A 72,089-nucleotide genomic window follows, 5' to 3' on the forward strand; every position below is an offset into this window, starting at 1 on the left:
CCTGAAAATAGTATCTGGCATAGAGATTTACACTGACCACTCGGAAGACCAAGAACAATACATCTTGGGGTAGGCAGGGCCAGATTTCTCCCTCCTTACTGCCCCCCCCCCCCTGCAGTGAATCTCCAGTAAAGCTTGGCTAGGAAGACCTGTAGGTATCTGCCATCATCCAGTAGCTGTGCTGTGAATGCCGTAGGGACACAATCAAGACAGAGCTCTCTGCCTGTGGGAAGTCCGCAAAGGATGCTTGAGAATGTGAAGATGTCCTTGAATCCCAGAGGCCAAGGCAGTGCCCTCCCTCCAGACTTCTTTGGTTACGGGACTATGACTAAAGCTCTTCCCCAGCTTTACATAATCTTCACCCCACAGCACATTAGGAAGACAGGGATATACCAAACGAATATTTTGATAAAGAACAATGTAATACTAATTCGGGGAGCAGAATAAGAAGGAATCCCTCACAAACCAACACCCTCTTCGATGGTACAATTTGGTCATGGGCCAGGGTCGTGAAACAGAGTGATGACTCGTAACAACCACAGGTAGATTCTTCTCTGGATTCATATTTTGATTTTTAACCCTACATGTTATTCATGGCAGCAAGGAATAAACGAATAGTAGTTAATGGTGAATAATAATCCGGGGGGGGGGGGCACAAAGCTCCAGGCAAGGTGATAAAGCTTCTCTTAAGGCTTAATGACTGTTGGAAGTGGATTTTAAGTAGGCAGAGAGGGAAGGTATTACAGAAGTCAAGAGCTACTGAGGAGATGTTTTCTGCATCGTCAGTGGCTGAAGTGGTTTCGTATGGTTTTCCCTGCTATACAGTCCCCACTATATTGTGATGATCGATAAATATTAATGGGAGATGAAAAATGCGTGAAAAGACAGACAGGAGCCTAGTGCCAGAGGAAAGAAGATTGAGAACTCAAGAATGCTTTCACTTCCATTTTAAGCTGGATAAATACAAGGGCTTGGAGGAGCGTGAGGAAATCCTCAAAACTGAAGGGATACAAATGAGAGGAGGCAGGAAATTGAGAACAATTTTTAATTATCCTCAACCTGCTTATTACCACTTTACATTTCGAAGAGCTTCATAATCACTCGTTCCTTCCAACAGTGCTGGGAACAGGAGGCGTAAGACGCGTACATCACAGGGCAGCAGAGCAACGTTGTGGAGGAACAGGAAGTTCAGCGTTGGGGGGGGGGGGGGAAGCATAATTCAGTAAGGAGAAAAAGAGAAAAAGAAAACGCGTAAAATACTAGAGCGTAGTAAGATTGGAGACGCAAGCACTAGAGAAGGAAAGAGAACCTGGAACAAGGAAAGACCTTTGCTTTCAGGGTTTGCTTTGCTTTTCAGATTGGTATTAAAGGCCATGCTTCATGAGATTTTGGCTGGGAGAAAATAAAAAATGCCTACTGCCACTTCAAGTAAGAGGCGATGGTGGGGATGATATTTCCTGCAACCAGTTCGTGGCATCATGGGTTGCAGTTCCGAAACTCAGATGCTCTGGAGCCTGTGCTCTGATGCTGCGAAAGCCAGCAGAACAGGTGCTTGAGTTATGTACCGTCTGTATGTAAGGGGATAATAGCTGAACAAAACTGCAGGCACCATGGCTAACTCCTTTCTTGAACAGCTCGCTTGCCTAGTCTAGTTTGTGCGTTTGTTTGTTTTTAAAATTTTTAAGTTATTTATTTATTTTGAGAGAGAGAGAGATGAGAGAGCATGAGTGGGGGAGGGGCAGAGAGAGAGAGAGGGAACTAGAGAATCCCAAGCAGGCTCTGCACAGAGCAGACCGTGATGCGGGGCTTGAACCCACGAACCATGAGACGATGACCCAGGCTGAAGTTGGATGTTTAACCAACTGAGCCACCTAGGTGCCCCTATGGTTGTTTTCATAAGATTTTTTGACCTAGGAAGGGTCAGAAGACATTTAAATATAGAGAGAAGAAGGGAGGGAGAGGAGGGAACAAGTAGAGAGTTTCTAATGATGACAAAAGTGTATCAGTGAATTCCTGCTTTTGGTAAAATGTTCATGGGGATGGTGATGGTGATAATAAGAATTCAGTTGTTACGTATTGTCTGAATTTGTCATGTGTCATCAGGCCTGGCATACCCAGCCACAGCTACCACTCCATCCTCTACTTGTGTCGTGATGTGTTTAACAAACCCAATTGGGTCTTTTAATTTAATGAATCAATTAATTAAATGATGATGCTGATGATTTCTTTTGTCAATCACGCCTATGATGATCACTTTACTGCCTCACCATAAAATTGCTAGTACAAAGAGTGAAGAGTCATTCCTGATGTTAAGAAATGGGAAAGTGGGGTGTCTGGGTGGCTCAGTCGGTTGGGCGTCCGACTTCAGCTCAGGTCATGATCTCGTGGCTTGTGAGTTCGAGCCCCACGTCAGGCTCTGTGCTGACAGCTCAGAGCCCGGAGCCTGCTTCAGATTCTGTGTCTCCCTCTCTCTCTGCCCCCCCCCACCCCCCCCCCCCGCACTCATGCTCTGTCTCTATCTCGGAAATAAATAAACATTTAAAAATATTTTTTAAAAAGAAATGGGAAAGTGTCTGAGGCACCTGGGTGGCTCAGTGAATTAAGTGTCTGACTCTTGATTTCGGCTCAGGTCATGATTGAGCCCCAAGTTGGGTTCCACGCGGAGTGTGGAGCCTGCTTGGAATTCTCTCTCTCTCTCTCTCTCTCTCTCTCTCGCTTTCTCTCTCTCTCTCTCTCTCTGCCTCTCCCCTGCTCACATGCATTCTCTAAATAAATAAATAAACAAACATTAAAAAAAAAAGAAATGGAAAGTTACCAACAATGAAGTTTCTTGAATTTCAAAAATAGGCAGTTTTATAAAGAAAGAAACAGCATATTTCCAGAAAACAGCTCCCTGGGCCTCCAGACATTCCTGGCAGGCACAATATGGGTGTGGACAATACCTCTGCTGTTGAATGGGGCTCCAGCAAAAGCATAAGAAACTCCCTTTGGTGAGCTTACTAGGTCTTGATGCTATCCCAAATTCTCCCTGCCACTTGGATAGTCCTTCTGTATTAACTGTGTCTTGTCTCCAAGTACAAAGTCTTGTCAAAACGGCACCAAACACACTCCTGAGTATTTCATCTGAGATTGGATAAAGAGAACTTTGATTTCCCAGAAACATCAGGTCCAGCTTTTAGAGTATCTGAGGTTCATTCCTTAAAACAGTACATATATTTTGACTTGTGTAGTTATGAGGGGCTTTTGGCGTTGTTGTTGTTGTTGCTGTTTTTTAATTCAATACAGGGCTTGCACCCTGACATCAAGACCTGAGCTGAGGTCAAGAGGCAGGCGCTTAACTGACTGAACCACCCATGCATCCCTGTGAGCTTTAAAAGGCTGACATTTACCACGTGACTATAAGTCTAAGCACATTAAATAAAGTATGGCATATCATCTTACATATATAGCTGACATTACAAGACAGAAACGAAAATCCGTTTACGGTAAAAATAGAGAAACTGACATCTGAATGAGAAGCAGGTAGGAATGAGCTAACAGTTGCAGTGGTGTTTTCTTGTCTATGTAACCAAGCAGTGTGTGTATTTCAATGACTGTGAAGTGAAGAAGACAAGGTAGGAATTGGAACGCAGAGAGTGACCAGTTTTAACTGGGTCACAGTTTACCTTTAACAAAAAGATAGAGTAGAAGAGAAATTCTTCATCCAATAAGAGAAGGAATAAATACAGTTTGCCATAGTCTAGACTTTTCCTGGCCAAAAAAAAAAATTATACATATAACCATAGTACTACTTTAGTACTAGTTTAGGGTTTGAATTTATACGATTTGCAAGGTCTGGGACATCATTTTTTTTAATGTTTATTTATTTTTGAGAGAGACACACACACACAGTGTGAGAGGGGGAGGGGCAGAGAGAGGGAGACGCAGAATCCGAAGCAGGCTCCAGGCTCTGAGCTGTCAACACAGAGCCCCACGCAGGGCTCGAACCCAAGAGACGTGAGATCATGAGCTGAGCCAAAGTTGGCCGCTTAACCGACTGAGCCACCCAGGCACCCTGGTCCAGGACATCTTAACTTGAGAAATGAACATAAAAATCCATCCCAGATTGTAACAGATCCAAAAAGTACAGAAGCCTCACCTCCCAAGGAATTCAGATAACAGAATGATCAGCCATAAATTCTAAAATAATTATGCGTAAAATAATAAAGGAAAGCAAACGAAGATAGGGTCAAAACTTGAAGCACTCCAGGTTAAAAATTAAATATATTTGGAGCCCCTGAGTGGCTCAGTCGGTTAAGTGTCCGACTTCAGCTCAGGTCATGATCTCACAGTTTGTGAGTTCGAGCCCCGCGTCGGGGTCTGTGCTGACAGCTCGGAACCTGGAGCCTGCTTCAGATTCTGTGTCTCCTTCTCTCTGTCCCTCCCCCCACTTGTGTTCTGTCTCTGTCTCTCAAAAATAAATAAATGTAAAAAAAAATGTTTTTAAATAAAAAGCAAATTAAACATATTTGAAAGGAACCAAAGAAAACTCTATTACTAAAAATATTTCATTAGATTTAAACTTTTCATGGGTGAGTGAAAGAGAACCTTCAACAGGTGATAAGAAAATCAATCCATATACCAGCAGATAGATTTTTATGGCCGTGCAATGGTCTGGGCCTATCAACCCCCCCCATACCTCCCCACCCCCCCCCACTCCCCCCCACCTCCCCCCAGAGGGTGGACTTTGAACTCTAGGTCCTAAACTAAGTGGAGCTGGTTGAGTCCCTTTGGAGGGGGTAAGTTTTCTATGCAGTTCTTGGTCCTTCTGGTGTTGGGTGGGGCCTTGTGACTGGTGAGTTGTAAGCAGAAGTGGTAACAAAACCACTTGGGGACCAGAGCATTTCCAGGTGATTGAAATACCCTGATGAATTCTCTGCCAGTTGAGACGGTGGCTGCTTCATCCCCCCGGCGAAGCTTCTCGGTGAAGAGTCCCCTGTATTGTGCACCGTATGGTGCTGCCTGTGTCACGTGAGCAAGAAATGAACTCCGTTGTTTCAGGGCAGGGAGAGGTGCGGGTTGTTCGCCACCACAGAATTGCCTTGCCTATTCCAACTTGTCAGTAAGAACTCGGTGCTATAAAGGGAAAGTATAATAATGAAAATTTTAATGAGTAACGATGCTTCTGTGTTTATTTCTAGGAGAGGAAGACACAGCACGAGCAGGGGAGGGGCAGAGAGAGGGAGGGAGACACAGAATCTGAAACAGGCTCCAGGCTCTGAGCGGTCAGCCCAGAGCCAGATGCAAGGCTCAAACTCACAACAAACTGTGAGATCATGACCTGAGCCAAAGTAGGATGCTTAACTGACTGAGCCACCCGGGCACCCTAAATGTGTCTCCCAAGACTTCCTGTTCTCTGAATCTTACCTTTTCTCCTTCTACCTAAATATTCACGGTAATTTAACTCACTCTTGTTCGTGTTGTTACCTTTGCTTTACACTAATCTTTACACCTCCCTGAACAAGAGGAGAGTCCGCTTCAGATGCACTGGACACCAACGCACAAAATAGGCAAGATCTTTCTGTCCCTGATTTCTCATCACTGAGTGGGGGCTGGACCCCCTTTTTAGATGGAGGCTAAAGCATGCTGTGCTCAACACCCAAACCAAACACCCCTCTCTGGGGCAGCATTGCATTCCAGAGATGTCATCCCCCAAACCCCTCTTTGATTCTCTGATGCTTTGGAGCAAATGGCCCAATTCAGTGAATATCGAGACAACACGATGATTTCAAGTAGCCCTCCTTCTCTCCTCTTTCCTCTCTCGGTGGAAATCCAGATTCACTCCAGGATATCACTTTTTATCATTCGTCCCTCACGGTAGGGAAAACCTGTCGTATTTTAAGACAGGACATTTTTAAGACAGGAAGTAACAGAAAGCACCTTAGTATGGATGGGTTGATTCGTGTTCCCTACAAGAGATATGTTGGGGTCCTAACTTCCAGTACCTCAGAATGTAGACTCGTTTGAAGATAGGGTATTTATAGAGGCAATAAAGTTAAAATGAAGTCACTAGGGTCGGCCGTAATCATTTTGGATTTAAGAATACCCGTGGTATTCTTGTAAAAAGGGGGATTTTTGACAGAGACAGACATGCATGGAGAGAAGGTGATGTGAGGAGACACATGGAGAAGACGGCTATCTAAAACAGGCCTGGAGCAAATATTTCCCTCAAAGCCTCACTAGAAACCACCTCATGGCACCTTGGCCTGGGACTTCTAGCCTCCAGATGTGTAAGACAATACATTTCTATAGGTTAAGCTGTTAGGCTCTGGTAGTTTATCATGGCAAACTAATATCCACATGCTTAGAATTTTAATATTATTTTTTTAAGTTTATTTATTTATTTTGAGAGAGAAAGAAACAGAGAGCAGGGGAGGGGCAGGAAGAGAGGAAGGGAGAGAGAATCCCAAGCAGGCTCTGTACTCACAGTGTGGAGCCTGACACGAGGCTCGAACTCATGAACCGCAAGATCATGATCTGAGCTGAAATCAAAAGTTGGATGCTTAACTTACGGAGCCACCCAGGCACCCCATAATGTTTCTATAATTATTAAAACTAAAAATTAAAGAAATGTTATCAACTCAAACTTTAAACAGATGATGCTCTTAAGGAACCAGGATTTGATGATGGTTTCCATGGTTACTGCCAAAATTTGGATCATGGATTTTCTTCCAGGATCTGTGTTCTAATCTTTAGATGCATCCCTTTATTTGTGGCAAGATGCCCATCACCTTCTGGATCTGATGGTGACCATCTCTCTCAGCCTATTTAAGTGACTTCTCTTATTTTAGGTGGAAATTACACCCAAATACATTTGACTTTTGACATTAAAAATGGCAGCTCTCAGTAGTGCACCCCAGGAACCTACACATCCTGCTGGGGAATCAGAGAGAAAAAAAAGCAGAATCAGGTATCTATAATGCCTTAGTCTAAAGAAGCAGGAAAGCTTAGTCTGGAGAATGGAAAGTTAGGGAGAGACTGGACACACTTCCTGGAAGACTGAGGGGCTAGCTGCTAGCCATAGCTAATAAGGACAAAGCAAACAATTCCTGAGTAAAGAAGCAACATGGAAATAGGGTTTCCTCAAAACACTGTCACTGGGAGCAGTATTTCCCAGTCCCAGTGTGGAAACTGTTTACTTGGTCAAATAACAGAATTTCAACAACCCTTTGTCTCCTTCCATATAGAAATCATGGCACTCAAGAGTGTTCAAGTAAGATCTTACCCTAAAATTATGTAATTAAAATATATAAACCACACTTTACAAAAACATAAAGGCTCCTAAGTATCAACAACATGTAGTGGCCACAAACAAAGTCCGATGGTCTAGTTGCTTGGAAACTTTCAAACATGGGCGTTCTAAGGTGAGTAAAGCCTCGCTAACCTAGCCTACATTCAGAAAACTACAGTTCCTATCAAATGGCATTTCCTTTTTATAAACCACTTTCTAACATAATAACAGTAATGATCATATAAATCATCACCTACTGACGTAAGGTTTAGGTATCACTCTAACCCCGAACTCCCACAAAGCACATCACCACCCACACATATACGCACACACATGCACCCATGTACATGCACGCTCATATACTGTGTACCACTCCAGCCCAGTTTTCCAAAGGTGAAAGTAGACTGGATGCTGTTTCCCACTTGTTGTCGCCATGGAGGCTCAGACACAGAGACACAGGTGATTTGCTTAAATTTATTTAGTCCACATTTACGGAGACAAGAAACAAATCAAAGTTCCAGGCTCCCATCCCAGTGCATAGTAGTAGACTTTAATATCTCTCGCCATCATTCTTGGATGAAACATATCAAATGAATATAAGGATGAGGTCACCTTTGATTTCGCAGAGGAATTTTACTGTCTTTCTTTAAAAAAAAAAATAGGGAGAAAGGAGCCCCGAGAAAATGTCATTGGCTGATGTTGTTACACTGCATCTCTGACACTGTTTTTGAGAAAGGTGCCCTGATGGAGAAACACTGCTTGATACCTGAAATGCCTCAATGCCTCTTGCTGTGTAGGATTGAAAGAAAAAGATAACCAGGCAAGTGTGCACCATGTCAGTGACAAGAAAGACTCTGTCTTTTTCACCTCCGAAGCCTGAAAGCCCTTTGAATATTTGGTCTAGGATCTCCTACGAGGAATCTATTTTCCATGTAATGGTGTGAATTTCCCACATTGAAACTAAATATTCATGACTTCACGAAAGCACTAAGCTTCTGGAGGAGAAAAAAAAATAGACTCTAAGTCCGCTTTATACATTTTGGACAAGCTGGTATTTGACATACTCTATATGTTCCGAATAGTATTATAATTTCAAATAAATCTCTACTGACATCATTTCAGTAATGTCATGTCCTTAAAAAACGATCTCATAGGTGAAGTGCCCTTTTTGTGGATTAACCAAGTAGACCGTATGAGACAGGGTGTAGGGAGAGAGAAGAGAGGGCAGGCCAAGAAGACAGTTCCCTCTCATGTAGTTCTTGTAGCCTCTTATCTTAGAATCTCATAAAGTCCTGTGGAACTTCTCTATGGCTCCATGCCTGGGGCATTTCTCACCAGACACGCTAGAAAGAGTTACTCTCGCTCTCTTCCTCTGTCTGGGGAAAATGCTAAACAAAGCAGATTACACGGGCTGTTTCTTGCACAAATTGAGTCTAGTAGGAAAAGGAGGAGGGTTTAGGTGTGTAACCACAAAGTTGATTCTATGAAAGCCAACGACCTTACTGTTAAAGCCTCATTCAGGATGCTCTTTGTATATGGAGAACCATACTTATTTCTCATTGTAGCCTCTCCCTCCTCCTCCTCTCCTAGGAGCTAGCCTGCTATTCACTCCAAATACACTTGCTAATTTTGTTGAATAGGATATATAAACCACTCTGGGGCAAAATTTCATGATGGATGTGGAGTTGATGAATATATAACTCTTTGATTCTGTGTTTGAAAAATAACATCGTAATATCTAAAACAAAGTAATTTTTTTTTTCTTTTTAAGAAGTACAACCTCAAATATTCAGTGATGGGGGAAGCCCTCAGGCCTGGAAGATAGACTGTTCTTAGCCAATTGAGCTGAGCTTTCCGAAATCACTCAGTAAAATAAACACATATTCTTCTAAAGTTCTTATTCTATGTCCAGTTCTTCTTCAAAAAGAGAGTAGCCAAAACTTCTTGGTTGGGGTGCCTGGGTGGCTCAGTCGGTTAAGTGTCCAACTTCAGCTCAGGTCATGGTTCGTGAATTCAAGGCCCACATCAGTGGCTCAGTCGGTTAAGTGTCCAACTTCAGCTCAGGTCATGGTTCGTGAATTCAAGGCCCACATCAGGCTCTCGGCTGTCAGTGAAGAGCCCACTTTGGATCCTCTGTCTCCCTCTCTCTCTGCCCTGTCCGCTCTTGTGCACTTGCTCTGTTTGTCTCTCCTAAAAGTAAATAAACATTTTTTTTAAAATCGAAAAACTAAAAAAAAAAAAAACACTTCTTGGTTTCCAATAAAACATTCCACATGCTAGAATCTAGTCAATGATGATTGCACACAAGAGACGGTTCCTTCTTTTACATTTTTTAATGTTTATTTATTTATTTATTCAACCATTCAGAGAGAGAGAGAGAGAGAGAGGGAGAGAGAATCCCAAGCAGGTTCCACACTGTCAGTTCAGAGTGCGATGCGGGGCTCTATCTCACGAACCGTGAGACCATGACCTGAGTTGAAATCAAGAGTGGAATGCGAAAGCAACTGAGCTACCCCGGGACCCCAGTCCCTGCTTTCAGATTTGAATATTGTGAGGGAGTGAGAAAAGGAAAAGCGTTATTACATTGCAGAGGGGGGGGGTATTGTGATAGGTGAAGTGTTCTCTAATCCTTGTATGTGGCAAATCTCAGGCTATTTCCCTCCAGGCTCCAGTTTTTAACTCTGGAGTTTCAACAAAGGGAAAGGAAAAATGGAAAACTGGACATCTTGCCGAAGTCTGGTGCGGGGAATCCATGCTCTATACGACACCAAGAGACTTCTTCTTTCAGACAATTGAGATCATTTCCAGGATTGAGTGGCTCTTAAGGGAGCTCTTCCATTCCCCGCCCCCCCGCCCCAGGAAAATGCTCTCCTGCCATTTCTTCAAGTCCCGCCTTCTTTCTTAATTCACCCCCTTCCCCATCCCGTCTTCCAGAATAAGCAATATTCCCTCCAAAAATCTTAACTCTCCAATCAAGGATTGCATCTTACAAACTTCTCAAATTCAAATGAACCTCAAACATCCAAGTGACCAAATAGAGACTTTGGGGAAGATAAGATAACAGTTGTGTGAGCAGAAATGGAAGTTGGGGGAAGAGTGTCATTTACTCTAGTTTGCAGTTTCCTTACTCTGTGAATATTTGAATATCTTCTTTATATTGAATCCAGAAGGAGAGTTTTCCATAAGTAACCCCTTACCAGGTCAGTGTGCTATAACTGCAACCAGTTCATCACAAATTACAAAGTTTTCTTCCAGGACCATAGTGAGGAATGGGTGCTTTTAATAGCTTTTTCATAACTTCCAAATTCTGCCTCCCCAACAGAAAAAGCAGCCAGTTTTGTAAAGAAGGTAATGCATAGGGGCAATTTCATGGCTGGATTTTCAAATATTCAGATTTGTGAGTTATCCAAATGACAATTAAAGCCAGAGAGGCAGATAAGATTATCTTCTCTCTTTACCTGGATGTAGAATCAGAACAAAATGCTCTTTGGACAGAATATTAAAAGGGACAACATACATGTGAGAAGCTTGGGATGACCAATGTGCTGACCAGGGAAATAAGAGCTTCCCAGGAATGTTGGGGTGTTAGAGAAGATTGATGTGAAGGACGACACACATTGTTCATTGGACTTGGTAACAAAAAAAAATGTTTGAGTGGATTCACTGAAAGCAGTATATATGTTGGGGAGGCAGAAGACAGATCATAATGAATTAAAGAGTGAATGGAGGGTCTAGAACATTTCTAGAACTATGGCAAATTAGATACCTTGAATGAACCTCCTTACTGAGAAAATTAATATACTGGGTAAAAACAAAACTAAATGAAAAAGAAAGAAGGAAAGAAAGAAAGAAAGAAAGAAAGAAAGAAAGAAAGAAAGAAGAAAGAAAGAAACCACAGCTCTTTAAATGCATTGCTGAATTGATCTGGTATTAAATAATTTTCATGGGGAGCCTAGGTGGCTCAGTTGGTTAAGCTTCTGACTTCAGCTCAGGTCATGATCTTGCAGCTCATGAGTTCAAGTCCTGTGTCGAGTTCTATGCTGACAGCTCAGAGCCTGCTTCAGATTCTGTCCCCCTCTCTCTCTTCCCTTCCCCCTCTTGTTCTCTCACTCTCTCAGAAATAAAACATTAATTTTTTTAATTAAAAATATAATAATAATTTTCTTACAGGAAAAATGAAATGAAACTAGAACCCTAGCTTCCATCCTGGAGGCTTCTATCAGAACAACCCTGAAATTTTCAGCTCCCATGCTAAGAAAAACACAGGCTATCAGGTGGATGGTAAGCCTATGACCAGTTCAAGCAGGAGGAAATCTCATAGATTTTCATGTAAAGCTAGGACTGAGGCTTTCCCATCAGAAAAAGACAAAGGTAAAGGAGAAGAGAGGTAAAGAACAAGGACACTTGCTCTTTCAAACTATTTGCTGGTTGAAAGAACAAATTTGTTCCTTGGAATCGAACTGCAAGTGGTCCCTTACATGAGATTTTATTCCGAGTTCACAATATCGATGAAATCCAAAATTTAACTTAAAGTAAAATCAGATCAGTAGCCCACTCAGCCAACTAGCAGAAGCAAAAGCAAATCCTTTCTAAGGCTTCACAGAATTCACGCATGGAACATTCTTAGAATGAGAGTAGTTCATATCTAAAAATAATAAACAGGCAAAGAAACAAGTCACCATGAGCAAGAGCCTCCAAAAAAAAAGCTGCAGTGAAATGCCCTAAAGTATGCACTTCAATGACTCAGGGGGCCACAGAGTAGCCACAGGATGGTTTAAATTTTTGAAGGAAACACAACAACACTTGACATCTGTCAGATTCAGAGAGAAAAACTAACTCAGTCACAGTTTCAATATTAGATCATGCTACATCTCTCGCAATGACTGTAATATATCTTTGACAAGCTGCTATTGATTAAAAAAAAGAGAGAGAGAGAGGAAGTACATGTGAGCATCAGCATAAAACCAGAATAGAGAGGTCAGTGCCCCATCTTTTTCCAACATTTGAGAAGTTGCAGCCCCCCAAAGGCACACGCATCTCATCAGCACACAGAGGTGATTACTAACTCTGGACCAATATTTTAATTATGTTATTCACTTATGCAATTACAAAATAATATAAATTGTAAGTTATAAGTAAAAATTATGTAGTTATTTATTTAACGAATTATGGAGCTTTTTTAATGTGAGATTTTTCCAAACAGTCCATAGGTTAGTAGAACGTGAATACTTATTAAGTTGTTTGGACCTACCTACTAGTAGATATTTCTTTTAGTCTGGGGACTCTGAATGAATCACAGGAAATAATTTGGGTCCTCTGGGAAGTAGATGCCATTGCAGAGTTGGAAGTATAGGAGGTGCATTTAGGGTAATGTCCATGAAAGGTAAAGGAGAAAAGAAGAGAAGTAGATGGGGAAAGCCTTGAGATTATGATGCAAGCCTAGTAACTCCAGTGGAAGGAGAGGAAGGAGGAAAGATTGGGTAGGAGAAATGTCAACTGGGTTACAGCTCTGAGAATGTCTCTGTCATCCTAACAGGGAGCTCAGATATAAGGACTGCCCACAGAGGAGTCCTACATTGGGAAAAAATGGCCAAACGCTGATTCCTCATTATACTCAGACATCGACTGAAATTCAGCTGTCCGAGGACAATATGACTTAAAGCAGATCCTAAGCACTGCAGCTGAAGGGGCCAGTTTTCTGTTCTGCCCACAGCATCACCCTCTTGCAGGGCTATCTTAGCAGTGCCATCTGCTACAGCTACAGGGTCTGTGGGAAAGATCAGACAGGAGCTCTTTCACGGGATTCTCCTCCTGAGCAGAATTTGGAAGAGGGAGGTTGTTAGAAGGAACAACCCCCTACCATCGCTGCATTAGTTGTGGGGCCACAACTAGTGTCCATTGTCTTCCTTTTCACTTTTCATTTTAACCTCCCCCCTCCCCCCAGCTTTCATCTCTACAGCTTTGGATAGCTTACCTAGTAGTATGACCTTAAGACCAATTGTTAAGGGTATGAGCCTTGGTTATAACACCCTCCTCAGGTCCCATTGGCTACATTTTTCCATCCATAGTGACTACTGGGCAAGAGAGTACCAAAAGGTGCCTAGTGGTTCACCAAGGGCCCCCATATATTACTTCCTGCTTCCATTGTATAAAAGTGGCTCTACTCTCTCACACTGGTTGACTGGAGCAATATATAGAGTGGCATTCCTCTAAAGAAATGAAGGGAAAAAAATGAAAAAAGAACAAGAAAAAAATTTCAAAAGATAGTAAGAAGAGATGAGAAGGGAAAAAAGACACACAGAAAAGCAGGAAAAAAGGGAACACATAATAAATACAAAGTTAAAAATAAATCCAAATTAAACAATGACCACAATAAATATCAGTGGACTAAATCTCCAGTTAAAAGATAAGGATGTAAGTCTGAGTAAAAGCAATATAATAAGAGTAAAACAAATAAAACAAACATATTCACTGTTTATAAGAGAGGTCCCTTGAGCAAAAGGGTAGAGAAAAATTAAATCTCAAGATAAAGAAAAAGACAAACTAGGAACATACTAACAAAAAGAAAACTGGTGTAGCTATAGTAATTTTAGATCAAATATCACTTAATGCCAAAAGCTGTATTAATAAAATAATATTAAAGTATTGCATTCACCAGGAAGACATGACAATTTTAAGCTAATACATTATTAACACAGTCTCAAAAATACATAAAGTGTAAATTTACAGGCTACAAAGGAAAATGGATTCATCTGACATCTTAGTGAGATTTAACACACATATTTCAATAGACGATAGAGTACAGTAAAAAATAGGACACATTAACAAAACATAGGGACATAAAATACTTGAATATTATAAGTAAAAAATTTCACCTAGTGGGTGTATATAGAAATATCTCCCATCAATTGAAGACAACTTATTTCTGAAAAGCACATATGGAACAGTTATGAAACCAATGAAATGCTAGTCCACAAAGCCCTCAAAAAATATGAAAGGACATGTATCACACAGAGCATTTTGCCTAATCTGACCTCAATAAAATGTAGTCATAAATCATTAAAAAAAGATAATGAGAAATAGCTCACATATTTGGAAATTAAAAACCATGTTCTAAATAACTCATGGGTCAAAGCATAAATCATAAGGGAAATTAGAAGAGTAAAGTAGAATGATAACAGAACAATAGTTAATAAATCTGTGGGCTGTTGCTAAAGCTAAATTCTCAAGAGAAAGTGGTAGCCTTGAACACTCACAAAGAAAGTCTCAAATTTAATGAATCAGTTATTCAACTTAGAAATTATCTAAGGAGAAATAGGATAAACCGAAAGAGAGAGAGAGAGAGAGAGAGAAGGAAAGAAAGAAGAAAGAAAGAAAGAAAGAAAGAAAGAAAGAAAGAAAGAAAGAAAAGTGGAGATCATTTTCTAGAAAAATAAAACTTCTGAAAATACCTCAAGGAGAAATACCCAGCATCATTCTGAAACATTTTTTTAAAAATAGACTCAATAAACAAAATTCTTCTCCTATATCTCCCTACAAAATGGAAAAACCAGCACTTTAATTCTACCAAACACTCAAATAATACTTCCAGAATATAAGAACAAGGAGAAACACTCAGTATAAGCCTCATATCCATATTGGAAAAGGACAGTGTAAAAAAAAAAATACGGATCAATCTCACACTCTCACACATGCATGTAGATATAAACATTATAAACAAAATGTTAGCAAGTAGAACTCAGTATTATATGTTCTAAAAATGATAAAATTCATCAAGAGAAAATAGAGAAAGCAATTTTCTAGGAAAATAAAGTTGGTTTAATGTCAGAAAACTGATCGATGTAATTCAATGCATTAGAGATCAAACAAGAAAAAACATTATTGTCTCAATAAATGCAGGAAAAAATTATGTGACATTTAACTTCCATTTGTAGTTTAAGATAGAATAAATATCTTAGCAAATTATGACCAAGGAATTTCCTTAAGATAATAAAAGAATTTCCCAGGAATCTCTCACATTTCTGCACATCTTGTGGGCAGACACATTCGCTGCCTTTGTTTTGGACTATCTTTGCAAAGATGCTTATATTGCAAACAACCTTGAAATATAGCGAATCCCTACAAAAGGTAGATTTGTTTACTGCTTAGTAGAATAAAGATAATAGCTCAACCAAAATGGTGGCGTATGTAACCGCAGCCACCATTACTCAACACAGATAAATAATTAGACTACTATTCATGACCAGAAACAGCCCTGGAACAGGTCTGGAGTCCTCTTAAGAAACTTTACCAACACCGTGGAACAAAAAAACCTAAGAATGGCCACACAAAAGGGGAAGAAAAGTAGCTTTGTTTTACCTACGCCATCGATCCCCAAGCTAGCATTGCTGAGCCAGTGCTGAGAAGGAACTTCCCATTTGGAAAAAGTTCCCTTAATGGAGAAAGGGAGACTAGTGAGTGACCAATTACCCCAGCCTTTCAGAGCACCCTACAAAGGACTTGTTTCCTTTTCACCCCACCTAGAGATCAGCAAAGCTAAGATGTATATGCACAAAGAAGCAACCACAGTCCCCATGACCTGCTCTGCAGACAACTACAGTGGCTTTGCCACAGAAGAAATCAAAGGCTAACACAACCACCACAGACCTCCTGCACATTTTCCTTGTTTTTTTTTTTTTTTTTTTTTTTTTGTCCTACAGGTATTCACAGGCACAGACACTAACTTCCTCTTGGCTCCTTCCATCCCAGTTGCCCTTGCAGGAGCCACAGCCACACCAGGAGCCAGCCCTGGTTTCTGTGGCTGTACAAGGGCAAAACACTTGCCTAGATCCCTGCCGCTGTCCCCCACCATCATGTGTGCATTTGTTTCTGCACCTGCACACTGATGACCTGATGCCCATCAGAGGCCTGCACTGCAGTACATCTGTGGGGAGACTGTGCAGGCATAAGGTTTCACATTCACATCCAGGGCCTCTGCAACTCTTTGTGAGTCTGAACCTGACCCTTTCCCTGTCACTGGCAGGGCCCATTTGATCTAGCTCATCCAGCTGTGCACCTGCATGACCTCGGCCTGATTCCTGACACCAGTTTCCACCGCTGTGCACCTGAAGGAAGACCCATCACCCACAATAAAGCATGCCAACAGCCAGGGTCCTTACAGCAGCCAGTATGCCCACGTTTGGCCTTAGCCATTGCCTTTGGGACTGGCCTTCACCACTACATGTGTATCTACAACCAGTCCCTGCCACTAAACAGACACCTACAACTGGTCCCTGCACCTGAGTGTATGCCACTGACTCTAGTCACCACTGCCTGCCCTACTGCCTTGTCAATAAGGACCGTAATAGCTCTTGAGACAGCTATAGATCCCCATAGAACGAGCCAAGGACCACACAGTTGTCCATGTTGTGGACCCCAGAAGCCTGAGATGAAGAGATATCAGGATCCTTTTTCTCCAGGGCTTGGAGTCACCACACTCCCCCCCACACTTAGTGCCCTCCACCACTAGACTCAGAAACAGCACACTCCAGAACACCCCCACTTGCAGATGAAGGGCTTTTCTTACTGAAGTCAGTTTATAAAGTCTAGAAGAAGTGACTTTTTCAAATGTGCAGACACCTATACAAGGCTACAGGGGTCTTCCCTGAAGAATCAGGGAAACATGGCAGCATAAAAGGAACATAGGAGGCTTCCAGTGACCGGCCTGAAAGAAATAGAAATACATAAATTGCTCAACAAAGAATTCAAAATAATTGTTTTAAACATGATCAGACAACTGATAACATAGATAAGTAACTTAAAGAAATCAGAAAAACAATACAAGAAAAAAACTAAGAAGTTCAACACAAAGATAGAAAACATAAAAAAGAACTGAACAGAATTTGGGGAGTTGAAAAATACAATGACTGAACTGAATAATTTAAGACAGAGCTTTGCCAGTAGACTTGACTAGGCAGAAGAAAGAATCAATCAGCTTGAAAACAGAGCAACTGAAATTGTCCAATAAGAAGAGAAAAAAAAAATGATGAAAGCCGATGGACATGGGACCATTAAGAGAAACAACGTATTCACCACTGGAGTTCCAAAAGTAGAAGAGAGGAAAAAAGGGGTAGAAAGCTTATTTAAAGAAATGATGGCTGAGAACTTCCTGTACCCTGGAAAAAAATTTTGACAACCAAGTGCATGAAGCTAATAGGTCACCCTAAAATTTCAATACAAAACAGTTTTCTCTGAGACACATTTTTAAAAATGTTTTATTTATTATTTTTGAGAGAGAGACAGACACAGAATGTGAGCAGGGGAGGGGTAGAGAGAGAGGAAGACACAGAATCCCAAGCAGACTTCAGGCTCTAAGTTGTCAGCACAGAGCCCAATACAGAGCTCGAAATCATGAACTGTGAGATCACGACCTGAGTCAAAGTCAGACACTTAATGGACTGAGCCACCCCTCTTCTGGGAAACCTTATAATAAAACTCTCTAAAATCAAAGACACAGGGAGAATTTTAAAAGTAGCAAGAGAAAAAAAATTCTCATAAAAGGGAATCCTCCCAAGGCTATCAGCAGATTTCTCACCTGAAATCTTTTGGTCAGGTGAAACTTTTCAGGGTAGGAGACAATGGGATAATATATTCAAAGTGCTGGAAGAAATACGTTGCAAACCAATAATATTTTATCCATCAGAGTTGTCCTTCAAAAATGAAAGCAAGATAAAGACTGTCCCTAACAAACAAAAGCTGAGGGAGTTCATCACATTTAGACCTGCCTTACAAGAAACGCTACACAGAATTTTTGGAACTGAAGGGAAGAACACTAATTAGTAACATGAAAATATATAGAACTATTCAACACCATGGTTAAGCAGATTCATAATATTCTAGTACTGTAATGCGGTAACGTGTTAACCACTTAACTCTAATAAAAATCATAAAAGTTAAAAGTGGTTAAAATAGCTATAGCTACAAGAATTTGTTAATACATACACAATATAAAAAGATGTAAATTGTGACATTGAAAATATAAAATGTCAGGGAGGAGTAAAAAAGTAGAGATTTTGCATCTGATTGAAGTGAAGCTATTATCATCTTAAAAAATGTGATAGCTATAAAATGTTTCAAGGAAACCCCCAGATAACCGCAAAATAAAAATCTATAGTACTTGCACAAAAGAAAAAGAGAAGAGAATCAGTATATTACTACAGAAAATCATTATTCAAAAAGGAAAACAGTGAGAAAAGGGGAAAAAAAGAAAAGAAACTATAAAACAGCCACAAAATGATTAACAAGATGGCAAGAGTAAGTCCTCACCCATCAATCAGTTTAAATATAAATGGATTAAATTCTCCAATATAAAACATAGAATGGCTTAATGGATTAAACACACACACACACACACACACACACACAAGACCAACTATATGCAGCCCACAAGAGACTCACATCAGGACATCCATATGGTCAAAGTGAAGAGATGGAAAGAGATACTCCATGCAAATGGAAACCAAAATAGAATTGAAGAAGCCATACCTCTATCAGACAAAACAGACTTTAGGTCAAGTGTGTAATATGAGACAAAGAATGTTGTCATATAATGTTAAAGGTGTCAATTCATCAAGAAGATATAATAATTATAAATATTTATGTACCTAAGATCAGAACACTTAAATATATTAAGCATATTATAACAGATCCAAAGGGAGTAATAGACAATACAATAATAGCAGAGGACTTAAATACCCAGGTCACTTTCAACACCCAGACAGAAAATCAGTAAGGAAACATTGGACTTGAAGTACACTTTAGACAAAATAGAACACTCCAGCAAATAGTGGCAGAATACATCTTTCTTTCAAGCACACATGGGACATTCTCCAAGATATATCATATGTTATGTCACAAAACGACTCTTGGCAAATTTTTAAAAACTGAAAGCATACAAGTATTTTTGTGACCATAATGTTGTGAAACAAGAAAGTAATAACAGAAGAGAAACTAGAAAATTTACAAACATGCTAAAAGTAAACAACACCCAAATAACCAACGGTTCAAAGGTAAAAGCAAAATGGAAATCAAAACATATATTGAAACAAATGAGAACGTAAACATACCGTAACTAAATTATGGGACGCAGCTAAAGCAGTGCTAAGAGAGAAATTTATAGGTTACACGCCTACGTTAAAAAAAAAGAAACTCACATAACTTTATAGTTCAATAGAAGAAGAAGAAGAAATGAAACCCAAAGTTCACAGAAGGAAGGAAGTAACAAATGTGAGACAAAAAATAAATGAAATTTAAAATAAAAAAAATAGAAAATATCAAAAAGCTAAAGTTGGGTTTTTTAAAGCAAAAACAAAATTGAAAAACTAGCTAAATTTACCAAGAGAAAAGAGAAACCTAAAATAAATACAATTATAAATGAAAGAGGATTCATTACAACTGATACCACTGAAAAGCAAAGAATCATAAGACTCCCAAAAGGATTAATATGCCATCAAATTTGACAACCTAAAAGAAATGAAAACCTCCCAGAAATTATATGACCTGCCATGTCTGAATCATGAAGAAATAGAAAATTTGAGCAGATCGATAACAAGAGATTGAATCAGTAATCCAAACCTCCCAAAATAACCCTCCCCAGACCAGAAGCTTCACAGGTGAACTCCCCCAAACATTTAAAGAAGAATTCATGCCAAGCCTTCACAAACTCTTCTGAAATTTGAAGAAGAGGGAGTACACCCAAATTTATTTTATGAGGCCAGCATTATCCTTGTACCAAAGCCAGGTAAGGATAATACAAAACAAGCGAACAACAACACAAACTATAAACCATTAGACTTGATGAATATAGATGCAAAAAATCTAAACAAAATAAAGCAAAGCAAATTTAACAACAAATTAAAAGAATCATACACCATTATCAAGTCTCCCTGGGAAGCAAAAATGGTTAAAAATATGCAAATAAGTGTGATAGACTACATTAATAGTACAGTTTCTCTTTCAAGACAAAAATCACATGACCATCAGGAGATGCAGAAAAAGCATCTGACAAAATTCAACACCCTTCATATGTTGAAAACTGTCAACAAATTGGGTTTAGAAGCAGCATAACAAAAGCCTTGTATGGCAAACCCATAGTTAACCACATACTCAATGGTGAAGGGTTGAAAGCTTTTCCTCTAAGATTGGAGACAAGATAAGGGTGCCCATTCTTTTTTTTTTTTTTAAGTTTATTTATTTGGGGGTGGGGACAGAGGGAGAGAGAGAGAAAGAGAGAGCCCCAAGCAGGCTCCATGCTGTCAGAGCAAGCCCGGCATGGGGCTTGAACTCACAATCCATGAGATTATGGAGATTATTTGACCTGAACCCAAATCAAGAGTTGGATGTTTAACCGACTGAGCCACCCAGGCACCTGAAGGGTGTCCATTGTCACCACTCCTTTTCAACATAGTATTGGAAGTCCTAGCCAGGCAATAAGGTAAGAAAAAGAAATAAAAGGCATTTAAATCAGAAAGGAAGAAGTAAAATAATTTCTGTTTGCTGATCATTTAATCTTGCATATAGAAAATCCTAAAGACTCAACCAAAAAACTGTCGGAACTAATCAACGAATTCAATAGTTTCACAATACAAAACGAACATACAATACTAGTTGCATTTCTACATGCCAACAGCGAGCTATCTGAAAAAGAAAGAAATAAACTAATCTTATTTATAATAGCCGCCCAAATAATAAATTACAGGAATAAATTTAACCAAGGGCATGAAAGATCTATATACAGAAAACTATAAGATACTGATGAAAAAGACTAAAGACACAAATAAATGGAAGATAATTTGTATTTATTGATTATGAGCGTTAATATTGTTAAAATGTCCATACTATCCAACACCACTTACAGAGTCAATGCAACCCCCATCAAAATTTCAATGGCATTTTTCATAGAAAGAAAAAAAAAATCCTAAAATTCACACGGAATCACAAGAGACCCCAAATATCCAAAGCAATCTTGAGGAAGAACAAAGTTGGAGACACAGATCAAGGAAACAGAATCAAGAGCCCAGAAATAAATTCTAGTATATATAGTCAACTAATATTTGAGAACAGAACCAAGAATACTCAATAGTATGTTGATACACTATTGTGTAAGGATTGTCTATTCAATAAATGGTGCTGGGAAAACTGGATATCCACGTGCAAAAGAATGGTATTTGCTGCCTTACACCGCTAGCAAAAATTAACTGGAAATGCATTAAGGACTTAAGCACAGGCACGAAATTGTAAAATTCCTAGAAGAAAACACAGGAAACACACTCCTTGATGTCAGTCATGTCCATGGGTTTTTGGAAATGACACCAAAAGCACAAGCAACAAAAGCAAAAATCTAAAACTGGACCTATATCAAAATAAAAAGCCACTACACAGCCACATAAATAATGAACAAATTGAAAAGCATATGAAACAGCAAAAGATATTTGCAAACCATATATCTGATAAAGGATTAATACCTAAAATATGTAAGGAACTCATATAGTTCAATGGCAAAACCAGAAAGCCCAGTTAGAAACTGGGAAGAGAAGTTAAATACACATTTTTCCAAAGACATACTAATGCCTGATAAGTATATGAAAAGGTACTTAACATCACTAAATCATGAGGAAAAAGCAAATCAAAACAAGATATTACTTCATATCTGTTAGAATGGCTATTATCGAAAAGACAAGAAATAACAAATATTGGAGAGTATGTGGAGAAACGTGAACCGTTGTGTCCCATTGGTGGGAATGTAAATTCATGCAGCCACTATGGAAAATAGTATAAGGATTTCTTTAAAAATTCAAAACAGAACTACCGTATGATTCAGCAATCTCACTTCTTTTTTTTTTTTTTATTTTTTTTTCAACGTTTATTTATTTTTGGGACAGAAAGAGACAGAGCATGAACGGGGGAGAGGCAGAGAGAGAGGGAGACACAGAATCCGAAACAGGCTCCAGGCTCTGAGCCATCAGCCCAGAGCCTGACGCGGGGCTCGAACTCACGGACCGCGAGATCGTGACCTGGCTGAAGTCGGACACTTAACCGACTGCGCCACCCAGGCGCCCCTCAGCAATCTCACTTCTAAGTATGCACAGAGAAAAATGAAATCACCATATCAAAGAAATGTCTGTACTCTCATGTTCATTGTGGCGTTATTTACAATAGCCAAGACATGGAAAAAACCTAACTATCCATCAATGGATGAATATATAAAGCAGATGTGGTGTGTGTGTGTGTGTGTGTGTACACACAATGATATATATACATAATGGAGTAATATTCGGCCATAAAAAAGAAGAAAATGCTGTCATTTGTGACAGCACGGATGCACCCTGAGGACATTATGCTAAGTGAAATAAGTCAGACAGAGAAAGACAAATACTGTATGATTTCACTTACATACAGAATATAAAAACATCAAACTCATAGAAGCAGAGAGCAGAATGGTGGTTGCCAGGGGCAGAGGGGTGGGGAAAATAGGCAGATATTGGTCAAAAGGTACAAACATCCAGGTAGAAGATACGTTCTAGGGACCTAATGTACAAGGTGGTGACTATAATTAACCATACTGTACCGTATGCTTAAAGGTTGCTATGAGAATAGAGCTCTCATGTTCTCCCATTACAACAAAAAGTTTGTAATTAGATGGGGTGAAGGATGTGCTAAGAGACCTAATTATAATAGCGTGTCATAATATACTCGTATCAAATCATCACATGGTGCACCTTAAACTTACATAATGTTTTATGTCAATTATTTTTCAATAGACCTGGGGGTGGAGAAAGATGGCTAGAAAGTGCTTGTGTAGGCAAGTAGTGTTCATTTTAAATGTTCTGACAAAGAAATATCTAAGCAAAGACCTGAAAGGAGTGAGGGATTAAGCCATGCAGATATTTGAGGCAAGAAGTTTCCAGGCAGACATAAAATTAAGTGTAAAGCAAAATCTGGACAAGAGAAGGCAAGTGCGATGCTTAGGTTGTAAAGTGGGAGGGAGCCACTGACTCCCAGCTCATGCAAATAGCACTTGATCCTGGAGAGGCCCTGGAGGCAAGCTGTATCTGGCAAGTTTCTGGAATAGTAAGGTGTTGAGTCAGCCTGGAGCAAAGGAACCAGTATGGAGAGCAGTATGGAGAGTTCAGAGGCGTAAGGAGGCCACCTTAGGCCTCCCAGGCATTGTAGGGAGATTGGCTTTGATCTGAGTAAAATGAGCTATTGTAAGGTTTGAAGCTGAGGAGTGCTGTAATACAGGTTAAAAAAGAAAAGAGGAATAAAAACCAAGAAAGAATGAAATAAAACCGCCCTTCTGTTGAAAAAAATAAATAAAACTGCCCTAACGGCAGATGGTATAATTACCATAGAAAACCTAACAAAGTCAACAGAAAGCTTGTTGGAAAAATCAGAGATGGGCATGGTTGTTGGATTTGAAGTCAGCAATGAAACCAATAGTGTTCCTTTATGACAGAAGTACCAAAGACAAAATATTACAGAAACGAATATCTGATGTATAAGAACAAATGAGTAATATGTACATTGTCCAGGCACTAACTGAACAAAAATAGCCATGGTCTTTATGGATAAAATTTGAAAACTTTATTAAGAGAAAAAGAAAGATTGGAATAAACTGAGATGCATCTTATGTACAGAATTTAAAATTTAAAGATATCCATTGTAACCCAAAAAGTCAATGAATTTAATGCGAAAAAGACAATATTTCCTTTTGGGGCAAACTTCAGATAGGCTCATTGCCTATCATGAACGATTTGAGGGGCGCCTAGGTGGCTCAGTCGGTGGAGCATCTGACTCCCCGTTTCACTCAGGTCATGATCTCATGGTTTGTAAGTTCGAGCCCCGTGCTGGGCTCCACAGTGACAGCACGGAGCCTGCTTGGGATTCTCTCTCTGTTTCTTTGTCTATCTGTCTCTCTCCCTGCTCCTCCCCGGCTCACACATGCTCACTCTCTCTTTCTCTCAAAATAAATAAATAAACTTAAAAAAAAAAAAAAAAAAAAGATTTGAGTGCCTTAAGCTTGGGTTTCCTCTCTCTCTGTTTTTTGGTTTTGTTTGTTTGTTTGTTTGTTTTAAATATGGAACGCTTCACGAATTTGTGCGTCATCCTTGCGCAGGGGCTACGCTAATCTTCTCTGTATGGGTCCAATTTTAGTATATGCGCTGCCAAAGCGAGCGCGGGTTTCCTATCCTATAACACAATTCGTGTTCGGGCATCCCCTGCCCTGTGGGAATGGGGCTTGGAGAGCCTACACGGAAATGACGACAGTCTGGCTACTTCTATCAGCTATAACAAACGAGATCTCCTCTGTCTCTGTCTTGGAGTTTCACGTTCTCCGTCAGTAGAACGGAAACTAACTTGTTAACTTGCAAGTCGGTTACCCATATGGGAGAAAGTGAATTGGATTCCCACCTGAAACCACACATCAAAATCGATTTCAGGTTGATTAAAGGCTTAGAAGCAGAAGCCAAATAATTAAAATTTTAAGATGACATTTTAGGAGCATCTTTATGACCTCAATACAAAGAAGAATTCATGCCATAAGAAGTGGGAATTGTAATAAAAATTGATAAATTTAAATCTTTTAATACTGCAAATTTCTATTTATAAAAAAGGCCACGATTGTGGTGAAAAAATAAGCCATTAAACGGGAGAAGATATTGCTAATCCATATAACTGACAAGGGAGTAGTATTCAGAAAAAGTAAAGAACTCCTAATGTTATCAAAAAGAGAAAAACAAATCGACTTTTTAAATTAAGACAAATGCCGTGGAAGGACATTTCACTGAAGATATATAAAAAGGCTGTTAAATACATGGAAAGAGCCTCAATCTTATTTGGAACCATGGAAATACAAATTTTAACTACAATAAGATACATTTTCCCACCCACTGAATTGTCAAATATTTTCTTAAAAAATCAGTTTATATCCAGGGCGCCTGGGTGGCTCAGTCAGTTAAGCATCCAACTTCGGCTCAGGTCATGATCTTGTGGTTCGTGAGTTCAAGCCTTGTGTCAGCAGGCTCTGTGCTGACAGCTCAGAGCCTGGAGCCTGCTTTGGATTCTGTGTCTCCCTCTCTCTGCTCGTCCCCAGTTCACACTGTCTCTCTCTCTCTCAAAAATACATAAACATTTAAAAAAAATTTTTTTAAATCAGTTTATATCCGACATGGAGTAGGATGTGAAATATCAGAAACTTCACTACTGGTAAGAGGGTAAACTGATACACCTTTTGGCAAAATGTTTGTCATTACCATTTAAAGCTGAACATGAACGTACCTTTCAATCCCCACGTCCAATCCTACCTGGTTGCACAAGTGAACCAAATGATGCTTTTGAAAATGTCCATAGCAACATTGTTCATAATGATAAATCTTTGAAGGGTACCTGGGTGGCTCAGTCGGTGGAGCATCTGGCTCTTGTCTACTGGCTTGGGTCATGATCCCAAGGTCATGGGATTGAGCCTTGTGTTGGGGTCCGTGCTGAGCATGGAGTCTGCTTAAGACTCTCTCTCTCCTTCTGCCCCTCCCACTTGTTCGTGTGCTCTCTCTTTCTAAAAATAAAATAAAATAAAATAAAATAAAATAAAATAAAATAAAATAAAATAAAATAAAATAAAATATTTTAAAATATGTATAATAATAATAATAATAATAATAAATCCTGGAAACAACCAATAACCTTAAGTAACGACAATGGACAACTAAATGTTACTATATTCACATAATGAAGTGCAGCTGTCAAAATCAGTGAATTACTGTCCATCCATTAATATGAATGGATCTGAAAAGCATAATATTGAAAAAGGGGAATTTAGTGTGGCACAGTTACTGATTAAAAAGCTCCAAAACAGGTGAAAGTAAATAAAGTAGTGCTTGAGGATACAGGTATATGAATACAACCAGAATGAAAAAGCAAAGAATTGGCACAAATTCAAGATAATATTATAATTATCTCTCTGAGAAAGAGGGACCTACTCTTGATGGCAGCACAGAGGGAATTGCTAAGGACAGAAAATGTTTTGTTTCCGAATCTCGGTTGTGGGTCCAAGGGCATTAATTTTACTATTATTGTTTTTAAGTATACAGTACAAACATTTTATTGGTATATTTCACAATAAAATTTCGAAGGCATTTTCAGTAGAACGGCATGATGACTACTTCAACATATACATTATAAAATATAGAAAGCCTAAATGCCCTTTGTAGTCAACAGAGACAAATTACTCATTTTAAATGATGTTTTGGCGTTACAGCTCAAATATCTTTCCCAAAAGTCACTTCCCACTGCATTTTAGCATTTATGTAACACACTCTTCTCTCGTTGCTTCCAAAATTGGACTCCCTGACACATGGCAATCTCCTGTGCTCTCCTGTTTGTTTGTTTGCTTGTTTGTTTGTTGTTGCTTTGGCAAAAAGTGAAATTATGAGATAAATTCTTTTGCTGGAAGAAGGTAAGAGGCAACTAACCACTCTAACGTTTTTGGCATTTAGGGGTGTCCATTTTTCTGTGGTTCTACACGTACTTCATTGTGAGTTAACATTGCAAACACTATGTGATGAGTCAGGCAGTCAATCCTGAGGGATCACTGGGCAGATGTCAGGGTAATGCCACACTCAAAATGGCACCAGATCACGATGACTCCGGAACGTAAACAAGTAATTCCCCAGCACAGAGTCCGACTCTTGTCTCCGTATCAAAACTTCGACCTGCTTTATTTCTGTCTTATCATATCTCTTTGGCCTGAGATATCTACTCATTTTTTCATTCATGAATTCGTAGAAAATCTAAAGCCAAGGGGTTAAAGGGTTCTAAAGTACCCGTCAGAGAAAGAAGTAAGGAGAAAGACAGTGGCGTGCTCAAACAAATTAGAAATTTTGATTACTACTGCTCGAGGCCAGCAATATTTGTGTGTTTCAGGCCCAAGGGTGCCAGGCCAACTGTGAAAAAGACAAAATTAATTAATGTTTTCTGAGATTAATTAGAAAATTAAATGGAAGTATAATGAAAACCAGCATGGTTTAGCTCACTGGATTTATAACTGCGTGCCACTAAATTTCAGAGTTGTTCAAAATTTCTATGTATTATTTGAATAAAAATGTAGTGAGATAGGCTTTTTTTTCCCCTCCAACTCTAGCACCTAATTCTAAAAAGAACTGCTAGAATCTTCACAGTATTATAAAGCATAGAGCTGTCTGGCAGCATTGGTCCGAGTTAATGTTCTTCTTAGAGTACCTTTAAGTGGTATAAATTAAAACGCTCCATTTTTGGGGTGGAATTTTGGAAGGTTGCCACACGCTATTTTGTTGGCCTCTCTACTGGATGGTCCCTCTGGATTTCACAGGCCTTTTTCCAGCTGAAACCTTTTTGGTCAATGCATGACATCATCCATCAACCAGAGGAGGTATAAAGACAAAACAAGGCAATAAATGCCGGTGGGGGTACACAAACAGCCAGACAAGCATGACTTCAACTTTGCCACATGGAAGTTACGTGACAACTGTTTTTACCTTCTTTGACCATAAGTCTTGTTTTCTGTAGAATGGGTATATTGTAAATGTTTTGCATGTGTCCATTTCGAGCTGTCAGGTAATGAAACAGGAATGAGCCAATTATCCTATCACAATCCCATCAATGGGGATTTTACTATAGCTTAAGATGGCTGGCATTTAAACGTATTCAATCATTGCAAATGTAAGAAAAACTATAAGTGCATACAATTCTGAGTAAATACAATTGTCTCTCATCAGACTTTAGATAAATCTTTCACCTGTCATGGCCAGTACTCAGGCATCTTGTTCAAACTTTACCTTTGCCCACTTTTCAAACCCAGCTCTTCTGAGTTTGTTTTCTGCTCTCTCTCCAGTGCTTGTATGTATAGATGCCACCATCGAATGTATGTTGGGATAAAGAGAAGACCAACCCAACTCTTCTGCTCACTATCAGCCAAGCAGTCACCAGAGCCAGCAGGATGCAGAGGATAACTGATCATGGAAGGTAGTATGTTTCAGAAGCCTGTGATTAGCATTAGAGCAGAGAATTTCACTCCATGTTCTTCATAAGCTCTCAAGGTGATTCTGAAAGTCACCATGTTTGAGAAGCACTCTGCTGCTGACATAGAGGTTGCCCTCAATTTATTCCTTTATTTTTCATCTCCTGTGTCACATGCACCTGGCACCGAGATATGGGACATAAAAAATGAAACTGCTGGCAAGATGGTAACTTACGGCAGAGATGAAACTCACCATACACTCTAGAAGCATGGACGCTGCTCAAGGAGGTTTCAGTCATTGATATACCAGAAACTTGGTTTCACTTGGCAAACTGCCCTGCTACCTCTTAGACTAATGACACGATGTCATGTATAAATGACTTTCTCTGTTTTGTTTCAGTCACTCCCAGAATGATCAGGAACTCACGTCATCTGTATTCAATCTAACGTCCAGTTCAGAGAAATAATAACCTCAGTGAGGGTAAAGAAAGTAGGCTTTAGGCTTTTGGCTTCCAAGATGAGCTAGGTTCAAGAACAGAAGAGGGAAAGGAACCCAAGAACAGGCAGTCCAGATTCCAGGATAGAGTGGGACCGAGAGGCAGGATTCAGCATCTCTGGTGCCGGAAAGGGGGCCGCAGGGGCTGGGACATGGGGAGCACCACCATGAAGTTAAAGCGGAAAGTAAAATTTCAGATGGAATAAAGGGAGACTCAGAGTCATCTGTTGGCAGTGTTGGTTTAGTCTTAATTTGAAACACACTTCGTGAATCCCTTCCATTTCCTCTGTGCAAAACCCGAAAGCTTTCATACCTGCATTTCTCTTCCCAAGAGGCAAGCCCCCAACTTCCTCGAGTGACTGAATCTCCTACAAGCACTCCGTTCTGCTTTAGAGGGAAATAAAGTATCCTGGCTAGCACGAAAATCTCTGCAACAGGAAAGAAGCCCTTCCACAGCTTTGCTGGGGAATCACTGCTTTGATAAGACCAGGTCCACAGGAGTCTACACACACGCATTTGAACGCACTCCCCTACTTATAGGTCAGTTATGCCCATCTGAGCGGTTATTTTTTTTTTCTTTCCATCCTCCCTCCCTGCTCCCTGGCTCCCTCATACGACTTTTATTTTTATTTCAGGTAGCACTATGGATAAAGACCTCAGGAAAAAAATACCAGTGCCCAAGACACTTTGATGGCCTTTTCCCTGTGTAATTATACTCACTCTTGATAACACTAAAGGCATGCCTTATTGGCGGTGGCACGGAGGCCTTCTTTTTCACAGGGAGATGGATTGTTTCTTTGGGCCTTGATGGTCTTCAAATTATCTCAGCGCCGAAAAGAGAGCAGAGTGAATTTTATTTTAACTCATTTTATTTCTGAATTTATTTCCCAGTAGCTAGGAGGTGGTGACTGCCCCAGCAGTCAAGTCAATTGTTATCTGTGGGACTTGATTATGTTTGGACCCAGTCGCTCATTTTGAGCAAGGCACAGTTAATGAGGAGAGAAATGAAAAGTGCATTGAGTCACAGTGTGTTTGTGGTAATTTGTGACACATTTACTCCACTCAGTTCTTTGTTTATTCCTCCCCCCTCCGCGCAGGTTCTGTGGAAAAAGGAGCAGATAAGCGAATTCACTGGTAGACAGTTAAGGGTGTTGAAGGTAATGAATCTCAGTATCTCCGTATCCATTGTTGGCAGTAATTGGGGCGCCATTCATCTCTACGGTGAAATGCCAAGAAGGCTCATCTTAACGAAACATCTTTTTTTCCCATTATTTCACAACATATTTTTCATTGACACGGCTGGTTTTCATTTTCCCTATGTCTTTGTGTGTGTGTGTGTGTGTGTGTGTGTGCACTCTTTGCCACTTTTCTAAATAATAGTCCATTAAACAGTTCACAGTGTGTGTTCTGTAGAAATGTAAAAAAGGGATTGGATGATACTAATTAAGGAGAGAGTTTGTTTCCACTTACTGCAGATCAATGGTGGGTTACGTTAAAGCTGCATTTTGTGATGAGTTTAACACACAAGAACAGCTGTGCTAAATACATATTTCAAGACACACAGGTAGGTCAAACAAACATTCCTTTCTTTGAAAAGTCTGTGTGTTAAAACTATAAATTCAACGTGCAGAAGTGTGAAGAGACACAAAGGCTAATTATTCACTGCAATCATTGTTAGTTTTAGTAGAAACTGTTAAGGATGAAATTGGGATATGTTCAGTTACTTCTAGAACTATTTTAATCTGGGTCCTTCAATGTATTGGTTTTGCTGTCGTATTTTCCCAGGCTGATTTTCAACCAAATTTCCAATTTAATAAGATGTTCTCTCTTTTTCATAAAATCATTTTGAATTGAGGACAAGACAAGTCAATGTGTTTTTGTGACTTATCCATAACTGTCTTTGTGATTATCTTTATCTGTTACATGATAGAATTCACTTATTCCCCAGGAGTATGACTTACCTCCTATACAAGTTGGAGGTACTATGGTCCAGTTCTGTGAATGACAATCAACAGCCATTAATGACTCTCAGAAACTCTGAGGGCCACCTGGATTAATAGAATTATAGAGCAAAGAAAAGGAAGAGAAAATATCTACGTCCGTCACATAATTTTAGCCTGCAATAGCTACATTCCAGACTGTATGCATGCAACCTGTATGTATACACATGTCTTGCAGGGAATGTTATTTTTTATAGCAGTAATATTCTTTGTGCGACTTCGTTTGACATTTAGGTACATGCGATAGGTAACTTATAGCCATGTTTTGCTTCACCTGCATTGTTACTTGCGTATAACACCGTCTACCGCAGTTAGGGGTTTGCAATTGTGAAAGTTGCATTTTCACACATGCGAGTTTACTACAATATTAATTTGCATCGAGCACAGTTTCCACCCAGGTTTGGGCGTGAAAGGTTGTACTTTATAACTGAATGAGATCGGTGAAAAGGCTTGCGAGGGGGGAAGACTCCAAGATGGTGTTTCTGATCCTGCACCTGACTTGTAGGATGACTCAGGGCCAGTGGCCCTGCACCTCTGTTTAGTCGTGGATAAAATCCTCCTTGATGGTAGTGAGAATCATACCAGAGAAAGGATGCACAACTGACTTCAACAGATCACATATCTGGAGGGAAATGCAAGCCAGGGTGTAAAGACAGGGAATCAGGCTGTGAAAAAGCACATTTCTTTGAACAAGGGACCAAAAGCCCAGGAGGCTATGGCTGGTTATGGGACTCAGCTTCTCGGGGGAGCCCATAGAACTCATCTGGGTTCTGAACGACGGAAATGGTCTTTTGCATTTTCTGCATTCTAAGGCAACAAGATGAGAGAGAAATGTAACTCCCTAGTGTGATGTGAATAACATTGCATTCATGTCAATATATCTACATGTATTTTTTATGTATCTTTTTTTTCCACATCACGTTGATGTTTTTCTTTACCTCCTGGACATGAAATGTCTGTATCTTAGTTACCTCATCTCCTAAAGGACATAATATTTCTATCAGATTCCTGATGAAGATTAAAAGAATCCCCAAAATAGTATATGGGAAGCTCATTATAAAATATACATCTTTGATTTAACTTTGTCGGTTTGCCACGACAGGGTTGTGGTGGAAAGTGGGCGCTGACTCTACGTAAGGTAGTTGAATTGGCTTGTTGTTATTTTTTTTTTTCAACAAATATGTATTGAACGCTTGCTGTATGCCAGGCAATGCTGTTGGCTCCTGGTTACAGCAAACAAACAGCCAAAGCAAACAAACTGTCCCGTCCTCATTGAATTTATGTTTTAGCCTATTCCCCTATTCTTATCATCACCTTGTTCATTCAAGAAGCAAAAAAAAAAAAATGTTCTTGTTCTGTTTGTTTTATTTGTTGAGTGTGCATGTTGCTGCTTAAAAAGGTAAAAATCTTTCTCCATGAAACCCTAAGATTTGAGCGCTCAGAAGTGAAATGGACATGAAGTCATTCCGAAATTATAATGTCCAGAATTCTCCTTATTCTGTGTTGTTGTGAGGTATCATCACAAATTCTGCATTCCTTGGGCTTGTCTGACTTTATCTCCTGAAGTGTATTTGGGGATGTGTGTGTTGTCTTTTGGACCAGAATGAGATACTTGTAGCTCAGGGACCTCATTCTAGAGACTGATGCCAGATTGTGCACCAGAAAGGGATATGGGTCTCTCAGGTGGGGGATGAGAGCTGAGATAGGGGTGTGAGAACAGGAGGACCCAGAAAGCTTGGAATGGGGACAGTTGGAATGTGCAGACAAGAGACACCAATCAATAGCCTGGTCATGCTTTACCACTGGTTGGCTGAGTATTACTTGGATTATTTATATGATACTATGAGATATAAGAAGGTTTGGGCCCAACAAATGATTAATGATTTCCACCAGAGTGATGAGAGTCGGCATGTACGTGGACTAAAAAAGCCACAAATGTCAAATGGAAAAATCTAGAATTGAGCATAATTCAGATCTTGCTATTTGAACCACTTGAGCCGATGGCATAAAACTCAGACTCTCATTATCCTGACCTTTACAAAGGGATAGAAAGCTCAGACTCATAAGATAGCTATTGCCACAGACTGAATGTCTGTGTCTACCCCCAAATTCGTATTCGTATTCGTATTCGTCTACCCCCAAACTCAACCCCCAAGGTGATGAGTTTGGGAGGTGGGGCCTTTGGGAGGTGATCTAGTCATGAGGCTGGAGTACTAGTGGATGGGGTTTGTGCCTTTACAAAAAGAGATCCCAGAGAGTTTCCTCACCTTTCTTGCTATGCGAGGACCAGACACTGAATCTTCTAACACCTTGATTTTGGACTTTCCAGCCTCTGTAATTGTGAGAAATATATTTCTGTTGTTTATAAGCTACCTAGTCTGCATTATATTTATTGTAGCATCCTGAAAGGACCAAAACAATCGTAAAGAATAAATTATGCATGGAACCACTTTATAAACAATAAAGTAGTGATAAGTTATCATTTACACATGGCCTCACTAGTCCATGACTGATAGCATTTGAGAGAGAGATATGAGATGGCATTCATTCACTACACGGATCTGTACCAGAGCCGCCGATATTTTGGGGAAAGGGAACATCGACATTTATGGGAGTGTTTCAATGTGTTAGAACACTCACTTTTTCCTACTGATGAATAAGAATGTTTTTCTTCCCCTCTCCAGGTATCGTTACAAAGGTTTACTTCTCTTAGATTGAGGAGAAATTTTCTAGAATTAACCCCTTAGCGGCGAAATCATCGTAATAAATTCCTTTATTCTTCTAAATGGTAAAAGCATAAAAAATACACATTCAGGGCTGATGAATATTTGTAAATGTTTATTTCAAGTACACATGGAGACGATAACTGTAGGCCTTTTACCACAGTTTGTACAAGGCAGAACTTGTGCAATAAAATGTCTCATGCAGCCACATTGTATCTCTGCTTGCATAGGCCCTACAGTACTGGTTTGTAATGTTGTTTTTCTTCTTCCTATTTTGAGGATACAGCAGACACATTGAGAGGCACCATAATGACAAAATTGGATAAGACCTTTTCTTGCCCCAAAGGAGTTCACCAGATTGTAGTCTTCCCAAAGGCAGGAACCGTCCCTCGTAATGTGATTTGGTCCTCAGTTCCGGGCACATTTCTTAGCATGGCAAAACAGGTGCTCAGCAATCCCTGTTAAATGGATGAGTTGGCGAGATAGACATGTATTTTTGTAAAGGAAGAAGAGACTGGTACAAATATTAACCAGCTATGTTGAACTTTCAAATTACTGTAAGACTTACGTGTATCATCTGCAGGTACTAGATGGTATCTCTTATGTTAAGCGCAAATGGGATCAAAGTATAAGTTCACTTGAATAGACAGTGTAGCCACATGTGGATTACTAAATGGTTGGAGGGTCAAAAGTCAACATTCAATCAAAGGTTCACATCACTACTGTAGGATGATGCTATGAGGTATAAGAATAAATATGAAGCTTTTCCCAAAAAGTAAATAATTATCCTGACAGTTTGATTATGAGAACAGAGTCATTTAATTTTGAGTTGGCATTATAGTATAGGAACAGAAATTTCGCAGACCATCAGAATTTCTACTACTTTTACAATTGCAGTATCTTAGGGGTGCCTGGGTGGCTCAGTTCGTTGGGCGGCCTACTTTGGCTAAGGTCATGATCTCATGATCCGTGAGTCCGTGAGTTTGAGCCCTGCATCAGGGTCTGCACTGACAGCTCAGAGCCTGGAGCCTGCCTCGAGTTCTGTGTCTCCCTCTCTCTTTGCACCTCCTCTACTCACACTCTGTCTATCTCTCAAAAATAAGTAAACATTTAAAAAATTAAAAAAAAAAAAACAATTGCTGTATCTTACATTAAATTGGGATTCATTTTCTATTAGGGACAAGAGGGGAATGAGATATTTTGAGTGTGGTATATATATATATCTCCCTAATAATTTAATTTTTTCCTTATATTGAACATATACCATATATTCTTTATTGTTTCTGGATTAAAGATGATATCTCATGGATGTTGTTGTGCGTGATTTGGGAGTGTTCCTTCTCCTAGCTTTCAAGTAACAAAATGGATATTCAATTTTTAAATCATCCACTAGTTGTAAAAATTTCACACAAATTGAAGTATTCATTGGCCAATGAAGCAAATAACTAAACATTAGAATTACCGTCAATTCTTGTAATTCATAGTAGCTATGTTCTACAAAGATATCACAAACACTGAACCGTTGCTCTTAAGGGAAAGGTTAGGTTCCCATGAGCTTCTGGTCACAAAATCTTCATCACCGGATCAACACATAACCTTGTTTTATGTGTGTTTCGGTTTAAAGACACCTTAAATGATAGATATTGTTGATTCATCAACACTGAACCTGCTGCAGGAGCTATTTTCAACAGTGAAATCCACAAAACTTTTAAAAAATGCAAACAACATGGCACTGAAAATACCAGGAGAAGGAAGCTTGTTTGCTGTAAGAGAGTGGGATGAAAAGGCAGGACACCCTTGTTCAACTTCAGGTGGGAAAATATGTAAGGTGGCTCAGACTGCCCCCGGCTCTGTGCAAGTTTGCATGTGACCCTGAAAGTATACAGGCACTGATTTTAGAGTTACAAATAAATTTTGGCAAGTAGACAAATTTGCAAACAGAAGATCCATAAAGAGTAAAGATTGTAGCTTGAAGGGTACCTGGGTGGTTCAGTCGGTTGAGCATCCGACTTCAGCTCAGGTCATGATCTCACAGTTCGCGGGTTCGAGTCCCCCATCGGGCTCACCGCTGTCAGCGTAGAGCCTGCTTTGGATCCTCTGTCCCCATCTCTATGCCCCTGCCCCACTTGTGCTCTCTCTCTCTCAAAAAATAAACATTTTTTAAAAATTTAAAAAAGATTGTAGTTTTAATTTTTTTTTCAACGTTTATTTTTTTTGGGGGGGGGAACAGAGAGAGACAGAGCATGAACGGGGGAGGGGCAGAGAGAGAGGGAGACACAGAATCGGAAACAGGCTCCAGGCTCTGAGCCATCACCCAGAGCCTGACGCGGAGCTCGAACTCACGGACCGCGAGATCGTGACCTGGCTGAAGTCGGACGCTTAACCGACTGCGCCACCCAGGCGCCCCAAAAAGAGTGTTGTTTTAAATAATACTTTAGTTGGTGTTATGATTACTTACAACAAAAAACTCCTATAAGAAAAGAAATATGAAACAAGAATATGGTATTGTTTACACTTTTTTAGCATGTGTTTTTCAAAAAAAAAAAAAAAATCATGTCAGTCCTGAATTTAGCTAACTCATTTTCTTTTAGTTTTAATTGCAAGTCTATTTCTCTATTTAGTTACCTATTTCGGAGTTCCTACTAATATGTTCATGGATGAAACTAACGGTTTAAACGTGGTCATAACTTTATTACAGGATTCTCTCTCGCAATAGTTACTGTATTTGTATACCTCAGCAGAATTTTACCATTTAAGACACATACAGAAAATGTTCTAATTTTTGTCTAATTTTGCAAGAGAGAAATAAATCAGGACGGCATACCTTGTTGCCTTGTTCCCATTTCAGACATTATACTAAGTAGACATGATAAACTACAATAAATATACAGCCACAAGATCACTGACGGAATAAAATTCAGGGGAGCCTAAAACGATGCCAGGGCAGAGTCCAAAGCCAAATTAGTAGGGTTAACTAAGTATTTAAAAAAAAAAAAAAAAAGCCAAACATCCGTAAACCCCGTTCAAAACTCTGAACCTCTTGGTTCTGATCCATTGTCCTTAGTGTCACTCTGGCCCCAGCACAGCCCTAACTTTCTGCACAAAGGGATCCACGATTGCATTCTACTACTAGCCAGGAACTTACAATTTAAAATCTGTTCTTGCATGAGAGGAGTCCTTTTTATCTGAAATAGTTTCTAATCAACAAAGAATTATTTAGATATTTCCTTGCCTTAGGCAGAAGACAAGGCAACCTTTTGAATGCATACCCTGGGGGTGTGTGAGATTTGTTGCACTTCTTTTTTCTGAGAGGCAGGACTGGAGTCAGATTGCCTACTGTTGTGTCCTGTCCTGACGCTTATTAGCTATGTGGTCCCGGGAAATTACTTTCTCTCTTTGCGCCCCATCTCCTTAGCCATCCAATAAGGACATCAACAGAGGTAGATGTCCTTGGGTTGCGGGATATGGGAGTCAGTATATGGAATGAGTGCCTGGCATGTCATAAGCCATTGGTAAACCTCAACCCTCATTTTATCTCATCACCAACGCTTTCTTCTGTAACCTCCATAACTGGCAGCCTCGTTCCTTCACCTCGGTACTGGACTCAGTTGAGACCAGTGTTATAATTAATTTTGGATGCCCAAATTCTGGCTGAATATTTTCGTTTTGACTGGATCATGTTATAGGACGAAGGTTATGAGATAGTCACTCCTGTGATTGAGTTACGTTATAGACTCCCTCTTAGCAGACCCAAGTGTCTCCTGTTGGCATTAAAGAAGATGCTGTGTTATAAGAGGGCTCCATGGATACGACTTAAGACCAGCTGCTAGTAGCTGAGAAGGATCCTCAGGTGACAGGCAAGAAACCTCAGTTCTCCAACTGCAAGGGATTGAGTTCTTTAAGTAACATGAATGAATGTTTAACAAAAAAGACCTTGAGCTTCAGATAAGAATGCAGTTCTACAGACATCTTGATTTTAGACTTCCGTGACCCTGCACAGAGAACCCAGCTATGCTGTGCTTGGGCCTCTGCTCTACAGAACCTGTAAAATAGTAGTAAGTGTTGTTTGAAGCCACTAAATTTGTGGTAATTTGTCGCGCGGCATAGAAAACTAATACAATGGCCTGAGAAGTGGGAGGACTTTGGGGATGGCAACACTGGTGTCACAGTGAAAAGCCTCCCTCTTCAGGGACAGTCGATATATACATAGTCCAGATTCTCAGGGCATGGTGCATGCTGATGGCAATACATGTCCTCTTTCTTATTTGGAAACTTCAGCTCTGGGTCCTGTGGCCTACTCCTTGGTCCCAATGGCCATGTTAATGTTTCTTTCAGGAGAAAGGAAAAAAATATATATATGTATGTGTGTATATACACACATACATATATATATGGGGGGTCTTTATGGTCATTCCACCTTGCCAGATTACATTTCACCTCTGGACAAGAGCTACTGACATATTTTGGAATCTTGAGTCATAGATGAGAATGTAACATAATGGCTGAATGATCAGCATCATCAAACCCATCGTATACCCAATATATACACCACTGGTTTCAAAGAGAATTAATGTCCTGTTGAGAAAACAAATGTTCCTGGAGACAAATTACAATCTTCTTCCTTCCTTTTGCCTTCATCCAAAGAAGGAGAAAGGCAAGGCCCTTTATTGTCTGTAAATGCTCTCTGCACTTGCTTGTCAAAATAGTCTGCTACAATTTGAATAAGGGACAGTTTTGAAATGCTTCCCAACTTAACATTTTCAAGGGTAATATTTTCTTTAGAGTTGACAGACAAAGCCTCCATGTGACAAATGAATGTACTCAGGAGATTATATCAATGGCTAATCCAATTAAAAATCTTTGATATGTTCAGTTATCTCTGCTGTGAATTTGATGAGCTGTAGATTGTGGAAAACTGAAAGTTATATTTGTTTTTCACTTAAATCTTTACTAATCATTTTTGTATTTAACTTTAGGGAAATAACTACTTCTAATTATTTTTCCTTATCTTTAGAATGAAATAAGCTAATAATAGAAGAAGAATCCTATCCCAAATCTGTTTTTTTAAGGTTAGTTTTTTTCTTGGTTATCATTTTAAGCTTAAGCAAACTTATTTTGCTAAATCAGTGTTTAGAAAGAAAAAAGAAACACATGAATGGGGCCAACCGATTGTTATATTCGTGTGTGTGTGTGTGTGTGTGTGTGTGTGTGTGTGTGTGTGTTTGGTTTGACTAGAGTTATGCCTCACAATAATGCATCAATTAACGATGTTGACCCAATTTCTAATTTGTTATTTTGGCATTCTCTACACAGATCCACCAGGTAGGCAGCCCGTGTGATATAATTTTTGGCTTTCAGAAACATTGCAAGAAAAATAGGCAATGATTATTTTAGAATAAAAGCACAATTTGAAAACCTTTTTAAAATGAAGTCATTAACAGAGGAGGAGCTTCTTTAGACTGTGGGGTTTTGTTTTGTTGCTGTGTGCTTGTATTAACATGAAAAAAGGGAGGGACGAGAGAGTATTTTATTTTTTTATTTTATTTTATTATCTTCTTTTTCATTTTATATTTGGTGTGAGGAATGCCAATCCTCAGATTTGCGAGCACACTTCCTTTCCTACGAGAGTCATGTTTCTGATTTATAAGATTTTTCAAACTGTCTCCCTAATCTTTCCAATAAATACCAGCGTAGGAGCACCAGTGCCTCATAAGAATGTCGGAACTTAGGAATATCTGCTTATCTGCTAATGGCGTCAAGGACAGCACTGCACCTTGCCCGGGGATTTCCAAACTAGATCAATTGTCTCCAGTTCGCTTGCAAATTCAAAGTTTTAAAAAAAAGTGTTCATCTAGATCCTTTTATAAAAACCTCCAACCCTGCTTTCCTGTTTCGTTCTTAAAGTTTATTTATTTTGAGAGAGAGAGAGAAAGAAAGAAAGAAAGAAAGAAAGAAAGAAAGAAAGAAAGAAAGAAAGAAAGAAAGAGTGCAAGCAGGAAAGGGCAGAGAGAGAGAGGGAGAGAGAGAATCCCAAACGGGCTCTGCACTGTCAGCACCTCAGAGCCTGACACAGGGCTCGATCTCCCAAACCTTAAGATTGTGATTTGAGCCAAAATCAAGAGTCGGATGCTTAACTGACTTAGCCACCCAGGCACCCATTGTTTTCCTGTTTTAAATTCTACTTTGTAAAATGTTACCAGCAGAAAAACCACTTCCAGAGAAAACATTTTCCTTTATGAAGTGCTTCCCCCATGAAGAGAGCATGGCTGTGATGAGAATTCTTCTCTCCCAGTCATTTGGCTACCACAAACTTGGCCCTCCTCTACTTTGCATCCCTAAAGCTTTGCATGTGTGATTATCATAACTCCCTTTTCTGTGGGACTATGTGTAATTAAGTTTTCAATCAATTTGACTAATTAAATGGAAGCACTGTCTGTGGGCTAGGTTGGGGGACTAGAAATCTGGATTTCTGAGTATTACCACTAACTCACTAGGTGAATACAATGGGTTATTTAATGTTTCATTCTACTAGGAAGGGAGTGGAGAGGAAGTATTTAAGGTCAGGTCTCGAGGGTCCCATTTTTTTAAGAACCCCAAATTCCTATCTCTGTCTGAGGTTCTGTCTTGAGCCTCAGATTCAAAGTCCCAGCTGCCTCTCCTTGCAGGTGAATTTGGAACCTCAACAGGTCCATCTGAAAAGTCAGCCACGAAGGACTAGATAACCCTGGGGGGATACCGCAAGACCCTGGCTAAGGGGGTGGAGTAACATCACCGAACTGGGTTTTAGAGGCTTCACTGTTCAAATGGTGGTAGTCATAGGGAGGAGACTATCTTAAATTCATTAGTAAAGCCTTTGATTTTCTTTTATTTCTTCATTGAGCATGAATTAAGAATTGTACTGGGAAAATATTCTTTGCTACGCCAATGTTTGTAGCTTTGGAACAAATATGAAATACTAGGATATAATTGCTAGAGGGCACCTTAGAGATACTGTAGCCCAACTTGCTCATTTTCTATAAAGAAGGGGAGGCCCATGAAGGATCAGGACAGGCTATCTCAGAAGGAGCTAGAGCTCTGTGCTTCCTTCCCAGAGCTCTTACAACTGTGACACTACCCCATGCCAGGTGTCACCAGCATTGACAGTCATGGCTGCTTGGGCCGCTAAGCATGAGGAAACACTTGGAGCAAACACTGCTAGCTCAATGGCCCAACAGTTGGCCACCATCTATCATCTCTTGGGTATCCAGAGAATCAGAAAGCTCAAGTGCCAAGAGCAGCAGATGTCCCATGGGACCCCTATGTCTGTATCGCTTTCTACAAGGCACATCCTTTCTCCACCCTGTGGAGCTATAGGAGGAACATTCATGGAAAGCATGATTTCCAGAAAAACAAGCAACAACCTGAAGGAGAGAGAAGAAGCATATAAATACTTTCCTGGGATCCAGTGTCAAAAAGCCTCCAGACTGGAAAGAAGAAAGGTCACTTTTTTTAATTTATTTTTTTATGTTTATTTATTTTTGAGAGAGAGACAGAGCTCGAGTGGGGGAAGGCAGAGAGAGAGAGAGGGAGACACAGAATCCAAAACAGGCTCCAGGTCCTGAGTTGTCAGCACAGAGTCCAGTGCAGGGCTGGAACTCACAAACCGAGAGACCATGACCTGAGCCGAAGTTGGACACTTAACTCACGGAGCCACCCAGGTGCCCCAAGAAAGGTCACTTTTAATTCCAGCATCTTCCCTCAACTGGGCCCTTCCCCAAGAAGCCCTTCCAGGCCCCTAAACTTCTATCAGCCCCCTCACCTCAATTAACCCCTCCTACATGTGTATTTCCTTTAGCAGGTACATTCATGGGGACCTAGCTTCCCTCCCTGACCCACCAAAGCACAAGGCAAAGTTTCCCTTACTTTAAATTCCTCAGTCTTTATTTAAATAATCTCCTCTGTACTATCATGCATTATTAATATGCTGCCTTGGATATGTTATTTAGTTATTTCCTGTGTCTTTTTCACATCACCCTGCAACATTACAAGTTCCTTGAGGGGAGAGGCCGTGACTTCTTTGGCATTTCTAACAGAACTTACTACTTAATAAGCATGCATTGGGTTTACATAAATCTCCATGGAGACGTGAGAAAAGGGTGAGTTTTGTTTGTTTGTTTGTTTGTTTGTTTGTTTTTCAGCCACTCTTTCAATGTTCCTGTCATGGTTAAACAAGGAAATAAAGGACCTGGGCCTCTGGTGACTTTAAACTAGCTCGGTATCCAAGCACCAATTCATTAAAAGCATTTACAGTTTCAAAATGAAAAGCCAATTTTTGCTAATGTTTCATTGTTTTTAAATTGTAGATTACGTATCTATATTTTGAAATTAGAACACATTTTTAAAAGTTAATATAGATAAGTCAATAACTAATGCAATTTTTGAAGATTGGTTTACAGTGACCCCAGAATCAATAGTTGTGATCTAGAAATATGATATATCTCCACACCAGAAATGAAACCATTTTGCTTTTCCCTGCTAAACTAATTCTTATTCTGTCATGCGTACTGCTCACAAATGTTTCAGGGAATAATATGTACTAGAGCTATCAGGGACAGGCCTGCAATGTTAAATAGTACCAAGTCAAAGATGACAAGCCTTGTCATTTAATGAGTCAGAGATCAGATACTAATATTGTATTAAAACTAAGTGACGTGCGCTCATAGTTTGCTTCTCTCTTCACTTGCAAAATGTCAGCAGAGAAGCAACAGGAAATAGAATGTGGGAAACAAAAGTTGCCCATACTTGAAGGATGGCAATGAAACAAAATGAAATTTGTTTAATTGAAATAACGAATTGTTTAATTAAAAGAAATTCATATCTCCTATTCATTAAGATATGCATCATCAAGATTCATTTTAGAATAAAAATCTAATATCTGCTTTGGAACTTCACTGCTATGTTCACATACTTTTATATTCCAGAATAATACTGCCTGGTGGAGGAGGAAAAAAAAAATCTGCATTTATGCTTCTCTATGTTCTGCACATATACCACTGTCTCAAATAAAATTAACAGCTTCAAAAGAAATGCATCAGAAATTATGATTAATCTAGAGATATAAATTGCAGGTGAGAAGGAGTATGACTCAGAGAACTCTTGAAAGCTTTAAGATTTAAGTCTCTTAAAATTTACATTCATATCCACTGAATGGTGACAGATCAAGGCATCTCAAGGAAACTCTGAAGGCAGCTGGCACCTTGCATACTGCTTTTTTATGGGAACATTTAGACAAGTAGAATAAAAATTCTCTATTAAAAATAAAATTGATCATTGGAGGAAAGAAACTGATTTCAGAATGTAAAATACACACAACCACACAGTTTTCAATTCTATGTTGGTTGAAAAGATCTTACTTCTTGGTTCCTGGTAACGAAATATCAAATTATGTGGAGTGACATCTGTCTCCATTAAATAGAGTAATTTTCCAGAGAGGAACAGACTTTCAATGCAACATTAGAAGACTTGCCCGTTGACAGGAAAGAATGTTCCTTGACCTGACCATTGTTGATGGGACTCTGATGTGTTCTCCCAGGAGTGGATGGTCTAAAGCATTGATTCATTAGTCTGTTTAATCTTCAGGCTTGCTAAGAAAGAGATCCTCCTTGATTTAAAGGCTGTCAGGCTGTCATCTCAAGAGGTTCATCCCTTGTCATTCCCTCCATCCACAATCAAAGAAAATGACTCTTAGCCCTGTTACAAAGAATTAGCATAAAGAAGAAAGAAATCTAGAAATAGAACCTGAAGTTTTTACCTAGGGACATCTGCGCTTCTGTATCCCCGTACTTCTACTCTCACTGTGATTTTCAGTCACTCAGGTAGATATAGTCTGGCCTCAATATGAAATTACCAGTTTTTTTTAAATCTCTGTTGAAAGCAACATGATCTGGTTTGTGTTGAGTTGACAATTGCGGCTTTTAGCTTTGTAATTATGATGTTATTATTTAGAATTAAAGTTTTGATACAGGAACCCAAACACATTGCAAGGAAAGTTGAGAAGAATAGATTTTATTGGTGAGAGGAACAGAACAGTGGTGAAGTCCAACAGGATTAACTGTTGAAGTGCCTGGAATTGACACATTTTAGATTACAATGTCGGACTGGTTGGGAATTCACATCGGTCTGTATTCTGCTTTAAAATTTCCAGATATTTTAGGGCTCCTGGGTCACTCAGTTGGTTAAGTGTCCGACCGTTGGTTTTGGCTCAGGTCATGATCTCATGGTTCGAGCCCCTCATCGGCTCCATCCTAAGGGTGCAGGGCCTATTTGGGATTCTCTCTCTCTCTCTCTCTCTCTCTCTCTCGCTCCCTCTCTGCCCCTCCCCTGCTTGTGCTCTCCCTATCTCTTTGTCAGAATAAATAAACTTTTAAAAAATGAATAAATAAAATGAAATAAAATTGACAGATATCTTTTATAATTTATTAATTTATGTTATGTTATGTATTTATTTATTTACTTATTTATTTAGAACCCAAGTGAAAATCTACGTGCTTAGAGGCTGAATTAATGTTATGGAAATATTTAATGTTTTAATACCAGGTGACAATGCAGACCTGGCATTGTTAAGTGGCAGATATCCACGTTTATAGAAAACCATATTTACATTTGCATGATTATATTTAGCTACCACCCAAATCATACTGGTCGATTCTGGTTGAGATTTGTTCTATTAAAAAAAAAAAAAGATTTATTCTATTTCTCAGTTTCCAGATCTCAATAATTGAGCTCGTTAATGTAATCACCACTCTGATCATTGGCATTGGATTGAGTGGATACTGAAACACTATAATGCTGTTTTTGCAAGTGTGATTGGAGGAAACACACTATGTACTAAGGGCTCACACACACTTGTTACTGGTGCAAAGTTTTACACTATGTGATCGGGAAGAACACCCCTTTGATTCTCTCCACCTTCTGTCTCAATATAGCATTCATCAAGATCAGTATTCACCAAGATTCTATCATTGGTAGTCTGCACTCCATTCTCTCTTTTAGCAGCCTCAGGCTTATTCGTGACTCCACCTTCAACCTGCCTCACCACTGTCGTTTCTGCTTACCATCCATTCTATCTTGGAAGTATTCCTGTATTGGCATCCAACATTCTGTATGTTCATGTTCTTATCTCTTATCTAGGCTATTAAAATGGCCTCCTGGGGCGCCTGGGTGGCGCAGTCGGTTAAGCGTCCGACTTCAGCCAGGTCACGATCTCGCGGTCCGGGAGTTCGAGCCCCGCGTCGGGCTCTGGGCTGATGGCTCAGAGCCTGGAGCCTGTTTCCGATTCTGTGTCTCCCTCTCTCTCTGCCCCTCCCCCGTTCATGCTCTGTCTCTCTCTGTCCCAAAAATAAAATAAACTTTGAAAAAAAAATTTTTTTTAATTAAAAATAAAAAAAAATAAAATGGCCTCCTAACTGGACTACGTGCTTTCAGTTCTGCCCCCTTTCTAATTCCTTGTCAGAGTTTTGTGAGAGTAAATTCCTATCATGGTTCTCTCTGCTGAATATATCCTGCTTCCCCCCATTGTCTATGCATCAAGTGCACTCTTCAGCTGGATTATTATCACTGCAGCCCTAAATCTTGGTTAAACATGTCTTCATAACTGTATATCTCTTCATACCTACACCAACGTGGGCAATGTCCCATGGATCCCTTTCCTCCCCTTGCTCTCTTTCACACTTACCCTCCACTTGAAAGGGCTCTTCCTCCATATCTTCATGTCCGCATTGTGTACATTTCAATGCCCGACAAGAATTCTCCCCCCACCCAACTTATATAAGATTCTTAGCTAGAAAAAAAGTTATGCTTTTCTTTTTTTTAACTCCCATGTCACCATTCACTGGAGCTTCACTTATGACATATCATTTATACCATCTACTTAGGTTATTTATACATTAACTATAAATTTCTTACAATTGAAGTACATGTCTTTTAGGTTCTCTGACTCTCCAAAAACCCACCAGTATATTTTAGGTTGCATACCATAGTCTAACACATGGTTAATCACAAATATTTTCCAGAATCTCTATGGTTATTATTCTTATAGCCATCTACATCTACCCAGACCAAGAGTTTTATATTATAATGTATTTACATCTGATCTTTGACTCAACTTTGAAGAAAGGGAAGAGTATTGCCCTTTTGCAAAAAGCCGTGGGGGCATCTATTAAAGGCTGGCAAGTACATGGAAGATGAGTTTCTTCTGGGATGAGGGGAAATGGAAGTACCTGGTCTACGTATTTGAAAGAAAAGCTTGTGTCCCAAAAAAAAGAGCACGCCTTTACCAAGATCGAGGGCAACATGCTCAAGAACGCTCTTGGATGGAAAGTGTGACCACCCAATGCCTGACCACTTCACTGTACAAGAATCCATTGTGCTGTGTTTTGCTACAGTAGAGGCATCAATTAATGTCACTACAGACTCTAGTATTAGACCCAGGAACATGCCCTTCCCCTCAAACGTTGTGTTTGAGGAATTATAAATGGAAACCTTTGAGTTGGGAGTCTAAGAAGGTGGTGCAGTATTGGTGTCTATTTCTTGAAAGTTATCCCTGGGCAAGTTGAAGGAAGTTGAGTTGACGTATCTTCCCTCGTACTACTACTCCCTTTCTCCTTTCCTTGTTGAATACGAAGACCAATGACCTTAAGGCGGAGCGCCGAGTGGGTGAGGTAAATTCTGGGATGACATCCTTGGGGGCTGGGTTCTCTGAAGAGTGGTGAAGTAACCAACCAATAGATACAGAGTGGAAGCGAGAGAAAGAGCAAGAGAGAAGGTCGAGGAGCTTTTAGATAGTCACATAACGTACAGAGATAAAGTTTACAAGTATTTCCCCTCTTTCCTAACACTTGCTTTCTAAGGAATGCCATTTTAAGATAAGGATAAAAAGAGCTAAGCAAGGAATTTCCATCCTACCTAATCAGGTAGTCATGGTAAGAAACGAGAAAAAAGAAATGTAGACCATCTGGCCCCAGACAGAGCTTAGGCTTACCCAGCTACAGGCTTGCCACAGGGAGAACTGGGTCCTCAGAGTCGAGTCACTTTTCTCCCTGGAGCACCTAAGGATTTTGTAGTCTCTGCTTTCATCCCTCCTTTTAGAATGCGATTTTAGCCATTTCTTTCAATCAAATGCAAATGACAGGTAACAGCGTAACATGTCATTCTTCCCATGGATATCTGTATTTCAACAAAGGATTAGTCTTTAAGCTCAAGTGTCTTCCATGATGTTTCAGGCAATCTCTTAAAAATAGGGTAACATTTTAAAGACATCTGGGTTCTCATGAGATCTCTAAAATCCCTCCTGAGTGGACACATAGGGAATTAAGAGGGTCTTGTTAAGTAGACTACCCTACCCTGCTATACCTGTTTGAAGGAGGTACTGTCTTTTATGAGCCAAACAGCAGGTCCTTTGCTGAGGATAATTAGCTTAAGAGTTCTTTGCAGTAACGTGACTTCTTTAAATGTCCTGTTACTTTTGTTTCCCATGACTTAACTATTCACCTCCTTTGTGATGCACAATTTATATCCACTTCAAAAAGACACTGAAAGTCCACTTTGTCCAACTGATGCTCCTAGACTGTTGAGTTCCAAACAATTGATTTCCAGATAAGAAAATATGAAATATCTTTAATTGACCCTTCTATGAATGGCAGGGTTTAGTGTTTTTAAAAAGGGTGTAGCTAGGAGGAAATGCCTTTGCCAGCCACTCTCTTACGCTATCATTGAAGGAGGCTGCTTTGCTAATTATTCTCAGGAAAGTATAATGCTTGTGGGGTTCAGACGAGTGGCAAACTAAGAGACTCAAGTCTGTGCTACACAGAAAAAATATCTAACTGATGATCTCCTACATAGCAGTCTGTGCATGCAAGGATGCAGGAGGACACAAAACTGAGAAGTATCACTGCCCTCATGAAGCTGACATTCCATGGGGAGGTTGAGGCTGATTTAATTCTAGATGCTCTAGCAAATGGAACAGTCTCCTGATTTAGATGGACCTGAAACAGCTTGCTCAAGACCCCTCATCTTACATAAATGCAGGAAAAATCAGCACAGTAACTAAAAGGACATCAGAAACTTGAATAAGCACGGGGGCGCTCGGCTGGCTCAGTCGTTTGAGCTTCTGACTTTGGCTCAAGTCACAATCTCACGGTTTGTGAATTCGAGTCTCGGGTCGGGCACTGCACAGACAGTATGGACAATGCTTCTGACCCTCTGTCCCCCTCTCTCCCTGCACCTCCCCCGCTTGTGCTGTCTCATTCAAAAATTAATAAAACATTTAAAAAAAAGACTTAAGCATCTATGATGCTTGCTGAATGAGTAGAATTTGAATTTTCGCCTATCTAACTTGTAATAAAGGAATGGAATAAAAGTTATAATATCTCTATATGTAAAGGATTAAAACAGTAATCGGGACTACCACACGTTACCCCATTCCAGCAAACTAGCTCTTAGAACGCAAAATCAAGAATTCCCCCAGTAGTGGAATTTTGTTCTCTCTGTGATAACTGGCCAAGAAATTTAAGTAAGTCATGTGCCAAGCCCATCCTCTTATGCTCCCTCTAGTTTTACTAGAGAATTAACCACGATTGAGGACCATGTTGGAAAAGTATGGTTTTTTTCTTTCTTTTTCTGAATGTGCCATAATGGACTTGGGTTTGATTAAAAGAAAACTAAAGGAAAGATGTTACCCGTTAACATTAAATGATGGTACTGTTACTTTGAAAATAGACCCTGAGAGGTAATAAAATTATGGAATATAATCTGCTACTGCTAAAGACGACAGCAAACAAGACTTAAGTAGGCATGGATAGTAAATCAACACTCAGCTCCTTCCATAAGGTCTGCTGCTATGACATCTGTCCATCCTCTATCACTGGACTCTCAGCTGCAAAGGACCTTATATTAATAGTCGCTCTGGGTTCAACATCATTCACGTTCACTGTCAAGTCACCACAAATCCCACATTCCCCTCATCTCTCAGGCTTAAAAAATTCATTTAACACCAAGGGCTAATTAATTAACTGGATTTTCTTATATTTAATAGAGAACATTCTAAGCCATTAGAATCCAGCCTTGTTCAAATTTAGGTCACTGAAGAGTTACAAGAATGCCTGTCAACAGAAAACCTAACCATTTTTTTCTTGGATGTCATTTTATTAGTAATCAGGTTTTCAAAAACACCATGTTAAAGCAGAGCGGGGAGCGGGGGGTGGGGGGGCCCTTCATAATTCCCATCAGTATGCAAGTACTTATTTCCAAGATGCTTTCTTCATTTTATGCACAAAATGAACTTACCTTTAACACGTGTGGTATCACAAATAAATAATACAATACAATGAGTGGTATAATTCATTCTAGAAATAGTGTAAAGATCCAATGCTAAATGTTTGTGTATATTTGATTATAGGGGGGTCGCCTTGTTCTCTGTGGCTAAAGGCGGTAAATGAGCTTCCTAAAACTATGGCTCTCAGTTTTTCCTATGTTGGAGTTGTCTGATCTAATAACAGCTAGTGTTTTATTTGAAGTTGGCAAGCTCCCAATAGCAAACAAAAGCATGAAAGAAAATAGCGATTTCTACCCGTGTATACAAATAAAGTGACCTTATTCTGCAAAGCTTCAAATTGGCAAATATTCACGTATCAATTTCCATAAACACCTTACCTCTGAAACGAGATCATTTCTCCCGGGCAAATCTAAGACCTCTATTTCTTGAGGATGAGAAACCCCAAGTTCCGTTTACCATCAGAAATATACTTTCCATCATTTTGTATTACCTGCTCAGATTTACTTAAAGATTGTTTTCCAAAATAAAACCCAAATGCATCCTGCGGCAAATTCACAGTAGGAAGATTCAATCAAGAGCTAAATCATTTCTAGAGATTTATCCTCACGGATATGAATGGATTGTTCTAGCCAACAGCTCTCTGAAATCCTTTGGGTTAAAGTTTCATGACACTGTTCAAAGCTGGATTTCCCAAAATGTTAATTCCCAATGAAGTTACATTTCAAAATGTTCAAACTAATGTGAGGTGGTTTGGATTTATTTTTGTATTCTTCCCCTAGAAATGTAGCTGAGAATATTCGCTGAAGTAAGAACTCTCTCAGATTTTAGCTCCCATTCTATAGAACTGTTTCTAGAGAATGGTTTTCTTCAAAAGTGGAAAGTCAACCTCACAGAAATAAGATTTCCACAAAACTTCTGTCATATTCTTCAGGGAATACACAAACTATGGACTCTATTAACTCAAATGGCTTTCCTGTGACTGGCTGATCATTCCAGAATATCAGGCCTAAATGCCCAGAGCATAGACACCCTCAGGTAGCAGCTCAAGAAGCAAGAACAAGCCTAGAATCATCTGAGGGCGAGGGAGCAGGAGGGCTGGGTTGATTATCAGCTAGGTATAGGTTAGAACAACTCCATGGTTTTTAGGGTAGATCTTGAGTCCTAGAAGTCTCTTCAGAACAGCCACCAAACTTAGCAAATGTTAAAAATCTCACCGGAAGGGCAATGACCCAAAGGCACAATGCAGTTTCTCAGACTGTGGATAGCTTGCAAGAGGGTCAGTTTCCCTCACTCTGCAGCCAACAGTGAATCTCCAGGTCTCAAGAAATTTGGGCCTGTAGGATTCACCTTGGAACATTTGAATTGTCACCTTGACACTCATAAGAGATGACCATCATAAATCCCAAGGATTCCATATTGTATTTAATACTAACAGGGGGTGACTTTAATGAAAGCCAATGTGATTTTAGTAGTGCAACAGCAACTAATGGGCCACTAGAATCAGGCCTTTGCTATGCAAATGTTTTCCAACCTATTACCCTTTCATTCGGAGACTCTAGCTCATCCTTCTTTGCGGAAAAAGTAAAAACTTTAACATGCGAGAGACCTTCAAGGGCTAAACCATGAATGCTTACTAGAGCATGCCAATGGTCTGTTTTCAATAACTGAATCATCTTTCAGGACAAGACCTATACAGTTCTTTGATCGGCCGATGATACCCAGCAAAAAAATACATTGTACCAGACAAATGTTCCCTAAATACTGGTCACATAAATTTAAAAGTGAATGAGTCAATGAATTTATCACTAAAATGATGGCATCACCGTAGTCGTTCTTTGTATCAAGTCTCTGGAGTGACTGAAAGCATCACACAATAGCACTGCTTCACCTCATGAAAAGCCTAGATCCAGGTAACCCTTCTGCTTGATCTAAATCCCTTTGGCGAAAGCATGATTCTACCAGCAAGTGTGATTTAACTGATTCTAATTTCATCATCGAAGTAGATATGAGAATAAAGAATAAGCATCAATACCAAATAAAGCATCATTAACAAAACTCACACATATCCTGAGTATCATAACATCATTTATGTGGTGATGGTATTGAAATACTTTTAAAATCTGGCCCTGTGAATGCTAAAATACAGTGAACTAAACATTGGGTGGGTCTCCTGTTAAGATGTTTCAAAGTTTTAAACCAAATGATTATTTAAATTAGGCATCACATGTTTAGATATAATAATTATATATTCGTTTGCTCACATGCCTTATGATCAGAGAAATTAATAGTTTAAAAAAATGACATCTCTTCTATATAGTGATTTTTCTGGACATTCTGTGGTTTCATCACATTCAAAAGTGACGATCCATTTTTTGTTTGTTTTTTTAAATCGGGGAATGATAACAGTTCAAACATCATGACATTATATCAATTCTGACAATGCCATTATAAATGTAAAGAATTCCTGAAACAGTACCATGATGAAACAACTTCTATTTCTACATTTAAGTAGTGCCTATATATAGGTTCAATGGGATTTGCTCATCACTTAAAAATTCAATGTAACTCAGTTACAGCACCTGGGTAGCTGAATCAGTTGAACGGCCAACTTTTGATTTCAGCTCAGGTCATGATCCCCGGGTCGTGGGATGGAGCCCTGTGAAGGGCTCTGCACTGAGCATGAAGCCTGCTTGAGGTTTTCTTTCCCCCTCTCCGCTGCCCCCCTCCCCCACTCATGTACTCTCTCCCTCTTTCAGTTAATTAATTAATTAATTAAAATGCAATGTAACCATTCAACATTTGCAACCTGCAGCTGTCTTATTACTTTTTTAAAGCAGAGTGGCTTCACGCTTACCAATTGCTTGCTATCCAATCTGCCGGGATTGGGTGTTGAAGAGGAAGGCTTAGACAGCCAGCAAGGGTTTACAAAGTCAAGCCAGGGCAGAGCGACCTCAACTCCACCAAGAAGACTAAAGGTTGAGAGCAGGAAGATGGAGGAGGGCTGCAGGAAAATACGAGGTTGGTGGAGATGCTTTAAGTCTAAGCATATAAAGAACCTAGCAAAGTGAAGAGAACCAAACAAAACGAAGGAGGACAAGAGAGAGCCGGGGGGCAGCCCTTGGGGCAGAGACAAAGTGAGGCTTAGGGTCAGACAAGGAAACCTGTGGACCCGGCTGCTACTCCCCCACAGGTCAGCTTACTCTCTGGGGCTTAGGCTGCCTCTGCCAGACAAGGTTTGGGGTGGAGGCTACATTTTAGAGGGAAAAGACATTAATGCTTGGAATGGAATTCTTCATAGGTTTTTTTTGTGATCACTGAATTTATATTATTCATTAATTTATATTATTACATATATTAGATTTATATTTAATTTACATATTATGCTACTGCACATTTTCCTACATTGCCATCAGCCAAATGTAGCCATTGTTATTATGCTTATTCACTTTGTTTTTATCTGGTATATATTTAAATATTTGCAGTCATATTGTAGGTATATTTTCACCTAATACATGTAATTTTTTTTAATTCTTTTTAATGTTTATTTATTTATTTTTGACAGAGAGAGACAGGCAGAGAGAGAGGGGGACAAAGAATCCCAAGCGGGCTTCTGGCTGTCAGCACAGAGCCAGAAATGGGGCTTAAAGCCATGAGATCATTAACGGCAGAAATCAAGAGTCGGACACTTAACCAACTGAGCCACCCAGGCGCGCTCCTATGTTCACCTAATGCATTTTAAATCGTACTAGTTTAATAGATATTCTTGGTAGTGTCACTGGCCTCAGCATTTGGATCCCTGTATCAAAGGCGTCACTGATTTTTTTGAATGCAGAGGTTTTCTTCTACAGTTTCCCATATGTTCTCTTTTCCATCCCTGCCCTCCAAACTGGACTGTGTGCCTGGGCTCAGAATATCCTCTCTGCGTTCCTGCTGGGACCCAATTCCACAGGAAAATGAGTGGCTAGTTAGTCCCAATGTCCTTCTCCAATTTCACACCCTCTACCTTTAGATTGTAGGTTATTTCCTAATTTCCAACACTGACTTGAGTTCTTTTTCTCTTTGTATTTTCTTCATCATTGTTTTCACCTCTGAGAAGCCAGGTCATAGAAGATATTGTGTAAGTCAATATCATGGCCCCAATTCAAGCCCCCTGTTTGGGTAGCTTACCTGACTCATACTCTTTTATAAATGGAGCCTTTCTATCTCTTTCAAGATCCCCTTCCAGAAACAGCTATTCTGCCTTTGAATTGCACCTGGTTTGTTACAGGGTCACAGAAATTTGCTAGTGTAATGACCTTCGATTTGAATTTAAGAATCCGTTTCTTTTTTTTAAGTTTATTTTTATTTATTTTGAGAGAGAGATAGAGAGCAAGCAGGGGCAGAGAGAGAAGGAGACAGAATCCCAAGCAGGCACTGCACCATCAGCATGGAGCCCAATGCAGGCCTCGAACTCATGAACTGTAAGATCATGACCTGAGTCAAAGTCACGGGCCAGACATTTAACTGACTGAGCTGCTCAGGAGCCTCTAAGAATCCGTGCCTTTAGATCATCTAGAACTTTGTTTCTTCTGTCAGTGAGAATAGCTTCCCTCCCTGACTAGTTTACTTGAGTTCAACAAATATTTACTGAGCACCTGATCTGTGCCATTAAGGAATAGCCATACACAAATTAGTAGGACAAGCCCCTACTTTCTTGGAGCCTAGGTACTAATAGAAATAGACAAAGACATAATGTTTAGCAAGACTGCACTTGATCAAATTCTATATATTAAGATGAAGTTTTAAGCAAGGAGTCAGAAAACCTGGATTCAAATTGTGACTTTGTTACTGTCAAATGTAAACTGTCAGGTCTCTTAACTATTCTCATGCTAGTTTCTTTGCATGCCAAACTATTATAGCAATACTGGCTGCATAGAGGTTTGTAAAAATGGATTGAGGAAATTTATGTGCAGTAACACATTCAAATATAAGCATTTAACTGTAAAGTGTTTGTTATTATGTGATAGTCAGTCTGTGTTTCTGAGCACTGAGATTGCGTTACTGTTTACGTATCGTCACTGCCCTCCAGCCCAAGATCAGCAGGAGCACACCTGTATTTGACAAGTTGGATGTGTTGCTCATCACAGAAGGGGGGTACGCACATTGCAAGACGCATTTCAGCGGGAAGGTGTTAGAAAGGACATATTGTAAGGTTCAAGTTTGTGCTAGATGACATTGGGAAGAATTTATGGAAACAAGGCTTTCCTCTGGATCAGGTGCTCTCAGGAATCCTGGGTAATTTTGTGATTGGGTATCCTAAAAACTCTTATCCAGGAGGAGGGAAGACTAACATCAAGCTAAAGTGGTGTCACATTTAATTGCTCAAAAAGCGATGGTCACTCATAGGAGCCAGAATAGGGGGAGGGGGTGTTCGGTCAAACTTGTGGTTTAGCCAATGTTTATGACTTTGTCTGTGGTCGGCCATGACTATGCAGTGGCCTCATTTTTGTCTTCATCCACCACAGAGTAGACTGGTCTGATGCAGAATAAATTGTTTATGTTCAACAAGAGAGCACCAAGACCTGGCTGTGAGTACCAGGCCAGCTTCCGGATGCCAGGGGCTTTGTTTCTCTTCCCTGATGTAACTACGTGCGTCTGTAGGTGTGTGTGCATGTGTGTGTACACACATATCTAGAAGCTCAGTACCGACGTCAAATTCTGTAAAACTGAATAAATTCTATTCCCAATGTATGTTCATTAATAGAGATGAAATCTTTTATATTAGAGAAAAGTTGCACCAGCTCTTTAATGAGTATTTGTCTATACTTTTCATTTATTCAGTTTAAGGCGAGAGATCTATAATGTTGCACAACAAGAAAAAAAATGTGTAACTACCAGATACCTACATGTGGTCTGAAAAGAATAACCAAGTGTAAAAATAAGTAAGCAAAAGTAATAACTTTTTTTCAGAAAAGAGGTAATTCTAAACTTAATTAAAGTGGAAAAAATGAATAAATAAAATGTACATGGATGTGTTTCTGGGTTCAAGGTTTGATTATGTCTTGAGCCACCCTGCCTTCCCACTGCCAAAAAAAAAAAAAGAAAAGAAAAGAAAAGAAAAGAAAAAGAAAAATTATATTTGCAGGGCAAAGAAGAAATAATTATTATTTCCCAAACATATTTACTCCAATGTGTGGCGCTGAAGGATGCTACTTAGACAACCCAACAAATCATCCTCATTCTCAACCATGCTTGCATTTTGCATGGAACTATCTATGCCAAATGGTCATTTTTCTCACATTTATTATGTTAACAGGATAAATGCCAACATTTGTCAACATCTTGTAAATGATGAGTCTTAATGAGGCAAGCTACTGTTTCACTCCTCTGAGGAATTTCATAGCAGAATAAGCAAAATATCAGGTTAAAGCAAGTGGGAGGGAATCCCAGAGAGCAAACCTTTTCTATGAACATATATTCCTTGAGGTTTTGCTGAGAGTGTGTTCTAGGATCCAGGCCAATTTGGCCTAAATCTTTATACAACATTTTAATTATATTTTTAACAAATCCTGCAAAATGAGGTTCACATGTTGATTCAGCCAAAAAAAAAAAAAAGCAGTATCTACACGCTAAACAGAATGCAAGAGCGAGGGAGTGATTTAGAGATGTTGCCAAAACCCAATGAATACGGTGTTTTTATAATACCAGGCCATGTTCCACTCATATTGGGGTAAGTATAAAGACTGATGGAGGATGTATTCTTGCTCTAGATTATATGAACCACTAAATTTTTATTTAACACATGCGTGCTAGACTCAAAGTAGAAAATGTGGCATTTATGAAAACATTATTTACCACATGAGGATGTAAGACAAGATAAGTCTTAAGGAAAATAATGCTTGGGCTTGCCAGTGTGCTCTGTAACAAGCCTAGAAGTCAATATGAGATTATGGTCAATACCATCGGTTTTGGGGTCAGAAATACCAAGCATGCGCTTAAGTCCTGACTCAAGAAGTTACAAAATAGATACACTTGGACAAATCACTTTATTCCCCTTTGTCTCAGTCTTTTTATCTGTAGAATGGAGATAATAATGCCCACTCTTTGAGATTATTACAATAATTAAATGTGATGATAGACACAGAGTGGTGCTTAATGAAAAGCAGTCATTGCCACTGTTGTATCTGATAATGAAATTGAAAACTACTAATCCTTGGTTTTAAAAAGTAAATAGTAGGTGGCAGGCTACCAACAGTTCTATAAAATAGCATGTGTTTCATTGTACTTAGCGGTGTGTGGGGGGAGGTATGGTGGGTTCCTGTGTAAACTGTAGACTCCTTTAGAAAGTAATGAGTAAAGACTTCAACATCTTTATACACTGTTGAACTCTTAGAAGTGTTTCCTAGTCAATATTCCTCAACTGCTGGTGAAGAAAGATTTGGCGGTGGGAACACCAGTGATGAACAATCTTTACCATCAATACAATTATCTGAGTCAAAATGGCTGCTGCTGCTCCAGGCATTTTGTCCATATCCCAGGCAAGTAGAAACAGCATGGCAACTCTATCAGGAAAACAAAACGTTAACAGAAGCCCCAAGGATGTTTCTTCTTCTTTATCACACAGCCATTCCTAATTTTTGGTCATTTGCTTTGTTTCATTTTGTTTTAAGTCAGATATTTGCAACTACAAACAAAATCAGGGGTCTGGAAGTGAGATTGATGATCTAAAAGAGAATTAGCCAAACCAACTTATGTGAAGTGGATAAGCAGTGAAAGGAAAGCTGTAGGTGGAAGGGAGAGCAGTGGTGATAGAGCATGTGTCCCAGAAGTAAGAGGGCAAATGACTTTCCAAGTGTCACTATGAATGGGACTTAAAAGGTGGTGGGAGAGGGTTGTTGGAAACCAGTGGTGCTAAAGCAATTGATACGTTTATCCTACAAGTTATGGGGAACCACAAGAAAGACATAGATAGATTTATGCTTTAGAAATATCATTCTGAACACAATGTGAAAACTGGTCTGTGTGGTTAGTGACACGTGTGGCAGTCTATTCACTGGCCTGGATGGAGGAACAAGGCAAGGAAGATCATGTGGGAAGTGTTAGGCATATTGGAGGTGAAGGACTACGTAGGTTATCCAAGTAGAGATGTCCAAAGGCACGTTTGGATAAACAGGTCTAAAGTCCAGGAGAGAGATTTGGACTGTAGACAAAGATCTGGCAATATTCAGCATGGAGATAACCAAAGTCATGAGCATGGATGACATTAGGTAGGAAGAGAATGAGTCAATTCCATAAGATGAGCGAAAAAAAGATGGTAACAGGAACTGTGAGGGATCCTAGCGACTCTGAAAGAGAAGAAGAAGAAAAGTCCGTAAGGCAACTAAGAACACGTAAGGAAGGCGTAAAACTGGAAGAACATGGTACCATGGCAGAGAAGAGACACAGCCAGGAGGGGCAACTATTACCGAGAGCCTAAGTTATAACATCATCTAATATCTCTGAGTGCTTATTATGTTCCAGGCATGGTTATAAGCCAAAACTCAGCAACTTTCCCACAAGGGGCTGGATAGCAAGTACTTTAGGCCATACAGTCTCTATATGGGCCATACAACGGGCTATACAGTCTCTGTCTTAACTACTCACTCTGCCTTTAAGTGAAAAAGCAGCCACTGACAACCCATAAAAGAGTGAGCATGACTGTGTTCTAATAAAACTTTATTTACAAAAACAGGCAGTAAGCTGGCTAAAGTCTGCTGACTTCTGTTCTAAGTATGTTACATGCATTAACTCAGCAATTTTTTCTCTATTTTATAGATCAGGATACTAAGGCCTATCAACTAACCCACCCAAGATCACAGAGTAACAAATGTTGGAGACGAAATTCAGTCCCAAGTACCTGGCTCCACAGCTTGTACTGTTAAATTGTAGCTATTTCCTTCAGCCATAAGGTCCTCAGTGATCTCAGTGAAAGCAGTTTAGAGGCAGGGGTGAGGGGAGACGCTTGCTGGCAGTAAGCTGAGAGGTATGTGGGAAGTGAGAAAGAGAACACCAACAGCAGGCAACTCTTCCAAAATGGTAGACTATGAAAAAAAGATATAGGGCAAAGAAGAAATAGGGTCAGAACAAAACTTTTTTAAGACAGGAAAGATATTTTAAGTTTTTAAATGATAAAGAAAGAAGAGAGAATAAATAACATTAACTATAAATAACATAAGGAGGTCTGGGGACAAGGCAAAGAAGGGATTCAGAGATCGAGTACTCAGAAAATGGTTAGACACACCTCTCTGTGGCAAGAATGATTCTGTGCAAGTAATTTTGTATGTTCACGTGAATGAAAATTTTGAAAATTTCTGCACAAAAGCTTCTATTTTTCTCTGTGTAATAAGGAATACCACCTACTCAGGCATCTGAAAAGCATAGGAAGATTGGAATTATTTGTTTTGCAGAAAAATTGTTGTCATAATTATACTGAAATAACATATTGAGGTATTGAGTTCCTATGGTGCAAGATACCAAGTAAATAAAGCCTTTTAAAAGTACTGTTTCATTCCAGGGCACCTGGGTGGCTCAGTTGGTTGAGCGTCTGACTCTTGATTTTGGCTCAGGTCACGATCTCGTAATTCATGAGATCGAGCCCTGCATCAGGCTCTGCGCTGACATCACGGAACATGCTTGGGGTTCTCTCTCTCCCTCTCTCTGCCCCTTCCCCACTCATTCTTGAATGCCGTCTCTCCCTCTCTAAAACTAAACTTCATTTTTACAAAGATACTGTTTCATTCCAAAAAATAGAGCATCCCTGTGAAGTAGAGAGTCTCATATTGGATTTAGAAAGAAGACTGAAGCTTAACTAGAAACTGGCCAATGAAGAACAAATATATATATATTTTTTTATTTTAAAAGTAGGACTTTTATCCCTCTACAATAATAATGTAATTATTATGCCCACTACAATAGAATATAGGGAAGAACTGAATGGAGGGAGACAGAGGGTTGTGACCAGCAGCTGGAGACATGACACTAGAGGCAAGATTCTGCCTGGTTGTATAGGCCCCCAAGGGCAGTATATGATTAACTACATAACAAATGGTGAAACCGTCAACTGTCCTACAACACCTGAGGGGTAAGAGGTCATCCCCTGATCCAATCAGTCACCAAAAGTCTTTCTTCTTTCAGAATACTTGTGGTATATAACAGGAAAAAGCACATGGAGATCTTTCCTTTGGAGGGTAGTCTTGACAGCTGAGCTGAGCAAAAGGAAACAAAAGGGACCCACATAGTAGGAAACATGAAAATCAACATTCAGGGCGATCCAATGGTTTGAATGAGACATACACTCATGAGCCGTGGCCAAGACACGGAGACAAGGTTAGAAAAACAAGAGGCATACCACACATTCTTTCATTTCTTCATTTAGATGAAATCTAGAAGTACCCATGGTGTACAGAGCTGGGCCACGAGGAAAGGAAAGTGATGGTGAGTGCACGGAATCTTATCCCAAGGAGCCTGCACTACTGGAGAGGAGTCATGTGCCATGTTGCCAAAGCGTGAGGAGGAAACTGATCAAGACGTCTCTCTAGAAAACATATATGAATGGCCACAGTGAGCTACCTACATATTTCCAAGTAATAACTTTATTCACACACACACACACACACACACACACACACACACGCGCGCACACACACAAGGAATCCAAACGGTTGGTTTGTATCCCATGCATGATAACCCACATTCAATGTCATCCCCCCGTATGGATTCTCGGAATTATTCCCTCATTTTTTATTCCTCACAGAATCAGTCATCTTAATCACTCTAAATGACTCTCAATGAATTTTAGCTACTTCCAAAAACTGCTTTAGACTTCAAAAACCTGTTGTCCTGTGTGAGAATAACCGAAAGAATGTGATTTCAGTTCCTGACAGTGAGCATCTGATATCAAAGTTTGAGAGCATGCTTGATCATCCAAAGGAGTTTTGGGAACAGATAATATTTATTCAGTGCCTGGGTTTGGTACTTTATTTTTCTGAACTAGTCACTTAACTCTATCTGTTTTGGTAGCAGAGATCACAACTCCGCTGTGGATTGTGATGTTTGTTTGCACGTAGGTAATGGATTGTTGCATTTTCTTTCTCGAAAGTCTTGTGATTACTGCATCAGGAACAGGACGATTGCTGTGCTAGGAATTCTCTGGGTAGGAAAAGCAGGAAAAAGAGGGCAGAGGACAGAAGAATGATGTAGGGTGGGCTGGGCTGGCAGGATGGCCCTTCAACAGCAGAAGAGGAGAAGGAGCAGACCTTCCATAGAGCTGCCTGGTTAGCGTCAGGATCTAGAAGAGAGCTCTCACCTTCCTTTTGAGTTCCCTGCTTTGTTGAATCTTCAGGCAGGAATGAAGAGAACATTACAGGTAATCATCCTGTGTATCTCCTCCCAGCAAACCCCCAGGTCACTCCAGGGACACAAATAATCAGACAGTATTTTAAGATGAAAAATCAAAGAGTATTTTAAGTATATACCACATATTGATATGGAGTATACGTGCTGAACTACTTTTTTGATATATTCTTTTTTGAAATTGTTTTAATGCTTATGTATTTTTGAGAAAGAGAGACAGAGACAGAGACAGAGAGCAAGTTGGGGAGGGGCAGAGAGAGAGAGAGAGAGAGGGAAACACAGAATCAGAAGCAGGCTCCAGGCTCTGAGCTGTCAGCACAGAGCCCCAACACGGGGCTCAAACTCACAAGCCATGAGATCGTGACCTGAGCCGAAGTCAGATGCTCAACTGACCAAGCCACCCAGGCATCCCTGATATATTCTTTATGAAAGAGAGTAATGGCAGAGATTTAACCTCTAGAACTTGACAAAAGTCACCTCAAAGCCAATTTGGGCATGAAATTGGGAAATTAGAAAACTTATTAAAAAGTAGAAAATATTAAACAGCGTGTAATAAGGAATGTGGGAGTTCCCCACAAAAATATATACACTTTCTTATGACTCAGTTACTCTCTGGATCTTAAATCCCAATTTTAAGATAAAGTCAGAGATGAAAAAGTTGCACCGATATTCTTAAGCAAAGCCCACTGGCCAGAAGGCACATATTTATCCCTGAGGTTCATATAAACAAAAAGCAAGGGCAACAGATGACTCCAGCATGGTTTTATTTTTACTGCTTCCAAGGCGTCAAAGGGCTTCATTGAAATCTCTGGGACAGGACTGGAGATTATAACAAATTTTCCCTGGGAATTTTCTTTTTTAACCTACACACTGGGAGTTTGTTATCTAATAAGAATACCTAATGAAGATGATAATAAAACCCTGATTATTCCCTTGGGGCAATAAATTAATTTAGAGCTTAGCTTGTTTTCCTATTTTGCAAGAAATATCCCTTCTTTTTATATGTGTGCTATTACAGAGAGTAGGAGAAAACTTGAGTACCAAAGTATTAACCAGGTAGCAAAAGGACATATGCCCGTTAAAAGTGGAAGAGGTTCAGGGATGCCTGGGTGGCTTAGTCAGTTAAGCATCAGAGTCTTGATTTTGGCTCAGGTCATGATCTCACAGCTCGTGAGTTTTAGCCCCACATCAGCCTATGTGCTATCTGTGGAGGCTGCTTAGGATTCTCTCACTCCCTCTCTCTCTCTCTGTGCCTCCCCTGCTTGTGCTCTAAATCTCTCTCTCAAAATAAATAAATAAACATTTAAAATAAATAAATAGGGGCGCCTGGGTGACTCAGTCTGTTAAGCGGGCCAACTTCGGCTCAGGTCATGATCTCCTGGTTCTTGATTGAGTTCCGGCCCTGCATCGGGTTCTTGATGACAGCTCAGAGCCTGGAGCCTGCTTCGGATTCTGTGTCTCCCTCTCTGCCCACTCCCCTGCTCGCTCTCTGTCTCTCTCTCAAAAATAGAGAACGTTTAAAAAATAATTTAAAAAGTAAATCAAATAAATAAATAAACAAACAAACAAAGTAGAAGAAATTTTACATGAGAGAAAAAGATACTAAAGTATTGGCAAGACAAAAGAAAGAATGAACGAAAGAGAGGAAGGAAGGAAGGAAGGAAGGGGAAAAGAAAGAGTAAGACTGACAATATCAAGTGTTTGTGAAGTTGTTGAGCTACAAAACTCTCAGACATGACTAATGGAATTGTAATTTGGTGCATCTATCCACTTGGGAGGGCATTTTAGCAGAATCAGGAATACCTGAAATGGCTCGGGTCCATATATTAAAGAATTCCAAAGGAGCATCTTGAAAACAGGAAATCACGTCAATAACCAAACCCCATCTGGTAATCACGTCTTCCTAATCGGTGTGCCTGGAAAACTATAGAGGCCAAACACTGTGCGATCCATAGTGCCGTTATACCAGGTGACAGGTGGCACGGCCTTATGGCTACTGTCTTGATTTTAGAGTTAGACCTAAGTTCTAGCCTTGGCTCTGACATTTAATCAATAGGGGTTTGTCATCAGTTCAATTATCTAATATTTATTTCTTAGTTTACTCAAAAATATATCAGCAGTAGTAATATCTACCTCATAGGCTTGTGACAGGAATTATTGAAGAAAATTTACGGAAAGCATTTAGCAAAAGGCCTAGAATAAAGTACTCAGTAAATATAGTTATTTAGCTAGAGTGATTATGACCATTATTATACACCCCTGCCCTGGCAAACTACATCAGCCTTGGCCTATTTGTTGTTTTAATAGTATATTGTTTCCATTGTCTCTAGAAGACAAAACCACACCCTAGCATTGAGACTACCCTCAGGAGCAAAGTATGGCCACTGAGGGAAGCAGCAGCAACAGAAGACGGCATTGTCAGCCTCATAGAGAGCAGCACTCTTAGTTGAAGACTGGACAAACCTCACAGTGTCCATAAAGCTGGCACTGGCCGTAGGGTTTGGACTTTAGCCTTTGGATACCCACAGGGAAGGGAAGGAGTTACAGAGTTTCTTTTTCACCATTGTGCATAACTCCTTAAGGAAGAGTCTAGAGCCGTAGGTGAGTAGAGATGATGATGATGATGGTGATGATGATGATGATGATGATAATTACAGACTTCACCTTATGCTAGACACCAATGCCGGTGCTTGACTATATAATTCTTCTTTTAATCCTTATGACAGTCTTACCATGTAGGTACTATGATTATCCTCATTTTACGTGGGGATGATTGAGGGGCACCAAGGAGTTGTAACTTGCTAACAGCGACATAATTTTATTAAATGTTAGGACTGGCTTGTACCCACAGATATACTAGCTCCGGGTTCCTATGTTCTTAACCTCCCCCCCGCCCACGAGTCTAAAATCCAAGAACCTGAGGGGAGGCTACAGTTATGGATCTTGTGTCAGAATGCACTATTCCAAGTGCCAGACTTATTTTGGGAAATGCCAGTTAATCCTGGAATCTAAACGATACAAATGGATGATCTCAACCCTAACCTGCGTTTGAGTGAGGTCTCTTTTTAAATATTCCTAATGCAAGCATGCAAATAAATGTTGCACTAGTTTAAGCTCAAGCCTGAATAGGCAAATCTTATTCTGATACGGCTGTTCTCTTAAACATCATAGCCTGTTTCCATTCTTTTATATATACAAAATAATAATTATTATTTAGAATCTAGCTGAGGATACAGAAGCTAAATCTATAGTTTATTTTTTTTTAAATAATCACTTTAAGTAGGCTCTTGCAAACCACTTAGCTGAGAGGATATACTAACACACTGATATTATTGATAATGCGCTCATATGTTCTTGCTGGTCTGCGTCACTCTGTGCCCCCAACTGCTGCTATGAGTGTGCAATTTCCATTGACTTCCTAGAGAGAATCGCTAACCAGAGTAAAGAAGGAACAGGCTAGAAGCAGGTCTTCGGCCGATACGAGAAGGAAAATCATGCTGAAAATGGAGTGAATAATAAGTCCGATTTGGACAAAGCTACCAGAAGATGGAAGCAATCTTAAGACAGGTCAAGACCACTTTCTACAGAGAATGGCATGTACTATTATCTGACGAGGGAAATGCACTTGTTTCTTTTCTCCAGTGTCTGCAAAGTTATGCAGTTATGTTGAAGGGTTGGGGGTGGGGGGAACCTGACACAAAGGCACCAGGAAGGGGCTACTGCACAATTCCAGAGATGAGGATGTAGATTCTCTGACCAGACACATCGTTTCGCAGTTGTGTATGTTTACAACGGAAATAATGGCTTTCCATTAGCCAGTATGAATAACCCTGACAATGTATGCTTAAAAGGCCTTGTTTTAAATGAAATGAAATTATCTGTTAAGCTGAAGCACTTAGAAAATCACTTTTAATAATGTGACATGGAGCTAATTAGTGTTCATGTCCCTGTGCCAGATTTCTGATTTTTTTTTTTCTGTCTCCGTGAGGAAAACCCAATATTAGCTTAGATGCGTAGATGTTTGGGAGTGAGGAAGAAGGGCTTCCTGTGACTCCAAATCGTTCGAGGGATGTATGTTAACCAGTGCATATTGAGAATGCATTAGATCAGATGGTATTATCTAGACCAAGCAAAGAGTGAACAGTTAGGGGCATCTGGCTGGCTCAGTCAGTGGAGCATGCGACTCTCGATCTCTGGGTCGCGAGTCCAAGCCCCACGTTGGGTATAGAGATTCCTTAAAAAAAATAAGTAAATAAACTTAAAAAAAAAATAAGAGTGAACAGTTAGTGGTTCATATTCTTTTCTCTTGGGTATTATTAATGATTTTTAATTGATTGATTAAGTTTAATTGAAAGTTAACATTTACTTCTATTTGTCATGAATACAGCCCAATTTTCAATGTTTCATTTACATTTCCCTATGAAAGGTTTTGGTATAAAGAAATCCACTTAGTATTTAAAATAGATTAATAATTTTATATATGATCTGTGTCATCACTTTTACTCTTAGGAACCCCTGCTCATTCTCAAATTAGTTAAATAGTCAAATTTTTCTTTGCCAGTTTCAGTGTTAGTGATATTGATGTTAATGCTTTCCTTTTTCACACTCAACTCTTGCAATCCTTCCACCATGATTTTTTAAAACTAGATATTTAGGGGCACCTGGGTGGCTCAATCTGTTCAGTGTCCGACTTCAGCTCAGGTCATGATCTCGGGGTTCGTGAGTTTGAGCCCCATATCGGACTCTCTGCTGTCATTTCAGAGTCTGCTTCAGATCCTCTGTCTCCCTATCTCTCTGCACCTCCCTCGCTTGCACGTGCGTTCACTGTCTCTCAAAAATAAATAAACATTAAAAAAAATAAAACTAGATATTTAGATCCCATCTTAAAAATATACTTGTTGAATTCGATTGGGAAGAGTACCAATCCATCTTTTAACAATGGCTGCCATAACCGTCTTCAATCCAGGTGGTATGCTTTTTTTCTTTATTTTTTTTTTAACACAATCTGCATCTTTAAGTATTTTTCCTGAGAGAGTCTTTAACCTTTTCAGACACTCTCTAAGAAAACCGATCTATTTGAAACTCCAGAGAAATATCACAGAGCATTTAAAGATTATGTTTATTATGTGATATGTTATCACCCATATTTTCCGCCAGGTAGCTGTGGTTAAAAAAAAAAAAAAAGTCACAGTGCTAAATATTGGTCATATTAGTGCTTTCTCTATGAGTTACTCTTTACTCCCTTAATAATATGAATTCTTAACTCTTGTCTGCCAGACCACCGAATGCATTTGTATGCATTACCGCTAACCACTACAACAATAGCTCCTGAAATCAGAACAGTATGCTACTCAGACCACAAACTCCCACACCCCCACATCCAGTAATGCACACAGGAGTAAGCAGAGCCTTTTTCCTCCACGACAATTGAGTGAGCACAAGAAAAATAAAAGGTGGTAGAGTTAAAGCAACATGGGACTTTCCCATGACCTAAAGTAAAGTTCTCGGGGTGCCTGGGTGGCTCAGTCAGTTAAGTGTTCGATTTTGATCTCACGGTTTGTGAGTTCAAGCCCTGCATCAGGCTCTCTGCTTTCAATGCAGAGCCGGCTTCAGATCCTCTGTCTCCCTCTCTCTCTGCCTCTCCCCTGCTCTCTTTCTCTCTCTCTCTCTCTCAAAAATAAATCATCATTTGAAAAAAAATAAATAAATGCTGCTGAGGTTCTTTTTTAAAAAAATTAAAAATAAAGCAAAGGTCTCAAAAACTGTTCCTCACATTAAATAATGTCTTTGTGGGTAAGATGGGAAGTGTTTTATCGAGGAGTTTCATTTCTAGAAAAATCACCATTATTTTCTCAATGGTCTTAACAAGGAATTTCATTCTGAGAACACTGTTCACCACATTTTCGCATGAAACCTTTAGTAAATTATGGGTGTGACCCTTTTGTTGAGGGGGTAAAGGGCCCACGTTGTCTATAATTACACCCTAGAATATCATGTTACATCTAGAAAAAAGATTTAACCCATATGAATAAAAAGCAGTTAAATGGAAATTACCTGATACTGTCAGTCACATAATCCACAGAGAAAAATCAAACGTTTACATACAGAAATTTCATTTAGACTGTTCATGGGTTATTGGACATGTTTATCCTTCAATTAATTCGATACTATAATACATCTAGTTCTCTCTCACTAATATGAATTTATTTATTCTCAAAAAATAGTTTAGCTGCCATAGTCCAATGTTGATGTTTAAAAGCAAAAGGAAAAAAGGAAACTTTTGGTGAGTGGTACTATCATACAAGGAGCAATGATTATGTGTCAATCTCTGGGCTACAAGGTTCTTTCCTACCTCTTACTGTCTACGGGCAAATCAGGTCTGCAGCTTTGCTTACACGATACATCCATTACAACGTCCCTGAGTATGAAGACATGCTGTATTTGCCTCCTCATTGTATTTTAAAACACGTGACTCGTGAGTGGATGAGTTAGCAAATCTCAGATATCTCAGTTACCTGGGCATTAGTTATACAAGGCTATCAATCCTGGATTAAGTCATTTCTAAAAGCGCTTTGAAGACAGGCACTCTGTCCAAGAGGTGAAAAGCTATGGCAGGTGATTTGACAGTAGCACATGATATCAGCAGGAAGTTCCAGATGGGATTGCTCTCATGGGGAGAATCATTTGTCTCTCTTACCGTCCGTGCTCAGAGGCACCCCAGCTGAGGAAATTAACACAAACTGTCAGAAGGAGAAGGACAGGGGGATTTCGTTCATAGCTTTCCATAGGCGCGTTTGCCCTGGACGTTACTCCATGGTACCCAGAGAGATTTCACAGATAGGAGCAAAGGTACCAATGCGTTGGCACGTTTGGCGTCCCTATGTGAGGGGGCCGTGGTTTTGGTTTGGAAGCCCCAGACAAAAATGTAGATGTGGATACAGATGCACTGGCTAGAATGCAGTGAGTGGTCCGGGAGAGCTGCGGGCTGCTTCGCTGTGCAATTGTCTTTATTTGGGTGGGGACAAAGATTCTCTTCTTGATCAATTCTATTCAGGCTTTTCTGAATTCTCTTCTCAGGTAGGTCCTGACTTTTTAAATTCTGTGGTCATCTCTGTGTTGTCCAATTTTAGCAGGAACCCTACTTCAGTCACTTTACCAGAATATCCCATCTTTATCTGATCACCCTTGATATTTGATCGGGTTCCTCATCTTCCACCGGTTTAGCCAGAATCCCCCTCCGCCCCGCATATGCCTGATGTCTTCTCTCAGTAATTTCCATCCCCTGATCTCACACGTGCACACCCTGCTCCTTGGCTATAAAGTCCCACTTCTCTTGGTTATATATGGAGTCGAACCCAATCTCTCCACCACTGAAAACTTCCATTGGAGTAGCCCCTCCATCTGTGACGATAGATCCCCTTGAATAAAGTTTGCTGCTTATATTTGTTTTTCAGGAAAACTTTTTAAGAAGAGAGTGTATTTGACAGAATCCACCAAATTACTACACAGCCAATCTCCCACCCCCTACGATAAAGGATTTTCATGCAAAGATCCTGATTATCTGTGAAGCCTGTGCAGTCTGCAGGCAGGTGTTGGAAATGCCTGGACGGCACCTACCTGAGCTCACATTCGGGACCTTAACCCAATGAATAAGTATACACACCAACACACAGACGCACAGACACACACACACACACACACACACACACACACACACACACACACAGATTCTGAGCCCAAAACTCAACTTTTTCTGTAGAAGTTGAACAGCTTTCCCCTGCATATTTTCTTTGCATAGTTGAGATCTGAAAGATACACATGGCAACACCGACAAGATCTGAACTGTCCTTTGTCTGTTAGTGTCGTTTGAGTTCACAGACTAGAATAAGCTTCGTGAGCTCCATCAGAGACATACCAGAGTTGACTGCCAAATGTCCCACATAAGAAAGGAGTTTGGAAATATCCCTTGTCATCAAGTAGGGTCAAGTGCCTTGTTTACCAGCTTGGAAAGTCCCAGAGCATTTTCTGCAGTGCAAACAAGCCAAGATTGGTTTACCAACAGGTTCTTGAAGATTACAGATGATTTTAAGGGCTTATGTTGTAGTGAATGCTAATGTACCCTGTAATAAAAAGTGCATAAAACATTTGATTCTAGTGAGTTTTCCAAAGTCACTAATCACCCACATGGAGATTAAACTGTACGGCCATTTAGTGATACGTAAGGCATATGTACAAGGAGGAACCTGTGCCAGATCACTCGTGAGGAACAAAATATTAAAGTGCTAGAAGGAAGCCTGTTGCAGGTAGACAGACATGAACAATGCCGTAGAAATGGGAAATGAAAAGATACCACTAAAAAGGAACCCCATCCTAAGGCCCCTGCGGACCAGGGAGAGAGGCAGGAGTGAGGCTGAAGCCGTAGATGGAGACAGGCTGGTGCACAAGCCCATAGGCTTTGGCGTTAATGAGTCCTTGCTCTATCACCTACTAGCTTTGTCACCTTAAAAGAAATGTTTAGTCTCTCTGGGACTCAGTGTACCCATCTGTAAAATCCAAATACTAGTGCTTACTTCATAAATTTGTTTCAAAACTTCGATGGAATAACACATATGAAGCACCTTGCATACAACCTGCAGCATAGGAAGTGTCCCCCAATGAAGCTAGTGTTAATCATTCTTTTCTAATCAGAAAAGGAGGATAACTTTTGAAACATCTATCTTCACTTCCTAATCCCCAAACCACCATCATGTTGTTCCCTCTACTTTGAGAATGTAACAAGACAACATATGTAATTTGAAGCTGTTCTCGTTAAAAACCAAACTGTTGAAAAGACTTTCTTCTCAAAAAAAAAAAAAAAAAAAAAAAAAAAAAAAAAAAAAAGCCTGCAACTGGGACCGAAAAGATAAGTAGAAGTTACTCAGGAGAAGGGAGGTGGAGGGAATTTCTAATGTCTAATGTCAAGATGCACTAGAAAAGTGTAAAAGAGAGGAACCTCTCTGTGCAACAAAATGCACAAGGGGAGGTGAGTGGATGCGAGCCTGGAGATGAAAATATGGGAGTCTAGCATCCCAAATCCAGTCCACAGACCATTGCTGTCAGGGGGCCTTCAAAGGAAATCTAGAATTTGTCCACCTCTGAGACTGCATCCCTGGCTCAAGCCAACCTCACCTGTTTCCTGGATGGATGCCACAGCCTCTGACCTCTCACTTCCACCCATTGCCCCCGTGCAGAAACCAAAGCGATTGTTTTAAAACTTGCATCAGATCATCCCCTCCCCCCGCCTTCGTGGAGACGAACTTTCCACTGTGCAAACAATAAAGGAACAAAGTCAGTGTCCCTTTTCTTTTCTTAATTAAGCTTTTCACTTTGAAATCATTGTAGACTCACGTGCAATCGTTAAGAAATAATTACACCTTCACCTAGTTTCTCCCAATGGTAACATACAAAAGTATGCGAAAGTACAGAGCAATAAAGCAATCGGGATATTGACATCAATACAGTCCATTTCCAACACCACAAGACTCTCTTGCCTTGTTCTTTTACAGCCACACCCAACTATTGTTCCCAATTCCCTTTTCTTTAACCCCTCTTAGCCACTAATCTCTTCTCCATTTTTATAATTCTATCATTGAAAGAATGATCTAGAAATAGAATCATATAGTATGTAGTTATTGGGGGTGTTTTGCCACTTAACGTAATTCCCTGCAGATTCATCCATGTTATTACATGTATCAGTAGTTAATTCAAAATTGTGCTGATATGAACGTACCACAGTTCAGTTATAATTCAATCCAGGTTGTTTCTAGTTTGGATCAATTACAAATAAAGCCGCTATGAAAATCGATATACAGATTTTTGTGTGAACTTAAGCTTCCATTTCTCTAGGATAAATACACCAAGAGTGCAATTGCCGGGTCATCTGGTAGTTGCACACTTCCCCTTATGAGAAACTTTCCGAACCATGTTCCAGAATGGCCGGACCATTTTGCATTGCCATCAGCAACGTATGAACGACTCGTTTCCTTTTATCCCCCCCCAGCATTTGGTGTTCTCACTATTTTTTTTTTCAATCTTAACCATTCTGACAGGTATATCATTGTGGTTTTAATTTTCGTTTCCCTAATGGCTAACGATGTAGAACAGCCTTCAGTGTATTTGTCATGTGTATATCCTCTTCTGTGAAACGTCTGTTCATGTATCTTCCTCGCTGTCTAATTGAATTGTTTATTTTTCAGGGTCGACCTGTGAGAGTCCATCACACATTCTAGATGCCACTTCTCTATGACAGATGTGGTCTGCAAGCACTGCACCCCATTCTGTGGTTTGTCTTTTCATCCTCCTCACATGAGCTTTCACAGAGCAAAGGTTTATAATTTTGATGAAGTCTGATTTAATTTTGGACCAAATGAACTGAATTTGGGAGAAGTCCATTTTTCTCATCATGACTCAAGCTTTTAGTGTCAAGTCTGACACTGTTTTCCTAGCCCTGGAGAGCAAAGGTTATAGATTTCACATTTTACATTTAAGTCTGTGTTCCATTTGGAGTCAATTTTGATATAAGGTGTGAGGTTAAGGTTCTTTTCGTTCTTTTCTTTTCTCTCTGTCTCTCTCTCTCTCTCTCTCTTTTTTTTTTTTTAAACTGTGGATGTCCAGATCTATGGCATCGTTTATTGATAAGGCTGTCTGTATTCATCTGCATGGGTTACTATAACAAAACACCATGGTCTGGGGGGCTTAAACAGACATTCAATCTCCATACTTCTTGAGTCCGGGAAGTCCAAGATAAAAGTCAATCAGTCCCTAGTGACAGTCCTCTTCGTCACTTGAAGACGGCTGCCTTCTCGTTGTCCTCAGACGGCAGAGGGTGCGAATGTGAGCTCTTTCTCTTTCGAAGCTCCCGTCCAATCCTACCCTCATGACCTCATCTAACCCTAAATAATTCCCCAGGGCTCCATCTCTAAAAATGGTCACATTGAAGGTTGGGGCTTCAGCATCTAAACTGTGAGGGGCGACACAATTCAGTCCGTAACACTACCTTCACCCTGTTGAATTGTTTGTGCACCTTTGCAAATAGATTCTCGCCACTTTTTTTGTGGGAGTATTTTTGGCGTTCTGCACTCTGTTTCGTTGATATGTGTCTATCTCCTTTTCACAATACCGCATTGCTTTGGCTCCTTGGGCTAAGGTAGCTGTATAATAACGTTTAACATCTATAGAATGATTCCTTCCATAGTACTCTTCTTTTCAAGATTGTTTTAACTATCTCGGGTTCGGCTCCTTTCCATATAAATTTTATAAGCTTGTTTATGTACCAGAACATGCTTGGATTTTGACAGGAATTGCATTGATCTATAGATATTTGGGAAGAATTGATATTTTCACCACTTGAACCATCCAATCCACTAACACAGTATGTCTGTTTATTTAGGTTTTTTTTTTTTTACTCCTTTCTCGACATTTTGTAATTTTTAACATACAGATCCTGCACATGTTTTGTTAAGCTTATAACCAGCATTTTCCTTGGAGTGTTTGTAAATGGTATTACGTTTTTAATTTTGCTTTCTACGTGTTCATGGTTAGTGTATAGAAATGAGATTGAGTTTTGTGTGCTGAACTCGCATCCTGAGGTGTCACCGAAGTCACTGATGAGCTCTTAGAGGTTTGTTTCTTGTTTTGCTTCTTTTTTATTTTTGTTTTTGACAGCTTCTTTTTTAGATTCCTTGAGACTTTTATGTAGGTAATCATCTCATCTTCAAAAGAGACAATTTGATATCTTTCTGTCTCACGTGTATGCCTTTTGTTTCTGCCTCTTGTATTATTGCAGTTGCTAGAATATCTAGCCCTATGTCGAATCAGAGTAGTTAGAGTGTGTGTCCTTGTCTGGCTCCCAAT

At 39.7% G+C, this 72,089-nt stretch overlaps 1 non-coding gene across 1 annotated transcript; it reads right to left on the bottom strand.

Annotated features, from left to right (window-relative positions):
• Positions 1-24,377: 24,377 nt before the first annotated feature.
• LOC113602609 (U6 spliceosomal RNA) lies at positions 24,378-24,484 on the bottom strand. Its single transcript, XR_003424093.1, has one exon. It is a non-coding gene; the product is annotated as a U6 spliceosomal RNA (small nuclear RNA).
• Positions 24,485-72,089: the final 47,605 nt, after the last annotated feature.

This window comes from Acinonyx jubatus, chromosome A3 (genome assembly GCF_027475565.1).
Source record: "Acinonyx jubatus isolate Ajub_Pintada_27869175 chromosome A3, VMU_Ajub_asm_v1.0, whole genome shotgun sequence".
Taxonomy (NCBI): Eukaryota; Metazoa; Chordata; class Mammalia; order Carnivora; family Felidae; genus Acinonyx; species Acinonyx jubatus.